Consider the following 72,089-nt stretch of genomic DNA (forward strand, 5'->3'; position numbering starts at 1 on the left):
CCGTGATGGATATCTCAAACAACTAATACACCAAATGAAACAACTAAATCGAAGACTTAGAGTTCAAATCTTGAACCTAAGCCACCGATGACATCAAATGGAATCCTCCCCCTCGATTAGATTGTGTGAATTGAATTTAAATTAAATTGATCTTGACAAAATCTAGAACAAGCAAGTAAAGGTATGCAAATATTTAAAGTAATCACTTTCTCCTCTTCCAACAATTTTGAACAACAATTCATTTTCTTTTCTCATCTAATATCTAAATCTATAAAGCCTAACTTTGCCAAAAAAAAATGTTTTCCAATGAAGCCAATGTTACTACATTCAAATGGTATTCAACAACACACAATAAACACCAATATATACATGTTGAAAACAATCGCAATCCACAAAATAAAGGTTATTAATGAGACCAATAAACACATGATATATCAACTACAAAACAAATACATAAATTATATAAAGAAAAATGTGGTCATACAACTCAATGTTAACCAAAAACTCTGGCAGCATGTATTTTTATATTGTTTCATGACACAATTGAAATATATGACGTAATGCCCACACCCGAAATAAATAAAATCACTAACCAAGAAGCACCAAATATCTGCCCTAGCACATATAGATTTTGAGGCATCTTAATCCCGTTAAGAGCTTGTTGTATGCATCGAAAGCGCTTTTAATCCATCATCAATAGTCTCTCTTCCTTTATAAGGCATTTCCTATAAACACAAATGAAGGTTATTTTAAACATTCAATCAACTCATAGATGCAACGAACTTCTCTAGAACATATTTATAGCTTTGAAGATTTGGAGGCATCTTAGATGCAACGAACTGCCCATAAAGAGCTTGTCGTATGCATCGAAAGCGTTTTTAATCCATCAGACCGGAAGTGAGGTTGTTTGGTCAATAGTCTCTCCTTTACAAGGCATTTCCTGTAAGCACAAATGAAGGTTATTTTAAACATTCAATCAACTCGTCAATTAAAAGTATCAAAAATATCCTATTTTATTCTTTGAACAATTTAAAATATCATTTACTAAGGATAGTTTAGCCATTTGATCCAAATAGTCTACACCAAACAAGCCCTCCTAGTCTTCATGAAAATCTTGACACTTGAGGTACCCTAGTGAGTTTTGGGATCACAAATTAAGTAGTGAACTGTGTACCTTTTATTGACTCGTATAAAGAACAGTTTTGTTAACATTTTATGATTAGAAAAATATACATTTATATGTTTTCCGAAAAGCAAAATGATCTTAATAAATCAAATTATTGAAATTTATACCAAAGGAAGTTAGTTTGGATCAACAAGCATAATAAAACTAGAGTCTAATCATAATAGTTTGGATCAGCAGAAAACAAACTTATAACAAACATGAAAAAACACTTAATAATTTTAATATTGCAATTTTCAAATAAGATGATGATAAAGTACCAGTTTTCAAAATGTTCGATGGACTTCATTTGAAAAAAATGCTTTTGTCATTTTCTCATTTGATGTGATCCAGATGGGATCACACCTTGGAAACTAAACTTAGTCTTACAATATCCATGTGCAGTTTAGTTCTTATTATCATTACTAAGTTAATCGCTGGCATCTGATGTCGTGCCTTTTTTAAAATAGCATGTTAATAGAGAAGGAAGCTCCACAAGCACTCAAAATGTCTCATTCTAAAGTGGAAATCATCTGGAATGTAAACAAATGAAATAAAGCAAAGAAACAATACGTACAACAGGAGTATAAGCTGCGACGTGTAGCAACAATCATCTGCTGCTCATACTGAAAAAAGATAATGTGATATTAGTAATCCAGTTGTCAAATGAAATTTCTTGATAAAAGAGATGTTCAATAGAAGAGAAAACTCGGATGTATATTATCCCTATGATGACTGCATAGATGCAACCGGTGGAACCAAAACACAGGTTGGTGCGCAAATGAATGTCCAGTCTGTTTAAGTAAAACAGACAAGTGAGAAGAAAAGCAATGGAAACCTTGGGTGAAAAGGATTTTCGGAAAATTAATAACAATTATGATATTGCTCAACAAAATACAGTTTAAAAACAGGGGAACTATAATAAAATACTTACCCTAATGCCATTAGGCATAGCAGGCATGTGTCCAACGCCAGTCGCCAGCTACATTATTTGGGAAATAAAACCGACCCTCAAAAACTGGAGAAGCCGGTCTCAAGTGTTGAACTTAAATTCCTGAACAGTCACATTAAACTGGGGGGAGAAAGAAGGCAGGATTAATCAATGGTAAGCAACTGATTCAGATAAAAGGCGAATTTTCGGTCAAATATCTCATATTGATGTGGATCCGGAATGCATTTGAAAGAGAAATGATATGGAGCAGGAAAAATATTAATAAGAAAGTTGACGGGAATGATGTGTCATTTCATGAGTGGATTGAAAATTTAAATAGGAGAGAGATTTTTCGTTCTGGTCAATATTTTACTGATCCCTATCATTTCTCCATTTGAAAATAGAACTTAGGATAATCCCTTATCCCATCAACAACCAAAATAACAAATTATCCTACTTTTTTTCTATAACATTTTAAATATTAAATACAAATGTTATTTTAGTCTTTTAACTCACATAACCCCAAATATTCCACTTTTTCTCCAACAAGGTTTTGAAAATAAGATAGGTTTATTTCAACAAGCTCTTATTTATACACAGATTTAGAAATTTATAGGCTTTTCTTGTATGGATCTGGATCAAGAAACATAAAGTGTTTCCAAATAGTCACTTATGTCTATGGTGGCATACTACTTGTCATTATTAACAATCTACTCTTTATTAATAACAAATACAAGTAATTTAGCATTCCGCACTTTGGCAATAGGGTTCAAGGTTGATTTTTCAGAAAACAATGTACCAGTTGATGAACATGGTGATGAACATGCACACTACAGAAGAAGCTGAGGCACTAGACTGTACAGTTTTCACAGATTAAGATGCGGTTATATTGAACTAGCCCTCACAGATTAAGATGCTGATATAACTTGGGCTTTGTTTGATGAAGGGTTATTTGTATAATAAATCTAAATAACCCCTTATCCCATCATTAATCAGATCGTTCAATTCACCAACCAAAATATTATCCTTACTTTGTTTTTATAACAATTTAAATATTAAATACAAATGATATTTTAATCATTTAACCCGCATAATCCCAAATATTCCACCTTTTCACAAACAAGGTTTAAAAAAACTAATTATTTCATAAACAGAAACTACATCAAACAAGCTTTTAGTCATACACAGATTTAGAAATTTATAGGCAGTTTCTTTTACGGATCCAAATCCAGAAAGATAAAGTGTTTCCAAATAGTCACATATATGTCTATGTTGGAATACTACTTGTCATTATTAACTATCTACTCTTTATTGATAACAAATACATGTAATTTAGTATTCCGCACCTTAACATGAGGGTTCAAGGTTGATTTTTCTGACGACAATGTTCCCGTTGATGAGCTTGGCGATAAACCTGCACCTAGAAAAGAAGCTGAGGCACCACCACCAGATTGAAATGCCGGTGATGTTGAACTAGCAGGATGAGTCACTAGGCTTTTCACAGATGCATCCTCTGCCAGTTCACTAGAGTGAACCTTTTCTAGACTCTTAGATGGTCCATGAGATTTAGGGACATATGCAGTGGCACTTGCAGATAATCCCGCTTTCGCTATCCCATCCTTCTTTTCCATTGGAGATGACAGCAAACCTGTGGGAAGAAAAGGTTTAGTAAAACTGTAACATATCCCAAGGAAATAGCTGAAACATACAGGAATACTAAAGACATAGTGTTTTTTGCGCACCATTTCAGCTTCAAATTAAAAGATGGAGTCAAAGAGAAAACCTAAGTGTATATAAGCTATAAATTCTTGTAAAGTCTAGTACAACAAATAGTTTGAAAAAAAAAGGGAGACTTAGATTTAATCTGTTTAAGAAAATTTCTACAATTATGTGATTCAATATTCATATAGAACTTGAGATACACCAAAGGGCAGTAAGAACAAATTCTCTTCCAATGTTCCTTTTAATCTATATGAATTTCACACAGACTTGGTATAATCACAATGATATGCCTAATTATTTGCTAAGGGTTTCAGCCAAGGAGATCGGAACTTGGAAGAAGAGCAATAAAAGGTATATGAATTTGTATCTGAAAAGCAAAAGCTAATATTTGGAACATCTATTTAGGACTAATGACATTGCAAGCTTATAATACCAAATTCCAACCAGGGAACTGTTATAAGAGAAATATAAGGGTTAGTTTACCTAACCCTTAAATAGTTGTCAATGCCTTTTTAGCCACGTCAGCAAATGGAATAAGCTGTGTAACAGCAGGGAATTATGCACCTTCCTACATGGCATTAGTAGTTACAATAACAACCGTAATATTGAAGGTGATATGACAACAATTAGTTCATGAATCCTTTGAAACATTTAGTTTCCTAACTAAATGATATACTTGCTATGATATATGAAATGACAACAATTAGTAAAATCATAAATGAATAAACAGGAAATTACTGCTGTTTAAATGATCAGTAGTTTTTGTTAGTATTTATTATTGTTATTTTTTTAGTTTTTGGGGGTGGGTAGGCTAGTCATTTTGTTTACCCTAGATATAATATAAAACCTCATTATTGGCAGATTTGAAGTGAGAAAAATCCCTAGAAGTGGTATTTACGATTTGGTTCATTTTGGTTTGTCACTGGCTCACTGCTACTACAGTTGATTGGGCTGATGTTTACCAAGGCACACTTAACACAACTTTCAAACTAAGGTTATACAACTAAATGTAAGTACCATCAATATTGATTATTACCTTTGAAATGTTATAAGTTTCTTATGTACATAACAAAATATATCATATGCAGGAAGTTACAAGTTTCTTCTGATATTTTTGTCACAATACTATGTCTTTCATGTTAAAGAGATTCTAGCAAAAAGAAATAGGAAATTGTAAAGAGTTTCTTATTCTTTCATCGGCTTTTCCTAAAAAGAGCTTAATGGCTAATGCTACAAAGGTTTATTCCTCGGAGGAGGATAACACAGTACTCTCAATCATTATAATCCGTTATATTTGCACAACTTTTTATTTCCAGTTAGCTAAACCTTTCCTACCAAGGATTTCTTTGATGAGAGTATAACAAATCTCCGCATCAATTGCATAATTCAACTCATCAACATGAATACCCTCACTAAATAAAATAAATATTTCTATCTTTGTTCAAATCACTAATCAAAATACTATATTATGTTTTAAAATATTTTTCATTTTATGTTGATATTCTTATTGTCTTTTTATCTTTATAATCTAATTTTTAATAACCTATCTCAAACCAAATTATTTTAAAATAACTAATTTATTGTTCAAATACACCCTAGATAACCAAGGCCTTGGTTTTTCATAACCTACACTAAACAGGGTTACCTATCCAACCTTAACGTGGTTCAGGAATTGATTCCTACTGCTAATTTCGAATTAACTCCCTTCAGCTTGGTCAGATTTGCATCGGTCCAACCCCCCAATCATCGGAGAATCCTACACACTAGTCAAACACCATGCTCAACTTACCAGTGATGACCAACGAAGAAGATTTCTATTTTTGATTGGTTGTGTTTGTTGTTTTTCCCTCATACTATTGTTGTTGTCTTTGTCTTAGTTAGGTTTTTTTGCTATGTTGTGTTTGCGTCATGTAAACGCAATTGTGTTTATAATTAGGGTTAATAGAATGTGAGAAAGAGAGCCTATTTACTTACCTAAGTTTCCATTTTTGCAAGAATTTTGCAAAATAGGAAGATAAGAAAAAATACCAATTCAAGGAAATCAGCCAAGGGGCCATTCATGTAACTCGTACTCGTAAGAATTTGACTCCACGAGAAATTGAAGAAAAAGCTGTTGGCAGCTCTTTCCGTTTCAGGAATAAGCATTTATTGCTTTCACACTCCACTAAAATATTATAGAAAAAACTTTTGGCAGCTCTTTCCATTTCAGGAATAAGTATTTATTGCTTTCACATTGTGGTTGAAGGCCGCTTCAACTCTTTATTCTTACTATTGAAGAAACTTGAAGTTAAATATTTCATAAGTGATTGAAAGGGCTATCTCAGAGGCATAAGGCCAGTACTAAACTGGAAAGGAATTGGTGAATGAAAGCCATGTCCAATCTTTCTTTTTCCTTCTCTCACAAATGGGAAGTCCCTGAAACTGAAAGAACAGTAAGTCACCTGAAAGCAGCTATGTCGTTATTGGTAATTTTTTCCCTTTCTTTAAAGTGCGTAATTTCTAATTTTGCACTTTTTACTTACACTAAAGTCTAAAATACTAACACCATCAACTAAAGTCAAATAGACATTAATGGAACTTTCTTTTGCTATTTAATTGTCACCTATAATTCATGTAATATTTTTTGACTTATTTAAAAAGATCAGCTTTGATCATCCTTTTGTTTTTTAATTTAATTATTTTGACTTACTTTTCATATAACTTTATTGCATTTCAATTTCTTTTATCAAAACAATTATCTAACTAATAATTTTGTTTAACAATAATGAAACGATATTTTGTGATAAAGAAACTCAACAATAACATTGTAAACCAACATAATAAATATTAATAACTATTTAAAACATCAAAATCAAAAAAAGTAATCTATTTTGCATAACATCACTAAATTTAATTGACTTGTAGCTGCACAAGATGTTTCTGTGATGACAGGAATATCAATTGAGAGCACGATTCATCTTAAGATGTTATGCAATATAAATTAACTTTTTGCATAACATCACTAACTGTAAATGACCTATTACCTCACAAAATGTTTCAGTGATTACAAGCATATCAATTGAGAGACATGATTAATCTTAAAATAGAATATAGTGATGTTTCAGTGATGTAAAAATATATTAACTTTCTGGTAATGATATTTTGAAAAGTTGCTAAATATTTATTATGTTGGTTTACAGTAATATTATTATAGTGGATGAGTTTCTTTTATCACAAAATATCATGTCATCATAATTACACAACGGCCGAATTGATTATCTTCATGCATAAGGATATTGAGGATCCTATTTGCTATCCCAATAAACATAGAAATAAAAAAAAACGAAAGATAAATCATGGATCAACTAAACCCTCTCAGGGACTTGCTTATTGTTAAGCAAAATAAATGAGTTAGATTATTGTTTTGGAAAAAATGGAAATTATAAAAATAGATCAAGAAAACTGAAATAAAAAATATGTATATGTTAAGAAAAAGCTGAAAGCTAAGAAAGATGATACAAAAGACTGAAACAAAAGTTTAAAAACTGAAATTAAAAAGATATTATAGATGAACACTATTTTTTTTTTAAAGGTCATGTCACCACCGACTTCGTGGCTTTTAACTGACTGTTAAATTTTAAAAGTGAGTGGAAGAGGTATTTAAGACTTTATTGTAAATATAGAAATCAAAATCATACATTAAACACTTTAAGGAGCAATATGATAATTGAAACCAAATACATGGTAGAAACTATAAATTATCACGTATTATTATAAATAAAAGTTTACTGATTTCAGCCAAAAATTATAGAATCAAAGGGATTATATGAAATAACTGGTAAATCACATAACCCCAAATCAAATTGTCAAAAAAAATTGAAACTAAAATATAATAATATGTTAAGAAAAAACTGAAAGATAAAAAAAAAAGTTTAAAAAAGAGTGGAAAATCAAATGTTTAAAAACTGGAAGTAAAAAATAGGTAAAAAATTTAAAAATATGACATAAATTATATATCATAATTAAATTAGAAAATTAAAAACATAGTCACTCATCTATTATTAGTTCATCAACTAAGATATTAAAATACCCTTAGTTTAATTTATAAAATTTAAATTTAAGATATTTTAATAATTTAACCAAAAAATCAACTTCATTAAACAATATTTTGATTTCATAACCTAATTTTTCTTTTCAAATAACCCCATATCAAACAAGCTCTAGTGCATCCGAATCCAGAAACAAAAGTATATCCAATCTAAATCAAACATATAAAAGAAGGTGGTGATTCGAGCATCTCAAACTAAGAGTGACATAAACTTTGTTATCCAAAGAAGATCATCTTGAACAAAATAATTAAAAAGTTGGAGATTGAAAGTATTAAGAGAGTCAAACTAGTAAGAGGATCATAGTATAAGTTTTGATAGAGAGAACTATACCCTTTCCATGAGACAATTATTATTGTCAAGCACGAGCTCTCTTGCTACTGCAGCCAGGGCACTTGTACTGCTTGATATGCTCTGCTCTAGCTGGAGTAATCTTCACACACTTACCATGAAACCACTTTTCACAGATATCACAACAGATCCAGAATTCATCTGATGCATAGTTCTTCCCACATGCTCCACATAATGTCGCTTCATCCTCATCATCATCATTGTATTCCTCCTCTTCCAGATCATCATCATCTTCAACTTTTGGCTCTAATTTTGGTTCTAATTTTGGCTGTAGCATTCCCTGCACCACAAAAATTACAGCAAAATGAGTTCATCAAGAGAAACAGCACGCTTAAGGCTTGTTTGATATGGGGTTATATGAAAATAATATTGTTTACTTAGACAGTTAGTTATTTAGAACAAAAATACTCTTAAGCAGTTGTTTGGGTATGCAATTTTCTTCATCTAGATTATGATCTGGAAAAATCTACATTTGTTATGATTGAAAACACCATGGGTATTTTGCCATAATCGCCATCATAGTCACTTCTAAAAATTGCCAAAGTAAAAAGGGAATGTGATTTTGTTAGCATTAGATTTTTAAAGTGTGATTGAACTAGATGAAATATTTTAGGTGAAAAATGTATGAAAAAATAGACAATTTGACAAAATTTTGGATCATGGAACAAAAAAAAAAGGGATATGATACAATTTTTCCAAATGATATTTTTTTTGCAGTTAAAAATTAATGATCATTAGTTTGGACATTATCCAGAAAATATAACTCTATCTAATGAAGCCAAAAATAACAGTATGATAAAGATTGTGGCAAAATTAAATTTTCAAATAAGCTAAATATTTGGTATTTTTGGATTTCATCCAAATAAATCACATCGCAAGCCCTTTGACATTTAAAGGAGAGAACAAGCCTAATGAGATATTATAGAAAGGAAATAATCCATGAGGAAAACTTAAATGAGATTCAGAAAAATTGGCTTTACCATTTTGGAGTTTGACATGGAAATGTTGCTATATTTCTCCGTTTGTTGCAGCTTCTTAGATCTACCAGTTACAACTTCATACACAGTAGGGAGATCGTTTATCATATCAAAAAGTCGATTCCTGGAACAAAAAATTCAAAATTTGAAGAAAATATGTGTAAGAATATAGAATTTTGATTGAGTTCTAAAAATACAGTCAATACAAAATCACAAAGCAGACATTTTAAGATCGTATATCTATAAAATCTCTATTCTTTTTTTTATGAAAGAGTCTGTGTATAGATTTATTGCAAAACCTGTTTGGAAACACTTTTTGTTTCTGGATCTGAATCCGAATACATAAAAGAAATGTGTTTGACTAAGTTCTGGTTTCAAACGTGATCTCATGTAGATCGAAATCCACGTGAAATATCTTTTACATAAAAAACAGTGTTTCCAAATTAGGTCTTAAGCACTTTATATGAAACAATGTTTATAAAAGAATACAACCAGGAAGAAATATTTACCTGTCAGATTTTAAGATCATATATCTATAAAATCTCTATTCTTTTTTTTATGAAAGAGTCTGTGTATAGATTTATCGCAAAACCTGTTTGGAAACACTTTTTGTTTCTGGATCTGAATCCGAATACATATTAGAAATGTGTTTGACTAAGTTCTGGTTTCAAACGTGATCTCATGTGGATCGAAATCCACGTGAAATATCTTTTACATAAAAAAAGTGTTTCCAAATTAGGTCTTAAGTACTTTATATTAAACAATGTTTAAAAAAGAATACAACCAGGAAGAAATATTTACCTGTCATATTTTTTAAAACCATATCTGGCGCCAAAATAGAAAGAAACAGCGACCAACCAAGCATCACTGTGCGCAGCAATTTGAGCTATCCAATCATTCACATCCATACCGTCCCTTGGAAAGTTGATACCAAGGGCAGGCTCAGGAAACTCTGGAGGCACTTCTTCTACAGGTAGAGTAACCTCCCATTTCCCATTCGGCAATCCATATAAAGACAAATTCTCACTCGCTGTCAACAACCATATATATATGAGAGTAGACTATATTCAGCATCAAAACAAAGTAAAAATAATAATCTAATGATACCCAAGTAGTACAAGAGCAAGCTTGAGAACTTTTACGATCTCAATTTCCAAATTCCAATCAATTAATGCAAGAAGAGGTATATGAATGTACATTAAGCACATAATCAGGTTTAAATCAACTACTACCAGTGAGCGAACAACTAATTCTGAAAAAATATGGGTTATTTGAAAAAATATGTATCACATTACTTGCTCTTTCAATCATCAAATCACTAAGTTCATCAAGTAAATACTAAAACACCCTTACTTTACTTTATAATACTTAAATTTTGAATACAAAAGGATATTAGTAATTGAACTTCAATAATCCCAAAAAACTCACTTTTTTTATCAAACATTCTTTTTTTCATAACCTAGATTTTTGCCAAGTAACCCCCACATCAAACAATCCCAATAGATTATAAGATTTTAGGTGATATAAATTTCTAAGTACATTTAGATGTACAAATGCGGTGTCAGTCTATGAAATGAATGAAGTGCAAGAGTTTTCAGTTGAGCAACTGAGTGAGAAGAAATGACGAACTAATCTGGAAGGTTGTCCTATGTTGTTGCCATATTCAGAGTAAGAATTGGGGTAAGTTCTATGATCATGATCAATCCGCCTTCAAGAGGATTTTAATTGCTTTCTTAAATAAGTATGTATTTTCGCATTTATAAGCTTTGGACGTGCTTCGAAAGTTAAATGTTTTCCATATAAGGGTTTCGATCATTCCTCTTCTCATTTCAAACAACAAATCGTAAACATACCACTGACAGTTACCGATTTTGTCGTCATGTAATAAATAGAAGAAGAAACCCTTTTTAACACCGAGTATATATATCCAATAGTTTCCATATCCTTCTACATCTGCATCTTATTAAATCTCAGTCACGTTCAAATATTCCATTTTGTTTACTATGCCAGGATTGGAATATTGATACGAGAGGGTTTTGAGGCTAGCGGTTAATTCCGTTATTTAGCCGTTAAGTAAAAACAAAGAATTATGGCGCGAAAGATAGCTAGTGGATTGGTTATTTGAAATTTCTATTCCTCTCACTTCTGGTCTCTAGATAATACTCTCTAGGATTCTATATTCTCATATTCATATCTAAATAGTTCTTAGCTGAACTCAATTATGTTTGATTCATCGTACTCCTCAATTTCTAGATATTAAACCTAAACCTAATTCTAGTTCAATGTTTATCAAATACTTTCTACCAAAGAGAATTGCACTACATGTAAGGTTAGAAAACTTCAAATCCAATCTAAAAAGACATGCAAAACTCAAGAGATCAAAATGCAGTAAGCTAGGTTTTCACTTCCAAATCCAAGAGACGTGTAAACAACTATCAGAAAATAAATAAATAAATCATTCAATTCACAAGTGTAGCCGAAATCGATAAAAGATAACTGAAATCTTAAATCGGTAAGATACTAACCTGGATCGCACAGCTGGTAGAATTCCTGAATATCTGTAGCAACAAAATCAACGATATAAGATCATTTTAGAAAACAAAATCTACGATGAAAGGAAGTAAAGGCGGATCGATAGATTTAGCAAAGAACAAGAGAAATACCTGAGGTTAAGGCTTTGATGATACCGGATCTCCGACCTGTGTAGTCTCGGAAGAGCTGTTCCACCGTTCGAGGATTTGGCTGCGCTGATCGGTCCATTGGGATTGCTTGTGAAAGAAGAGTGATAGAATTCAAGTAGGAAGATATAGCGGATATAGAGAGAGGCGGAGAACTCGCACCTTTGCTGATATGATAGAACCGTTGCTGCTGGTTGATTGTAGAGCAGAGTTCAGATAGAGAGAGAAAGAGAGTGAGGGAGTGAGTTTTAGGACAGGTTTCCTTCTGATGCGGTTGGAGGGAAAACTAAATGGGCTGTAGGGCCCAAAATTATTTGACCTTTTTTCAATAAGGGCAACATCGGAGAAGACCTATTTTGAAAATATAAATACTCTTTTGACTAAATTATTTGAAAATGGTTTAATATAAATTATTAAAATATTCTTTTAATTAAGATAAAATAAAATAAAAATATTTCAATTAATCGATTAATTAAATAATTTGATGATTAAAAATTAAATTGATAGTAGTGTGATATAATTCTTTTTTGAAACAAATGAAAGTCAAGAAAACACAAATTTAGATGTATTTATTAGGTTTTATTTTAAAACTAACAAGTTTCAGAGATTAAATTGATATACAACTCAGAGTAATTAAGTTGGACTAAATAAATTAATGAAGCCTCTTAAACTCAATCAACCTGTACTAAAAATTCCGAGCTCTTAAACTCAATCAACCTGTATTAAAAATTCCAAGCTAATTTAAAAAAAAAAATTAAATCTATATAAAGGCTCCTTGTACGGAATTTAAAATAAATAAATGATTTATAAATAAATATCTTTTGGAGTCCAAATTAATTAATTTCTGAATATTTTTAAATAAAATTAAATTAGTTAAAATAACTAACGTAATTGGCAAAGGTTGAATAAAATATATATTATTTTTTGTGTTTTTATAGGAAATTGACCTAAATAAATAAATAAAACATATTTCCGGGTCGAGAACCGCGGCATTGGAGCTGACAGTTTCCAACCGGACCAACGGAGGACATGCCGGGTTAACCCAGCGAGCTATGCGCGAGTCGACCCGAGCTCGAATGAGTCCACCTAAATGAAAAAAAGGGAGGGAGTCATGTGGTTGCATGCATGCATGTGATCCTCTTAATTAACCTCCAAACATTTTAAATAGAACTAAAATAGTTAAAATAAATAAGCCAAATTGGCTAAGATTAAATAAAATAAATATTAATATTGTGTTTTTCAGAAAAAATGTTCAGAAAAAGAAAGAAATAAAGAAAATATATTCTCGGGTCAACGGAAACCGCATGGTGATCGGCACCGGACAAGAGCTTACATTTGCCGATGGACCAACGGAGGGCAAGCAAAGGTCAGGTTGGGTTAACCCATCGAGCTATGTGCGAGTGAACTCGGGCTCGACCGAGTCAACCTAAATGCAAAAAGGGTGGAGTCACTTGGTTGCATGCATGCAAAAAGAGAATGTCAGTTTTATTTATAGAGTTGGAAGGTGGTGTCAAATTTATTTATAAAATTGTAAAATTTTATTTATGTATATAAACTTGACAAAATATGTCAAAATTATTTGACATAACGGAATGCCTCAAACGACATTAAATTTTTATCTACATGGATATTTATTTTATATATATTTTTTAACCTATTTTTTTAGTTTTCAAACAGACATTCTCTTTCTATTTAATATATAAACGATCTAACCCACCATCATCTTCATTCCCTCTTTCACTCGCAGGCGGCCCACCATCATCTTCATCCCCTCTCTTTCACTAGCAGATATCGTCACAACCAATTCAATCACATTCAAGAACTTAACAAACGAATCTCAATCTCCAGAGAATGTCGCAGACTGTTTTACTATTCCTTTTTTAACTTGATCATTCATAGACTTTGATATTGTTATCAGGCCTGATAATATAGGCTTGTTTCGTGATCTGATCATCGGATGAATCAGTTCGATCAAATAATATAATATTCGTAATAAATCTCGTTTATCTACGATTGAACTCTGTGATTGAGGATCTAATTAAATGAATTCCAAAACCCTAGCTGAAGCATTTTGGAACTAATTTTTCTTTTACGAAGAACAATCAAACACAATGACAAACATGTGACATATCACATTTAACTTATCAACTCCAACTTTGATTATAATCAAAGCTAGAATCTAAATAACCGTTTCTTGAATATCAGTTTCATTTTTCAAAATTCTAACCATCAAAGGTAATATATCAGCGAAATCGAAAATTTTAGGCAAGTTATTCAATGAAATCTAGAATTTCTAGTCTCGATGTTTCGCATTGAATATATAACATATTGCGTTGACATTAATTAAGAAGAACATAGAGTGAAATTCAGAGAGAGACGAAGTGGGTCTGAGAAATTGTACATGGATCGGTGAAGGAGGAGAAAGAAGGGTTTTATTTATTTATTTATTAAATGGAAAAAAAAGTCTTTTTAAATGGAAAAAATAAGTTAAAACAAAATATAAAATAAATATCCACGTGGATAAAAACTTAACTTTGTTGAAGGCATTTCGTTATATTAAATAATTTTGACACATTTTGACAAGTTTGTATACATAAATAGAATTTTACAACTTTGTAAATAAATTTGACATCTCCTTCCAACTTTATAAATAAAATTGACATTCTTCCCATTTCTTCTCCGATCACAACTTTCTTCAACTCATTTTTCATCAACCTAGCCTTCACCCAACAACTTACTCAAAACCAAAAATCGTTTAGGTCATCCTCATTCACTTGGTCACACCAAATGTTAATGCTACCAATTTGAGACAATGAGTTATCAAAATGACCACAAGGTCAACTACAACATGTTCAAACAAAAACTCGATTATTCATCTAGATGAGCCTAAAAACATGATAGAAACTCAAAATAGGTCATCGACAAGAACCAAAAACTACAGAGGCTTACAACGAAGATTGATGGAGTTGTGGTGCACCATGAAATGCATATAAGCTATCGAAATGTTCACAACATAATGAGAAACAATTTGGTACCTAGCTCGAACCATAACTCATCATTTGTGCAATAAGAGAGTCCTTAGAAAAACGATATAAGTCATAGGAACAAACTAGAGATAACATGAACTTTCAATGAAAAGAAGTCCAACTACATTGCTCCATTTTGTCCCTATGACCTACCAAATTGAAGGTCTGGGAGTCAGCTTCAATATTGTACCAATCTCGAACCAGCATGCACCCTACACCGATTATGAACCAGCCCGTAAGCTACCTATGTCGGTCTTTGACTAGTGAAGCTTCCACCAAAGATTGATGGAGCTAGGTTGCACCTCAAGGGACAAGCCACCTATCAAGGTTGATGACTTGAAGATCAACTACATGATGGTACTAGCCTTAGTCTAGAACTCTCCTCGTGTCAACCAATAGACATCTCTCAAGCCGGCTATCACAAGCAAACTTGCTCGAGCTTTAATAGGGAATAATTTGTGCTACGGTGCACCAATTAGAGTGAATGAATTACCAAAATAAAACTTCGGAAGAGACCTTTTTAATTCTCCCAAAATATATTTTTAGGAATCAATCAATCAATAATTGTTAATAATATTGTTCTGTGAGCCATCAATCAATCTGTAACTATTGATTAGTTATTTTCTGAGCGTTTGATACATAGTTTAATAGGTGGATTTTGTGTTTGGATTTTGGCCGAGAACGTCGATTGAAGATTTACCGTCGTGCTTGAGCTCCGGCTCAAAGACGAGGGTCCTAACATAGAATTATAACTCTCCTAATTAGTTAGAATTTGTTAACAAATAATTCCTCAATTCAATCGGCTTATGGAAATTCTCAAAACAAAATATTGATCAATTACATTAAATGTTTTGATTAGGTGATAGCTTATCTATTTGATTCTAATTTTATAATTGTTGGATACCTAATCAACCTAGGTACATATAATGAATGTGTAGAATTTTCCATATGGATTAGAAATCGATATGCTTCATTCTCTAATCGTTCTTTATGCTTCATTCTATAATCGTTCTTTATGGTTGATCGTTCTTGGACGTCACTAACACATTAATTGGCGTTAAGTTTTTATGTGATCTTTAATCCAAGTCATATGTCATTCGTGAATAATTCATACTTCACATAACCAAGAGGAATGTATTAGTGTCATAAGTTATAATTGGAGATCAGCTTTCTCGAGAATTTCTAATCACACTATCGCATCTACAATGTATTGAGTTATTTGTTTAGGCTCCCAACTATGTTATAAAAAGTTCAGAAGAGGAGAAGTCCAAAAGCTCAAAAGTCTAGAGGCCAAAGAGTCCTTTTGTGTTAAATAGGGGCATAGTTGTCTTATTGGAAAAGACTCTTGAACTGTACTCGTTCTGCTATAAAAGCTAGAGAAAATGACATTATCAAATCACATCTCAAAGTCATCTATTATACACTTGTAGAGAGATAGTGAGATCTCTTCTTTCTTCAGTTTTATATCTTCATTTATTTCGTGTTTAAAATTTGATTATAATGAAGCTTCTTTTGGACAAAAAGTCTTGTGGTTTTATTCCTTGATTTAAGAAGGTTTTACATGTTAAATTTTTTGTGTTCTTGTTTTATTTAAAATTCTTTTATGTTTGTTGTTTATCGATCTTAAAGATCCAATCAAGTGAGAATAGTTTATTATCACAGGGGTGATTCTTCATCATTATTCCCATCATAATGGTATCACAGTTTGGTTTTAAGCGTTTTTATTTTGATTGGTTTATGGAGATTAACACAAACAAAATAATTTTGTTCAATGATTCAAACTATCATATTTGGAAGGATAAAATGAAAGATCTTCTATTCATGAAGTCTTTGCATTTACCTATTTTTGGTAATGAGAAATTCACCTCCAAATCTGATGAGGAATAAGTTTTTGAGCATTAACAGGTATGTGATTTCATTTGTCAATTTGTTGAATAAAATGTTTATAACCACATACAGCATGAGACAAATGCATCTTCTTTGTGGAGTAAGTTTGAGAATTTGTATGCTTCAAAGACAAGAAGTAACAAATTATTTTTGCTCCAAAAGATTATTCATTTGAGATATAGTGATAGTGCTTCTATGGCTGATCATTTGAATGAGTTTTAGGGTGTTCTTGATTAGTTGTCAAATATGGGAATAAACTTCGAAGATGATGTTCATGAGCTTTGGTTATTGACTATTTTGCCTGATTCATGGGAGAATTTTAAAGTTTCTCTTTGTAACTCTGTTTATAATGGTACAATATCATTGAAGATGACCAAAAGGGTGTCTTAAATAAATAGTTAAGATGAAAATCTCAAGGTTCATCATCACAGTCAAATATGTTTATTGCTGAAAACCAGGGAGGACATGATAGTAGATGTGAGAAAGATAAGTTGAGACATAAGAGTCAAAACAAATCTCAGTCAAAATACAAAATGTTACCATTGTGGTAAAAGTGGACACATGAAAAATAATTGTTACAAGCTCATAAATGAAGCGAACAGATCTAAGAAAAAGAAAGATGATTGTGAAGATCGTGTGTTAGCAACTACCTATGATCTCTTCACTATTCACGACGTGAATACAATTAACCTTGTATGCGATGAGTCAACTTGAGTGTTTGACACAGGAGCTGTCATACATGTTACGCCAAAGATATATTACTTTAAATCTTATACTTCTGGTAATTTTGGAGTATCCAATATGGGTAATAATGACGTAAGTAATGTTATTAGTATTGGCAATGTTTGCCTAGAATCTAGCAATGGGTTGAAGTTGCTGCTTAAAGATGTTCGACATGCTCCAGACATTAGGTTGAATTCGATTTCAACTGGAAAGCTTGATGATGATGGTTTCTTAAACTCTTTTGGTTCTGGAAATGGAAACTTTCGAAAGGTAACATCATTGTAGCTTGAATGGATAAGTTTTCAATTTTATATTTAATGCAATTTTTGATAAATAAAGATAATGTGAATGTTGTACGAAGTAAAGAAGTTTTCAAGTTATGACATCGGAGACTTGGTCATATTAGTGAAAAGGGGTTGTGTGTACTGGTTAAAAAATGATATTTCGAGTTTGAGTGAGATAGATTTGGATAATTGTTCTCATTGTCTTATGAGAAAGCAAACTTGAGTATCGTTAGAGCATAATCCTCCTTAAAGAATGTATTTTGATTAGGACGTGACGATAATCATAATTGAATTGAATATGTTTATTTCTCTTTATTCTCTCCATTAATAATTTGAGTAATAATATAGAGCATGAATTTTGCATCAATGAATGGTGTCGAGAATAATGTGACAACATTTGATATAACTTAAAATCTAAAGAGAATTTTTTATTTTTGAAGTTCAATCACATGTTGACACATTATTTTCGACATCATCCATGACACCAAATTCATGCTTTCTATCATTACTCTAATAATTTATCTATCTTCTCTTCATTAACAATTTTTCTCTCTTTACCTATTAATTTGTAAATAGCTCAAATGTGATTTGAAGCTCCAACTTAGGTCACTAAATGGGGTCGAACTATCAAAATGTTACTCAATTGAGGTTTTTTCCAAAAATGAAAAAACATGTGTTATCTTATTTTAACGTATGATTTTTTTTAATTAATTTTTTACGTTTTTAAATGAAATGATATTTAAAAACGTATTTTTTAAAATTGAATATTGTTTTCGAGATTAGCGCATTCTAATTTGTTAAGGTCGGTTTTGGTGATTACAAAAATGTGTAATCTAAAAAAAAGGCTTGAGAAATTTTGAATAGAAGTAATTTTATATTTATTTTTTAATAATTTCATAACGACATAACATTGTGTATTGTCTACCAATTTAGACATATTTATATTTTAAATTGTATATGATTTGAATTTTAAAATGTGTAATTTGGGAAAATATATTAAAAATTGAAAAAAAATTAATATTTTATTTGTATAAATGTAATCAATTAATTAAGAAAAAAACTATTAATTATGTTAAAATAAAAAGACATGTACAATTGAGTTATTTATAAATATATATTTATACATTTTTGTTAGCTAATTTATTTATTTATTAATATAAAATTTAGAGTAATAGCGAGAATGAATAAATCAAATAACAAAAATATATAAATATATTTTTTTAAATATATATTATATTTTGAAAGTAATAACCAGAAGAATTAATAAATAAAATAATAATATATATATTTATTATAAATAAAAAATAATATGTTATTGAAAAAATTGTAAAAGAAGTCAATGACAAATGTTAAAAAAAAATGTTTGATTTATTATGTTTTAGTTAATTATATTAGTATTAAATTATATTATTTTTACTATTTTGTTTCTAGTTTGTGATAGATACAAGTTTGAAATGTAATGGGTTTAATATGAAAACTCATGTAAAACTAATATTAATAATAAAAAAGGACAATTTGATATTATATTATGTTTGTTTGATTTTGTTTAATGTTTAAATATACAGTTTTGAATAAAATTTGAATATATATGTTTTTTAGTAGGTATATTTCATTCCTACTCTCTAATTGAATTGTACAATTTGGTAGTGCTAGTAGGAATTCCTCTTCTCTGGTCGAGACCTGAAACCCTCTATCCTCTTACTTCGTTATCGAACTCAATTACAATTTATTGACATAATATAATAATTAATTAGTAAATATTTTTAATCACTATTTATTTTAATTTGAATAATTTTTATTATAAAAAATAATTTATAAATGGGAGAAAATAAATTATTAAGCACAATAGAAAATAAAGTATTAAAAAATTATATATTTTTTTCACTTTATATATATATATATATATATATATATATATATATATATATATATTAAATTAAATTTAAAAAAATGCATATATTCTTTTAAAATTATATATATATATATAAATAACAAACTTAATATATATATATATATAATAATAATTTTATATATATATTAAAATAATCTTTTTTAATAAAGTATTAAAGAAAGAGAATTAATTTTTTTTATATAATAATAAAAAATTAAAGAAAGAGAAATAATAAAATACTTTTATGAATATGAAGAGATAGAAAGAAAGAATGTACTGACTATTCACTTTTATTAAATGAAATAGTGTCTTATTAGAAATACTTTATAATAATAAAAAAGTAATAATAACTAAAATATATTAAGATATAAAATAAAAACAAATATTTATCTCAATATTATGTCTTTAGTCTTCTTATAATTACAAATGTGTGATGTTTTGAGTTATATTTGGATAACAAGATAAAATCTTCAAATTTATATATTTCTAATAAATAATAAAGTATTAAAAAATTATATATTTTTTTACTTTATATATATATTAAATTAAATTTAAAAAATGCATATATTCTTTTAAAATTGTATATATATAAATAACAAACTTAATATATATATATATAATAATAATTATATATAGATATTAAAATAATTTTTTTTAATAAAGTATTAAAGAAAGAGAATTAATTTTTTTTATATAATAATAAAAAATTAAAGAAAGATAAATAATAAAATACTTTTATGAATATGAAGAGATAGAAAGAAAGAATGGACTGACTATTCACTTTTATCAAATGAAATAGTGTCTTATTAGAAATACTTTATAATAATAAAAAAAATAATAATAACTAAAATATATTAAGATATAAAATAAAAACAAATATTTATCTCAATGTTATGTCTTTAGTCTTTTTATAATTACAAATGTGTGATGTTTTGAGTTATATTTGGATAATAAGATAAAATCTTTAAATTTATATATTTCTAATAAAAAATAAAGTATTAAAAAATTATATATTTTTTTCAGTTTATATATATATATATATATATTAAAAAAAATTTAAAAATGCATATATTCTTTTAAAATTATATATATATATATAAATAACAAACTTAATATATATATATATATAATAATAATTATATATATATATATATTAAAATAAATTTTTTTAATAAAGTATTAAAGAAAGTGAATTAATTTTTTTTATATAATAATAAAAAATTAAAGAAAGAGAAATAATAAAATACTTTTATGAATATGAAGAGATAGAAAGAAAGAATGTACTTACTATTCACTTTTATTAAATGAAATAGTGTCTTATTAGAAATACTTTATAATAATAAAAAAGTAATAATAACTAAAATATATTAAGATATAAAATAAAAACAAATATTTATCTCAATATTATGTCTTTAGTCTTTTTATAATTACAAATGTGTGATGTTTTGACTTTTTAAAAAATCTTCAAATTTACCTAAAATCATTGCAATATACGAGTACAATGTATTTTTCCCCACTGAAAAAGTAAGTGTGTTTTAAAAGAAATAATTCAAGAAAAAACTAAAATTGATTTAATATTACGCTTTAATTTTAAAAGGAACATGCTAACCTAAAAATAAACTCAGGTCACAAGAAAAATGGAAACAAAATATGATTGGATATGTTCTACATCTTCCATCATCAAGGTTAGTTAAATACCGACAAACCCCAAAATTTTTGGTTCAGACTAAGTTCAAATATTTTGGATCCAAACCTAGATTAGCAATTCAAATGTTACTACAATACATTAACAAAACCTGTAAACACATAATATATATCTACTACAAAACAAATACCTAAATTATATAATGAATAATGTGATCATACAACTCAATGTTAACCAAAAACTCAGCACCCATTTTTTAATTTGTTTCATGAGACAATTGAAATATATGAAAGTTCCCAAATAACATCAACCTAAAAAAAGCACACCAAAAAAAACACTAACCAAGAAGGCAACAAGTTCAATAGAGAGTAAACACATCAGTAAACACGTCAGCATCCCGTTACAAATAAAGAAAATCTCGAGTATTAAATGAAATTATCCTCCAGATGTAACGAATATTGGCCCTAGCACATATATATAGCTTTGAAGATTCAGGGGCCTTGAAAGCTTTTATTCCATCAGACTGGAAGTGATGCCATTTGGTCAATAGTCTCTTCCTTTATAAGGCATTTCCTGTAATAAACACAAATGTGGGTTATTTTAAACATAGATCAACTCATCAATTAAAAATATCAAAATACCCTTTTACATACATTCTTTAAACATTTAAAAATATCCATTATTAAGCATATTTTCATTTGACCCAAATAATTCATATCAAACAAGCCCTAAAGATCTATTGATGAATTGACAAGGATCTAGGTCTATTTTTGGTTTTTGCTTTAGAGAGAACTACTTTTGAATTCTTACCTTGAAGATTACACCCTATTTCACAAATTAAGTAGTGATCATATCTTATGAACCCTATTTCACAAATTAAGTAGTGATCATATCTTATGAACCGGGAGAATCTACATTTATATGTTTACCAAAATACAAAATGATCTAGAAAATCATTTGGATTATCATCCAAAATATAATTTTCATGCCAAAGGAAGCCAAAAATCACACAATAATTCAGATCATCCTCTAAAAAGTATTATGTATTATAAAATCAAGTAAAAAGATAAAACTAAGATCCTATCATAATGTAAAAAGTAATTTGGATCATGATACATAAAACAAACTTATCCCAAACGAAAAAAAAATCATTTTCAAATTTAGTTTTGGCAATTTTCTAATGAGATTGTGACAAAATACCAGTTTCAAAACATGCTAAATGGACTTCATTTGGAAACACAGTTCTTGTCATTTTAAAGTCCTAATTGGTCAAGAAAGTGTTTCCAGATGGGCCAATGATTCAGAAATTCATTTTCTTGCCCGGATATGAATCCAGAAACAAAAGTGTTTCCAGTTCCAAATAGGTCCATTATTTATATCCATGAGCAGTTTAGTTCTTATATCTCTTTACTAAGTTAATCAATGGCTTCTATTGCCATTTTGGAGAGGGCAACTCATTGGTATATCAGAGCAGTGCGACAGAATCAACAAGGGGCTCAATCAGCATGAGAAGAGCATGTTAAGAGAGGGCAAACTCTCAAGCACTCAAAATGCCTAATTTTCTAATGTGTAAATCATTAGAAGAAAAGAAACTAAATAAAGCAAAGTTGCAAATACGTACAGGAGTATAAGCTGCTGGCATGTATACAAATGGCCGTGGACCAACAACCATCTGCTGCCCATACTGCAAAAAGATAATGTGATATTAGGAATGGAAGTTTCACAATTAAAGTGATGGTCAATAGCAGAGAAAATTAGGATGTATACTTGGGGCCCACTTGGGTGATAATATCCCTGTGGTGACTGCATAGGTGCAACCGGCGGATTAAAAACCACAGGTTGGTGCGCAAATGAATGTCCAATCTGTTTAAATAAAACTCATAAGTGAGCAGAAGCAAAGGAAACCTTGGGTGAAAATGATTTTAGGATAATTACTAACAATTCTGATAATGGATATAAGAAAATAATATGTTGGGTCAACAAGATACAGCATAAAAACTGGGGAGCTATAATAAAATACTTACTCCAATGCCAACCGGCATAGCAGGCATGTGCCCAACACCAGCTACATTATTTGGGAAATAAAACGGACCCTCAGGCACAGGAGAAGCCGGTCTTATGGGTGCTTGAGAAGGAATGAAGCTCCTCGCATTGGGGTTGAACTTAAATTCCTGATAATAGAGGGAGAACAAATGCAAGATTAGCAACTGATTCAGATAAAAGGCAAATATGGCCTCATCCGGAAGCACGTTTTCGGTCAAATATCTCACAAGGATGTGGATCAAAATCACATTTGAAAATATAACTTAGGCTTTGTTTGATGAAGGGTTATTTGTATATTAAATCTAAATAACCCCTTATCCCATCATTAATCAGATCGTTCAATTCAACAACCAAAATATTAAACTATCCTTACTTTGTTATAACATTTTAAATATAAAATACAAATGATATTTTAGTCATTTAACCCGCATAATCCCAAATAGTCCACTTTTTCAACAAACAAAGTTTTTAAAAAACTAATAATTTCATAAAAAAAAACTACATCAAACATGCGTTTAGTCATACACAGATTTAGAAATTTATAGGTTTTCAAAGTCACATATATGTCTATGTTGGCATACTACTTGTCATCATTAACTATCTACTCTTTATTGATAACAAAGACATGTAATTTAGCATTCCGCACCTTGGCATGAGGGTTCAAGGTTGATTTTTCTGACGACAATGTACCCGTTGATGAGCTTGGCGATAAACCTGCACCTACAGAAGAAGCTGAGGCACCACCACCAGATTGAGGTGCAGGTGATGTTGAACTAGCAGGATGAGTCACTAGGCTTTTCACAGATGCATCCTCTGCCAGTTCACTAGAGTGAGCATTTTCTAGACTCTTAGATGGTCCATGAGATGTAGGGGCATATGCAGTGGCACTTGCAGATAATCCCGCTTTCTCTATCCCGTCCTTCTTTTCCGTTGGAGATGACAGCAAACCTGCGTGAAGAAAAGGTTTAGTAAAAATGTAACATATCCAAGGAAATAGCTGAAACATACAGGAATACTAAAGATAGAGAGTTTTTGTGCACTATTTCAGCTTCAAATGAAAAGATGGAGTCATTGAGATAATCTAGGTGTATTTTAAGCTATAAATTCTTGTAAAGTCCAGTAAAACAATATTTTGAAAAAAAAGGAGACTTATTATTCATCTTTTTAAGAAAATTTCTACATTTATGTGATTCAATAATCATATAGAACTTGAGATACACCAAAGGGAAGTAAAAGACAGGTCCTCTTCCAATGTTCTTTTTAATCTATATGAATTTCATACAGATTTGGTATAATCATAATGACATGCCTAATTATTTACCAAGGGTTTCAGCCATGGAGATCAGAACTTGGAAGAAGAGCAATAGAAGAATATTTGGAACATCTATTTAGGACTAACGACATCTCAATCTTATAATACCAAATCTCAACCAGGGAACATAACTTTTATGCAGTCAAATTATTGAAATAATTTTGACAATTTTCAAGAAATGTGAAAATGTAACTGACATGTCATTCAAACAAAGTGTGGAGAAAATGGGTGTCAGTAGGATCATGATCTTTGTAGGACAATATGTCATGTCTCCAGAAACTACATATCGTATTATTCTTGTTCAGGTAACGTCATTCCTCTGATTATCAGGATAAAATGCAATTTATATGAGTGGTTTTAACATGTTGTAGCATGATTAAAGAATGCACCTCATAGGTATTATTTTGGTTAATCCAAAAGTCCCTGTTCTATTTTCTTTTAATTTCTTGCCAAATTTATTCCCAGTTTTTGGGCCTATGTTTAGTGATTAGATATCTCATTTTGTTTGCCCCTTCCATTAAATTGTTACTTTAACATGTGTGTATACCCTTATTTATATCCCATAAAGGTCAAATGAGTATCCACAAAATACAGGTAAGGTTAGTAGACTCACCCTCCTTTTTGGAAACGTGTCCTTCAATTGGCTGTGTACAAGGGCATAAGATAATTAGATAAACAAGCATGATAGTTACAAAATATAAGAAATCGACAAATGAGCGGTCAAAGCTTCATTTTACCATTGATTTGTTGTCAAAATCTTTAACTTTAGTAATTTCTTCAAGCCGGTCACTTCGCTGATTCTCTCCCGCCCTAATACAAAGACCAAAAATCTATGAAAATGTATGTGCTGACAATAAGCTTTCTTTTTCTGCTATCAGCTACAGAGGAACAATATAAATTAACATAAGAAAAAGAACAAGTCAGTATCAAAAACCTGTTATCATCGTCTGAGGCAGAACACCTTTTGAGGGACTCAAATGACATAGATCCGGTAGGTTCACTTGAACCGAATTGATATGCATCTCTAAAAGAACTTGACGATGGAGTATGTGCTTCTTTCTGTATGATGAAAATAATAGTTAAGGGTGAACATTTAAGATTAGAATAACTTCAGGAGAATTACATCAGAAAGGAAGTATTAGATACTTATATATGAAGCAACTATTGACCAGTTAATAAGAGACATAAATATTCTTTGACATTCCATTTGCAACAGGGTCTATATTTTGGGAACATAAAAACTACTATTAGATACCATTTCAACCAGCAAGCAAGGTAATCTATTATTGTTATTATTTACAATTATCACCTACCCTAATAATATATATCAACATGTATCTGAATCCAACTACTTATTCATGTGGTCTATTATTTGCACACACTTTTGTTCTTCCCAATAATACTTATTTTGCATATGCAAACACATGTGCATAACCTCTAATACCATCACACAGGGAGATGAGCACTAGGACCAAGTATATACCAAGGGGAAAGTAACATTCAAATGCGAAATTCATTCTAAGCAGACAGTATAGGTAATGATTGCCTAAAAATGCCTGCAACAACAACCCAATGAGAAATATTGTCAAGGGAATACCGTAAATGAAGATTGTGATAATATTTTAGCTTCTCCATCATTCTTTGCCCGGGTGAAGTCAAAAGAAGAACTGTTAAAATCTTCCTCCTCTGCATACCCGCTATCATCAACACCTCTGTATACAGACGAGTATCTAGTCTCCTCATCAATTCCAAACTTTTCATAAAGGAATTTTCCTCGCTCCTTTATCATAGAACACATGATGCAAGAAAGGTTAGCAAACACCCATGTATGAGGATGAAGAAAAGGACTTGAGATTACCTCAGCCAGATGTAGATCCTGGGTGTCCTCACCCTCTATTTCTCTTGCTATTCTTGAAGCTTCCCGCTCCAAATCTTTCATCAATGGACCTTTCTCAAGCTTGGTTGTATAAAGGTCCTCATCATAAGTGCTTTTTACCCCAAACAAAGTTTTATTTGCTTCAAATTGATCCCAGCCCCTGAAAAGAGAATCAAACAAGTTAGTCATCAGAAATAGAAGATAAGAAATTGGATAGCTTAGAAAGGACATTTATCATAATTTGTCTATAGTAGTCAACCAAACATTATCACCATCCATATAATTTGAAAAAATTAAGTCTCAAAACACTAATGTACACAGACTTGGTTCCACATACAAGACAATGCCCTAGAATACGGGCTTTGTTGCTTAAAACCTAACCCTTTCTCATCTCACCTTTCTTTGATAATTAGTTTTATTTTATTCTACATCATACATCTCAGATTTCTAAGTTCCCTATAAACTTCAATACCTATCAGTTGCATAAAAGATTGTTAAATATGTCTGACAAAACAGACTAAGGGAAAAGAAATAGGAACAAACAAAATTAAAACTAGGAAAAATGAGGCGTTTTTTAAGTAATCAACATCAGCTACATGGAATTGAAAAGACAAGGGGCAACATAAATCAGTTTTGGACTGAAAAGCAACACTGAAAATTAAATAATTAAATTGCATAGCCAAGAAACAAGCAGCAGCTAAAACTTTAGTGAAATATTCATAGTATAGTTTGATATAGCTCCAAGCTATATTATCCTATATGCTCGCAAGAACTGCCTCTTTTATGGACTAAGAACATGCAAGAAATACTCATTTTCATTTAACAAAGTGCAACTAATAACTTCAATAAGAAAGAAATTTCCATTGTTAAAAGCACTCTAAGGATGAACCATTGATAAAGAAGAGTAATTGCATCATGCTAAGCCCTCAACAAACATAAACTCCTAAGTGTTGTTTGATAAAACTGAAACTTAAGTATTGAAAATAGAATATTAAGAATACAAGTATTGAATAAACTAAATAAATATTATGAAAAAATAACTATAGGTATAGTTTTGTGTATAAATCAATAATTAAGTGTTCAACATTATGTAAGTTGACTCAATTTAAAATTTAGCTCTTATTTTAGTCCTAATTAATGAACTAAGAGGTTTACTAATTCTGTTATCAAACTAGTTTATGAAAAACTAACAAACCTATTCAAATGAAGTGGTACTTCAAGCAATCAAAGTAACCTTAAACATGATGACCCAACTTGTTCCATACTAGGCACATTCTAAGATAAACCAAAGAGGATGTTGTTTACACCAAAAAAAAAACTTTATCAATTCAATGGGCATAACACCTACAAGAAGTTAACTCATTAAATTGCAATTTTCATGAAAATAGAAATAAATAGCTTAATCTCTGATAAATTTCTGATAAGCCTTGTTCACCTCATCATATTCTCCAAGCAGCATGATCCACCAAAAAAAAACATTTCCTAAACACTAAAGAGGTCAAAAGAACATTACAAGCTAGGGAATGAGGCCAAGTTACCAACCTATTCCAAGGAGCATCAAATGTATTTTCCAAATCAACGCAATGTGGAGCATTTTCATCGGGGACCCACCGTTCCAACTCCCTCTCTACTTCAACTTGACGTGATCGTGATATTGACGAATCTATCATGAGGTCATGATGCTTTACTTGTTGAAGATCATCAGTAATACCGTCATTGGTCACAGGCACATCCTGGAACAATCAGAAAAAGCCATTTATTTAGAATGGGTAAAGCAATCATACACATAAATACCAAACAAGCAGTAAACACTAGTTTCAATTCTTAGATTATATACTCCAATCAAGAACTAAGAAATATAATATTAGGAGTCCATCAAATCATATTAGAAAGAAGACTTTGCTTAGTTGTGTTGCGTGAAATTACAAAAATGAAGCATGGAGGAACACCTTTGCAGTGATTTGTACAAGTTCTTTAGCAGAAATTATCAATTGCTTTGAAGGAGCTTTACTAATGGAATCCAGCATTGACTTTATTCCGTGAGGACCAGTTCTTATGGAGCGGGCCATCTTCAAGATAATGCCTGCAAATTATGTGGCAATCATGCAAATGCAACAGTGATTAAAATTTAAGAGGTTAAAAGCCCTATCTTAAGCCAGACTGTTTATCCTTACCAAAGTCTGGTTCAGCATTTGTTGCATGAAATATCCCAGAAAAGATGGAACCATCTTTCACTTGGACTTCCACATTATGTCCAATAAGACATGCTGTTATGAAAAGAAGACGCTCGTGTATAGGACTTTCAGCTCCTGTGCTTCTATTGCCAGCATGTAAATCTGCACTAACTGATTTTAAAAACTGTATGATGAATTAAGAACTCGTTTGATGTGTGATTATTTTGGTTATTTGAAGGTTATGAAATCAAAACCTAGTTTGATGAAAAGTGAGTTTTTTGGGATTATTTGGGTTAAATTGCTAAAATGTCTTTTTGTATTTAAAATTTAAATTTTATAAAAAGTAAAGTAAGGGTATTTTGGTATTATTATTTTTTGGGGGAAAGGGTATTTTGGTATTTAGTGGAAGAATCAAGTGATTTAATGGTTAAAATGATAGATGATGTGATAGATCAAAAAAACTCTAAGAGAAAATCTTGAAATTAACCATTCTTACTTGCATTTGTCGACCTATTAGGATTTGACTTTGGTTTATGCTCCATCCTGTTCCCAGCTTCTCCAACTTTTCGACGACCAAGACCATTAGCAGAAGTTCTAGGTGGAACAACTTGTTGCAGGCTCATTATTACACGCAAAGCAATTCGTCTGCAAACAATGAGTTTGGTTTCAGTTGTTAAGGAGCATTTTTGCTACATTAAGCATATATCATGATGATAAATGAAACAAAGGGCATAACCTCTATAAAACTAAAGCTGCGAGGATATTAAATAATAGAAAGACAAGATATGGGGTTCATAACTTTAGACAACATAACCCTTCCCTACCCACACTAGATGCAAATAAAGGTTTACAGTGAATCGTTACCACAAATGTTTCTATTTTCAATATTATATACACCAATTGGTCTCTCAGACAAGACTTAGCTAAGAATCAGTACTTCAACCACTCAAAAGCCTTTGCAGAGTTAAATGTGGGGTGGGTACACACTTTCAGCTCGTCTATGGGCCATTGCTTCATAAATAATGCATGACCAAACTTACTAAAAGGCATAAATACAAATGTGCATACATGTTTTATGTGAATCACTGTCAATTCTAACTCAGCGTGTAGGCTAATCTTATTGTATTAGAAAGAAATAATCGAAAAAGATTTTGGGGACAAAAATTCCATTGGAGGATTTTCATCTCATTCATAGCTTTACATATTAGTCTTCATTTCCTCATTCCAATAGTTACCATAACCAGTAGTATGTCCTCTTCAGTAGATTCCCCAATATTCTCAGCTTATATATATGCAAGAAAAATCTCTATAATAGGAATTCAAAATTTCATATGTTCCATAAACAGTAAAACTGATTCTACACACCACATTTGAACATTATCAATTTTGTCATACAGTTCAGCATAAGAAACCCATCTAGATAGTTTACTAGAAAGAAAATAGCATGATGATCCACAAACTAAAAATCTCTAAGCAGATGATTACAAACAAAGTTTACTATTAGTCTAATCACACCAGCAGTGAATCAAAACTGTTTCTAGAATAGAGAAATTGATAACTGATACAGTCAAAAACAAAAATTCCCAACCTGATATACAAATTAAGGTAAAATTATCTTATGATGATTACCCAATAAAAAAAAATCGATTTTAACAAGTAACCTAGCGTAAAAATTGATGATCTTCAAACAATTTATACTTTTGAACGATCACTTAAATGCTTCATGTTTCAATTGATGAATAGAACTGCATCAATCGCTTAGTTTAAGTTTCAAGAAGCAAAAACCCTAATCATATATCCAATTGCAGATACATCTACAGAAGCAGTAGATATAGTTTTGCTTACCTGAAAAGAAAAAAGACAAGAGAGAGAAAGAGAGAGGAGAGAGAGCGCACCTGATCTACAAATCTATAAGCTCAAACAGGTAGAGAGGATAATCAGAGACGGAGGATAGTCACCCACAGAAAGAAGCAGAATGAAGAAAACGGAACGAAGACGGAGAAGAGTACGGAAGGAAAGAAGGAGAGGGCAAAATACTATGAAGAGGGGATTCCGCGGGGATGTTTTAACCATGGTTAGGTTTGACTCTGCCCCCTTTTCCAGATGTGCATTTTTCCTAATCTAATTTTTTTATTTTTTTATTTCATTTATTAATTCAAATAATTAATATATTTATTTTATTTTATTTTTATTAAATTATAAAAATATATTAAATTATTTGAAATGAAAAAAAATAATGTTTTGATAAAAGTTAACTATATCCGCAAATTCATAACACCGTGTAACAGGATTAACGTCTATCAATGTCGGAAGGTCAAAGAAGTTGGTGACCTAATTAAGTGGGCACAGAATCCTTTGTAAATGGCGATCGTAACTATAACGTAGCGAATTTCTTTATCGGGGGAAGTTATGATCCGCACGAAAAGCGTAACAATCTATGCAACTCCGTGATTTTCGATCTGAATTGTACCTTTATAGATGTGTTTTTTTTGGTTGACTGGTAGTTGACCGGAATGGTATATGTGTCCTTGTTCCGATTCTATCTCCAACATTAATAAACTAAATTAATTATATTGGACAATATATTTATACTTCTTATTTTATGATAATTTTAAGTTTATATTTTTATAATAATATAAAATTATATAATATTAAAAAATGTGTTTATATATAATTTTACAAAATATAATATTTACATCCATAATTAAGCCCAATCCCATACAAACAAAATGAATTCAATATTATAATCTTCTGAAATTGTGTTTAGATCAATGTTAAACAAAATTACTCGGTTTAAAAAAAATAACCATTTTATATGATAATTTGAATTTAAAGTGATTCTAAAGCGATATTTGTTTGGATAATGAAATAATTCACTTCAAATAAAGCCTTCTGGAAAATTTTATATTGTTAAAGATATTTATGGTCTTATTAAAAAATTAATAAAGCTAAAATTACAAGTTTTCTTTATAAAGACTGTTTTATGAATTATTATTTAAATTGTTTTTAGATATTAGTTTAGATTGAGGATATTGTATTGCTTCATTTTATATAAAGTTACTTTTTAATTATTATCTAAATTATAGTATATTTTTTTATTTGATATATCATGATTTAAATTATTTTATAAATCATTGTAATTGTTTATATACATTATTATATATTTTATCATAATATATGATAATAAATGAATCAAATGATTTTTTTTAAGTTGAAATCTGTATTAAAACATTGTTTTTTATCATAAAATATGATAATGGCTCAATTGGGTTTCTTTTTAAGTTAAAATATCAAATATGCATTACAAAGTTGCGCACAATTATTACTTGTCATAAAAAAAGATTTCTTACTATATAAATAATAATAAAGTTAAACAGAATATGGAAAGAAAAGGAATAACGTATAATTAGATGATATGTATAATATTAATTATAAATAAATATTTTATCTTCGCACCAAAAAATCAACTTCTCTCAATATTCGTTTGTAATTATGCAAATTTAAAAACACTTTTAAAATTTTAATTTCAATTTGGATTTGAACACGGAAATGTTAATATATATAATTTTTAAACTTCATTTGTGTTAAGTATTTGATTTAAATATAAATATAAATTATATTTAATAGTTTAGGACATAACTTTATTATTACAAATGATTTGGAAAAAATTTTGAAAGAGACCAGCGCAATCTAATTGGCTGAAAAATAAAAAAAATAAAAATTATCTTATTTATAAATTTATTAATAATTTTTTAAAAATTTGAACTAAAATAAATCTGAAAAGTGCATGTCAAATTTGACGATGAGACATTATTCCATTAAATTCATGACTTTCAACTTCTTAGTCTCTTTGTTTCTTTTTTTTGGTATTTAGATTAGATTGAATATCCAAATAAAATATATTTTGCTGATGCCAACTAATAACATATTATACTTATTATACTTATATGAGATTGAACATTACGGATTTAACTTCTAGATTTTAAACCAAATGCAACTATAATATATATATATATATATATATATATATATATATTATTGGAAAATATTCAAGATTACAAAATAAAATTTAATAGTAAAAATAAAAGATTAATTGATAAAAAAATATACATTTAAATAAATTCAATCATAGAATAAAAAAACATTATAATTACTAATTAGTATTATATAAAAGATAAAAAAATATAAAAAAAAGTTTAATTTTTGAATTATCCAAAACCAACACAAATTATATTAATGAATAAAATGAGTTGATGTTAAATTAGATAAATTTAATTCAAATTGAGTATCAATTGTATATAATGGATTGGATTTCTCTGTTTGTTTATTTAAAAAAAAAAAATTATGATCATAATCTTAACCATACCAATGATTATGATTTAAAAACAATTTTATACAAACAAAAAAATATATTACTTTTATCAATTAGCCATTTTAAAAGTTTCATTTTTCACTTTGATCAAACAAAATTAAAAAAATTATTTGACTTAAGGAGAATTTGTAACATTATAATTTTTTTGTTAATTTTTTTTTGTTAATTAATTTTCACATAGAAATATTTTATCTATATTAATCACAATATTCATAAAAATACTCAAAATCGCTATTATTTTTCAATTAAACTCGGGTCCTGCCAAATTCTTAAATTTTTTAACTAGATTAATGACTTTAATTGTTATAATTGATTGTTTGGCCATATATTTAAGAGGCTAGTGTTTTCGTTTGATCTTCTTTAATTGACTGTTATAACATTGTAGTAACATATTTAAAAAAAAAAAATCTTTATTGAAAAAAAATATAGGCTAACCCATGAAAGGTTGGCTAATTTGATTTTAAAATCATCACTAAACTTGGAATCAAATATTAATTTAATTTAGAAAACATCATTTTCATTATATTCATAACAAAAACTTGAATTCAAGTAAAACTTAGACAATAAAATTGTACTTAGACAAACTTAGACAAAATATTTGTTTGTAAGAAATTAAAAGAAAGGAGAAGGCCTAATCTCAACCAATCAAATAAGACACTCTTTGTAAACACAAAACTCATAAAAAAAATAACATGCTAATTTAGATAGATTTTAAGAGATCAAATGTCACTAAAATGTTATTATTTAAATAATATTTTAAGCATTTTTCATTAAACTGTGTTTGGTTTGTCGAGCTCCAGAGCTGGAATTGGATTTGGTAGATTTTTTTTAACTTACTTCAAAATTAAATTATTTTATAAAATTTTATTTGGGTGTTGATTTAGATGAAATAATATTCTGTAATATATTTTAATTATGCATATATTAACAAATTTAATGTTCGTTTAACTTAACTCCGTGTATTTTTTAACATACGATTGTGAATAAATTTATCTAAATAAGTCTATGTTCCTTCTTTTTTTCCACCAATAGTTATATGATTTGGTTCATCCTCAACCATCAATTAGACTATAATCTTCTATATTTTATTTATTATTTATTCTCAATAGTCAATTAAATCGTTAATGCACGGGTATATTTTTATTATTATTTATTACTAGTATCTAACACGCACTATCCGTTTTTATAATACATTATATAAATGTGTGTCTTAATTTATAAAGTTATACAAATAATTATCTTAGTCAACATACTTATATTTAAAAAATGGTTTCAACATTATTAATGTACAGTTTTTTTAAAAAAAAAGTGAAACTCTTTTTACTAATTAAAAGAAAATTATAAAAAACATTATAAGTCAATTGTCCAAATTTAATTATTGATTTGCATTTTGTTCCACAAAACTAATATGAAAATGATATTTAAAATTAGTTTATAAAAAATATTCCAAGAGTAATAATAATATATTTTTTTTGATAAATATGTTCAAAATTTTCTTTTATTAACTACCCGACTTGTGTATTATAATAAAACATGTGGTGACTTGTGGTGTGAGAAGTCATTATATATATATATATATATATATATATTATAAAAAACTAATACAAAGTTAAAAATTATATAAATACATTTTCACACATTCAAAATATGAAACATATTAATTGAATTAGTTAGTTAAAGTGTTGTACTTATATTTTTAACTTGTAAGTTTGAATCTATGGAAATAAAGAATCGAAGATCGATGTCGCAAGATCTTCATCGGTCATCATGTAAACCATGTCCAAGCTGCAAAAATAGTAAAGAGTTTGAATGCGTATGGACCATTATATTCAGTCAGTCTTCCTTGACGATAAATAAGTAAACTAACAACTCGAGTCGTTTTACTTTAACTTAAAAAGGTTTGTGGGTTGTGATATAATTTCTAATAATTTATAAAAAATTGTGTTTATATATTACTACTATGTGACAAACTATAGTTGCTGTCTACTTTTAATATAGTGTTTATAGATGACATCATATAATTATGATTTGATTTATTTATTAGTTAATATAAATTATATAAATAAAATAAAATATTATTTATAACTATTTTGAACATTTAATTATACATTAAAAATATACTTAAAAATATAATTTATTATTCACTAACACACAAATTATATATATATAAAAAAATAGTACAAATATTGAGAAAATTATATTTATATATATATATTATAAAAATTAATAAAAAAAAGTATTTATAATTGTCATGTGTTTATCAAATTTTATATTATTTTTAAAATAAAATACTTATATTTATTTAATATATTTATTTTATTTTTTTATGAACGAAAAATTTGAAAAAAGAATTTAGTTGTATAAATCTCTATCTCTCTCCCCTTTGAAGGTAAAACGATTTCAAAACCCTCGCTTGTGCCGATTCTCTCTGTATCTCTCTCCTCTCTCGCCGTTATCTGCTCACCCACTTTCTCACGCTGTACTTAGAACGTATGCTGAGTGCCCACTTCCGTATCCATTCAACTGTTCGAGGGTTTTATAGTTTACTGAGATTGACTTTGTCAGTTTATCTATATTCGAGACTTCTGCTCTTTGTTAATCTTTGATCGAAAATGTCTGCTAGCCCGCGAAACGAAGGGGGAACTCAACTCCTCTCGGTTCGTGTTCGGAAAACTATAAAATCGATTAAAGAAATTGTGGGTAATCACTCGGACGCTGAGATATACAGCGCTCTCAAAGAAGCAAACATGGATCCTAATGAAACTACTCAGAAGTTATTAAACCAGGGTAGGTTCTTAAAGATTCACATTTTGTTTTCTTTCTTTCAAGATTTTACTTCATTTCTTGGAAACGATCATCCGTAGCGATTTTCATACTTTATCATGCGTTTGATTCTTGATATGAGATTTGAGTAAAATGAAAATCACTACTTTCTTGATTCTTGATATGGGTTTTGAGTTAAATGAAAATCAGAACTTTCTTGATTCTTGATATGCATCCAAGCCAGGTTGGTTAACCCTAGTATCGTGGGTTTGCATACTTTCTTGATTATCCCTTAACTTGTAAGCCTAAATCTGGCTTGTGTGTTTTCTTGATGTCATGTTTGATTCTTCTTGTGAAAAGAGATTGATTATCAAAACAGAGTTGTGAGAATGAAATGCAACTGCTACAATTGCAGGTGTACTAACATTTTTCATTCGATTGTTTCCTTCACTTTCAAAGTATCTTTGTAGACAATGATATCAGTTGAAGGCATACTATATCTCAGCATTTTGGTTTGGAGATCATTGTCTATTACAGTTATCCCTCTCATTCATTAATTGTCTTGTTTTGTTTTGTTTTGTTACCTTTGATATCCCCTTCTGTGCATGAGTAATGTTTATATCTCAGCATTTTTGTTTGGGGAACATTGTCCATGACAGTTACTAATGGTTCTTGTTTGTATGATTTCTTGATCTTTTACCATGGGAACTGACTATCTCCAACTTCTTCTCTTAGATCCATTTCATGAGGTGAAAAGGAAAAAAGACAGAAAGAAGGAGGTATGACATTGTTGTATTTTCAGCATCTGTTATAAATCTTGTTACCAGTATACTGTATATGATGAACGTCTTCCATCTTAAACTTTCCAATATTTGGACCAGTAGTTGATACAGGTTAAATGTTTCTGGTAATCTCAGAATACAGGCTTTAAGAACATAGCGGAGCCCAAGAAACAGTTTGACCATGCAGCTCCGGGGGCAAAAGTGAACAAGTATCCTGATCGAAATAATCGAAGAGGAGGCTCCAACAGGGATTCTTCAAACTGTAATCCCACTTGTCATTTTCACTTTTATTTCCTCACTTGAGATTTTTTCATATATGTTGTTTTCGGCATATACTTTCATGTTATGTTGTAGATCAGAGTGGACCATAAATGAATATTTCACTCTGGGCAACTGGAAATACCTTGAAATAAGCGCAATGTCTTTCAATTCTGTTGGTTTTCTGGAACATATAGTAGTGGATATTTTCCTCAACATGAGTATATATGGTCTTGATTTTGCTTTGTTTCGTATAGAATTCATGCTTTGGTTTCAAGTATTATGTTCTTTTTATCTCAAGTATGTCATCGTACAAATGGTAATTACTATTCTCATTTTTTGAGTACTCCTTTATTGGTATTTGCTTCAGAGTTAAATTCCTGATGCTTTGTAAATTTTCTGTTTGTAACAAAATAAAACTATATTGGTATTGGTGTGTGAACTTCACTTAAAAATAACTATATTGCTATGTGCTGCAGATTTCAGGTTGATTGAGATATACTAATATACTATTGATAACAAGACAGATTGTGACACTATTATACTCATGTCATAGCTTCCTCTGTTTATTGATAAATTATTTTCTAGTGGCAGTGGTTAACCGAGAATTTCGTGTGGTGAGAGATAACAGAGCCAATTCAATTCCCAATGGAGAGCCAACTTCACTTCCACCGATTTCAACCAAAGAACATGTCATCTTACCCACTTCTGACAAAAGGTATGTGAAAACTTTCTCTACGCATTTAGTGTTGTTCAACTTCTAGAATTACATGTCAATTTTTATGCATAGTTATCACTGTTTTTCATGGTCTTGTCAGCTCAACAGGGATTTTTGGCAACCAAAAACCATCTGGTGTTGTGCCAACTGTTCCAATAGATGGACAACCTCAGGGAACAACTTCAACTGGAACTGTTGGGAAAGAATTACCAAAGGAAAAGTGGGTCCCTGTGAAGGCGAATGCTTCACATGTGCAAGTGGAGAAGTTAGAAGACTCTAAACAGCGTTCTGCAATGCAAGTGCCAAACCAGTCTGTGGTTGGAATGTATTCCTCTTCTTCAGATCCAGTTCATGTCCCATCACCCGAATCCAGAGCAACTTCTAACGTCGGTGCTATTAAAAGGGAAGTTGGTGTAGTTGGTGTTCGAAGTTTGCCTTTGGAAAAACCTGCCAAGACATCGTCTTCACAGGTCGTTTCCATCTCTATTCCACATGCTCGAAAAGACGTCAAATCTTCCAGAGAATCATCCAAACCTGTTACCGCTGCCCCTAAAATAGAACCATCCAATCGAGCATCTGAAGCTGTCGCACCTGTCAGTTCTATCAACAAGATGGTAACAAATAATCAGTATAATAGCAGACCTCCTCAACAAATTCTGGGTCATCAGAAAGGTATACTAGAGGCATGAATATCTTGTTTTATGAAGGGTTATTTTCAAATCATCAACTAAAATACTAAAAAGCTATTACTTTATATTTTATCGCATTTTATAATATTACTTACAAAGGAAAATTTAGTCATTTAGCCCAAATAACATCAAACGAGCTTGCAATCTCTTGGATAGCCCAAATGTTTGAGAAGTAACCATCATTGCATAAATAGAAGTAACACTTATTGGAAACACAAAGGTTTTCTTTCCTTGAAGGGAAATCTTTGAGGAATGGAATTATTGATATAATTAAATGAAAGAATGTCACTTAGAAGCTTTTGGTGCAGCTTCCCAGACTGGCAAGGAATGGAAGCCTAAATCCAGCATGAAATTGACTACACACGGTCCTGGGGTTATTGGAACGCCAACAAAAGCAGTTCCTGCTGCTACTGATAACTCAAAAGATGCGGAGAAGGAGGATGCAGAGCCATCGCAAGATAAGGATCAGCCATCACGAATCAATGAAAATAATGTAATCATTGCAAAACACATTCGAGTCAATGAAAGTGACCGCTCACAGCTAATATTTGGAAGTTTTGGAAAAGAAACTGATTCTTCCAGAGAGTTCTTATCTGCTTCACATGTTGGAAGTGAAGAAAAAACGATAGTTGACCACTCTCCAAGGTACACTTTTGCTACATTTGCTATATGTATATATGTTGTTTTGCCTTTATTTGGGATATGTGCAGTCTTTTCACAGCAATTTGTTTTCATTGGAAAAGTTTCACAAGCTTAACATGTAAAATCAATACTATGCGTACCTTCATCTGGAGGGGGATCAATGATTCTCAACTTCAACCTTAGCGATTGAACTTAGTGTGGCCCCTTTTTGGTATTCATAATTTTTAAATTTCATTTGACATCCAACCAATATTTAAGCTCAGCTTGTGATCCAAACCAAACTATTTGTCTCTAAAAATTTGGGATCATCATAGTGCCACAGTTTTACTTTCCAAATGGAAATGTAATCTCCCACTTTCCAAATGATTAGTCACCATCCTAATTTGTCTAGTTAAATGGGTCTATTGGAAAACACTTTTGTTTCCAGATCTGGATGGAATGAGAAATCACTAATAAATTAATGATTCTTTGACCAAATTCAGTTTCCAAACATGATCCCATTTGATTCACATCTGGATTGATGGGAATCTGGAAGAAAAAAAGTGTTTTCAAATGAAGCAAGGTGACCAGTTTATTTCCCTTGAGATATATGTGGATTCAGATGAGATCATGTTTGGAAATAGTCATGCACCGTTTCAAAAATTTATTGGCGATTTCTCAGGTGTATTCAGATGTATAAATTAAAGGGTGTTTCCAAATAAGCCTCCATAAATTGAAGGAGTTGATCTTTTGAATGGTGGAGGAAGATATGTTTACTATTTGTCCAAGCATATATATAGCTATTTCATTGGAGTTTTCTAAGATATGTCAACTTAATATGTGTTCAGCTTTTGTTCTTCAATGTCTTAGATGCAAGGTGCGGTTCATAATTAAGTATTTGTTATAAAACAAAGAAATTAATTCTCAAGCTTATTGTGTCTTATGTTGTGAATCATAGATATTTGTTGTAAAAAAAGAAATTAATTCTGCTTATTTTGTCTTATGTTGTGAATCATAGAATATCGTCTCCCCCAGAGCTGCCTTCCAGTGAGGAATCATCTGTTAGCAATCATGTTGACTTACCGCATGAGCCGGCTAAACAATCTGGGCCCATTCCTGAACAGATAGCTGAAAGGAAAGACACTTCAAGTTCCCAAAATTTGAATAATTATGCGGACCCTAGATTATATCAGGACAATAATCAATCATACGCTCCACTAGAGTCACAGAATCAACAATATCCCTCCGAGTTGTCAAGCTTTTCAGTAAGTATGCTTTTCTCTGATTTTATTGCGAACCTTGGTCTTTTCAATTTAGCTTTGTGTAATTGGTCTTTTCAAGTGAAAAAACTTGGAAAGTGAGGATCAAAGTAGAAATGTTAGATATTAAAGATTATAGAACGAAGGAGAACCTTGCCGCTTTAACTTCCATATAATCCTCTAGCATTTGAAACTCACACATGTTGATCTTATCTGTCATTGGAAGCAGGCATATGATCCGCAGACTGGTTACGATATTCCATATTTTAGACCAGCCACGGATGAATCAGTTAGGGGTATGGGTATGTCGTCCTCTCAAGAGGTAACTAACCATTAAAGCTTTGTATTTCTCACAGTTTTGATTTGGTGTTAATAATGTTCAATTTTCTGAAGTATTGATTATTTTTTTGGGTCTCTATAGGCATTGGTTTCTCATTCAGTCAGTCCCATACCTTCAACAACATTATCAATGCTACAACCGCCACAAATGGCACAAATGTACCCACAAGTTCATGTTTCCCATTTCCCTAACCTTATGCCCTACCGTCAATATCTTTCTCCTGTTTACGTTCCACCAATGCCCATGCCTGCTGGATATTCTACTACTCCTACCTTCGCTCATCCAACGAGTGGGAACAGTTACATGATGATGCCCGGAGGCAATTCACATCGATTGGGAATGCAACAGTTTAAACCCGTGCCATCTGGCAGTCCTACGGGCTTTGGTAACTTCACTAACCCGAATGGATATGCTATCAACCCTCCTACGGCTGTGCTGGACGAATCTTCTCGCATGAAGTATAAAGATAGCAACCTCTATGTTCCTAATCAACAGGCATGCACTTTTCTTTTTGTATTTTCAACTATTTCATTCTTTTTGCAAAGTCAATTGTATTACATAAAAAGGGAATTACAAGTCAGCTGAATTCTTAAGGAATAGCATTAACATAGGTAATGAGAAGCCAGCCTAATTAACGAGGAATATCATAAACAATTCGACTCATTTGGAAACACTTTATAGGTCATGAGAAACCTTCAGAAACACTTTTTTTTTTGGTTTAGATGTGGATCTAAATGAAATCACGTTTGGAAACAGAACGTTTACACATTTATTGACAGTTTTTTATATAAATTCATACCCAGAAATTGTTTTAAAATGGGATGACATTCCCTGAAATCCTATTTAGCCTAGTCAAGCTACAAAGTTCATCAACTGACATTATATACAACCTCATGAACTTGTAACTTAGCCAGTCAGAATAGGATTTCAGGGATGTCATTGTTTTTTATATCCTCTTGCAATGTACTTCTTCTACCCCTTTTTACGTAATACAATTCTTCTTTGAAGAAATCAATTATTTCAGAATTATACTCTGAGTCTGCACATGGGTTAAAAATTCCTTCGATTGTGCACAATGACAAAAACATGTAAATCAAAGAAAAAAAACCTTACAACTATACCCCAACTAGTAGATACATTTCCAGTTCTTTTTTTTAATATAATTCTTTCTTAGAAAAATAAATAGATGAAATATTTTTGATGATTGAATTTGGGATTGGTCTATTATGGCAGGGCGAGGCATCGGAAATCTGGATTCAGAATCCGAGAGATCATCCAGGTTTACAAGCTGCATCGTACTATAACATGCAGGGACAGCCAGCAGCACATGGTGGTTATTTGTCATCACATACGGGCCATGGATCGTTCAACCCGGCTGGTGTGACTCAGTCTTCTCACATGCAATTCCCTGGTTTGTATCACCCAGCGGCGCCTCAGCAGGCTGGAATGGCAAATTCTCACCATCTGGGTGCTAATGTTGTTGCTGGTGCAGCTCCTCCTGGAGCTCAGGTGGGTTCTTATCAGCAACAACCACAATTGGGTCATCATCTCAATTGGCCAACCAACTTCTGAAAGATTAAAAAAAACTTATAAACTGAACTTTTGAGGGATTTGAAGAAGCAAAGTCTATAGAAGTTTTTCCCCTTTAACTTTTTAATTCACAAACATGTCATTTTTCTTTTACTAATGCATCCAGATAAGTTTTTTTTCGTCCTTTTCTCACTGCCTATTATTGGTTTTTAAGCTTTCCTGGATCTGTTTTTATACGAAAACCAAATGTGAAATTACTTCAAACAACAGAAGACAACTTCTCTTGGTAAATTTTATCCAATTATGGGCAAAATAGAGTTTCCCTAAGGTTTATCTACCTGTGAATACCCGATTAGGTTGCAGTTACCCAACCCTATTTTCATTTCCCATCTCAAACTAAGTGATGCTTTATTCTGAGGGTGTATGTAAATTTACATATGGTTATCCTTGTTTGTAACTAACTAAATATATTTGAATCATTTAAATTTTAATTTTATAACTAGCATTAACATCTTTTTGTTCAATTCTCATAACATTTTAACTTATGAACTAGGCAACAAACACAATAATAAACTTGTTATTGTATCCAACTGAAAAGGGACAAGAAATGGTGATGGTGGAGAGACTAAGTTGATGAGGAATAATGGTGAATGGTGATGTCTTGTTATTGTATCACATATTTCTAATTAGGTGGGCTGATTTGATGATCTCCATCAACTTTTTCTCCTATGATGTGAGTTGAATGGATATCTATTTGTTTTATCTTTGGGTCCCAAAAAGTAATTAATTGATTCTCTTCATGGATCTTGTCTTTCACTCAAAATGGATCTAACCATACCATGTTTCAAAATTAGTTTGGTATACTTGATTAGAGAGTAATTTTGAAACAAAAGTAATCATTTATTTTTTTCCAAATCTAGCTTAAAGGTGCAATTTTGAATGTGTTGAAAATGAGTGATCTAACTGTCAAATAAACTTAAAAAATTATACATTCATATTTTTAATATAAAATTTTATTCTCATTTTTCATTAAAAATGTAGGTTGAAGTAAAGAGTTACATATAAGATAGTCAAAATTGAGAGTTAACAAAAAGAATTGTGTAAACTCAAGATTTACTTGAAATTGTACAAAATTAATTTAAAAAATGTTAGATATATATTATTATATATATTAATAATTTTAAAAAAATATTTAAATATAAGATTAATAATATAGGTAAATGACACCATTCGATCATAATTTAAAATGATAAGAATTTACTTAAAATTAAATTTCTTAACTTTCTATATGATTGTAAGATTTTATGAATAAACTCAAAATTTTAAGACATTAATTATAATATTAAATAGATAAAATATTATAATTTAGAATGAAATTGTAAATTAATTAAGACTTTTTAAATGTAGTGATCCATGTAGAGTGTGAGGTTTTGGAATGGAGAAAAAAAAAAGTAATCTTCCACGCACGATTTCATTGCCTTTTCTTTTATTTGGATTAAAAAAATCTTAATATAATCTCCCTAAAAACACTATCATCATTAATCATTAACTTAATCTTTCTTTTTTCTATCTTTTTAAATTAAGAGCCTTCGTCTTAATCCTGTTAATTAAATTGTATTGAATAAAAATAAATACTAATTTTTGTATAAAATGATATTAAAGTTCTCAAATTTATAAAAATCTTTTGTCTAAGAGACTAAATGTCTAGAATTTCATTTTCAATAAAATGTACTAAATAAAAGTTTGATCTTACTAACTTCCTGAAATAAAAAAATCATAACTCCTGCACTTACATACGACCATTATAAAATAATCCAACTAGTTAGAAATAAAACACTATAATTTATTTTAAATTGTAAATGATTATCTTGACTAAAGAATTGTCGAGTTTATCTGGGATTCTAACTATCTACTATATAATATTTATGGATAAGGATGACAATTGTCTTGTTTAGGGCGTTTTTTTTCCGATTTGACCAATAGTTGACCGGATATGGGGCGCTGCTGATGCTCTTATGCCTGCGTGCGTTGGGTTATCTGATCTTCTAGCTAGCTAGATATAGGTATTATTATTATTATTAGGTTAATTAAATAGGAAATTAAAGATGATCATCCTAACTAGGGTTTTTCGAGTGGGAGAGTTGTCTTCTTGAGAAGTTAATTTTGTGTCGCCGTTTTTTTAAGTTATCGATGATGCTACGTACCTTGAGAGGAATCGATAAGATGATTAATGAGCAATAACAAATACAAAAATGATAATAAGCTTGATAAATCAAATTTCAATAAAGAAATTAGAAGATGATAAAAAAATCATCTTAAATGAATTAAGTAATTTAATAAATGATTGACGACTAGTTTGATAAACATTTGCTAAATTACTATCAATTTGATCATTAGGATATTTATTTCCAAGAGAGGATATAATTATTTACTTTTGTGATGATTGTTTGATTTTTTTTATTAATAACTCTTATATTAAAATGTTATATAAAGATATACTTATGTATAATAAATGTTATAGTTTGTATCATTGTGATCTCATCATGATTGTTTTGTTTTCATTTTATAAAAAATTAATCTTTTATTAAATAAAAAACAAATAAATACTATGAACACATAAAATATTTTTTTTATTAAATAAAGCAAAAATATTCTAAAATTCTAGACAAATATTTTTTTTTATTAAAATAAAGTTACAAATCATAATTTTAATGAGTCAAACACATTTACATGCAAAATAACATATTATGAACCGTGTTAGCAACCTAGTCACAAATTTTAATAACATATATATTCTTATTAGTTTTTCCTTCTGAAAAAAAATTACATTTAATTTATCTAATATTTAATTTCTGTACACAATTGTCTTATTCTACATTTTCTATTATAACTAGCTTTGTTAGTTATATTTAAGAAAATATTTAATATTTATAATGATGAATACACAATTAAATAGAAGTATATATATATATATATAATATTTATATAAAAAAAGTTAAGTACAAACATCTCAAATGCTAAGTATGGATAGCTTTTGAATTATCATTATCTAAATATAAGTTTTCTAAATATTATATAATAGAATAATTTAACTAATTTTATTTAAGAGACCAAATTTCACACTAAAAATTTCTAAATTAAAAAAAAAAAATTATATCAATAAAAAGTCTTAACTCTATAAATTTTAAAAACAAAAAATATTTTAATCTAACAAAAAATATTTAATTACTTTATCATTATAATAATTTTCTTCATCCACTTAGACCAATCAAAAAAAGAATTTATCAAAATAGTTAAAGTTATTAAATGTCACATATAATTCAATTCTTTTAAAATAATAATTTAAATTAAAGTAAAAGATAATTAGAATGTGGGGTGTTCTAATTTTTCTAATTAAAAAAAAGTATTACTTTATTATTATTATTATTGATGGGATCAATATCCATCTTTATATTATTGTTATCTTAAAGGAAACATATTATTGTTAAAATAATAAAATTCATAATAAGCATTATTAATTAACTTTAAAAAAATATTATTATCTAATTCATTGATGCGCGTGTGAGAAGGATGGATGAAACAATAATATATACCACGTCATCATTGCCAAGCTGGCAGTCTCAGCTAATTTCTTTATTTAAAATTATCATTTATATGTTATTATTTATTTGTCCCAAATTAAGGTTTTTCTACTACATAGGCAATTTTCACTTTCACATTGTTTCCTACTTATTTATTCATTTACAAGATATAATCGTTTTATAAGTTTATTTGCTTACCTCAATTACTTAATTTTAGCAAATATATATAAGTTAATTAAAATTAAATAACTGTTTAATTTACTAAATACAAAAGTATAAATGTTCTTTAAGAGATAAAATATTCATTCAATTCTCCCTCACTCACTCACTTTTTTTAATTCATATTATTTTAACATTTCACACTAGATATATAATTAGTGGTTTGATGGGTGAGATGTTACTATTTAAGTTTATTACAATGTCTTGTATTAGGAGACAAAGATAGATGGTAGTCGATAAAAATATAGATAAAATATGACATTACAAAATAAAAATAAAAAGTCACACCAATGGGAAGGGTCTAACATAGAGATCAAAAGATTAACTTGTTCGATTTTCACTAGCAGCGCTTTGAATGAAATTGGAGTAAGATGGTTTTATGGTGCTAGACTAGTTTTTTTTTTAATTAAAAAAACCATAAAACATAAAAATAAAATAAAAATACAAACACATGTTTTCGAACTTGTACATACTCAAATATTAGAATTAATTTCTAACAGACTCCAATAGTTTTCCGCGACGAATCCATGAACGTCATAATAATAAGCATCAAACAATTATGATCATTAAATATTCGAACTCTTCTAATGCATAAATTGAATTGTTTTTAACAATTTTGGTAAATAAATTAAAAGAAACTAAATCAAATAACATTATCAATCAAACATTAAACATTTTAAAATATAGTTAGGGCTTATCTTTGTAGGGGTTTGGTGGACTAAAGCCACCTCGTATTACAGAACAAATGTGACATTATCTTATAATTTTTTTATTTTTACTTTATATGTTATTTATTTTTATTTTTATTTAAAAAATGACAATTTTATCGTTATTTTTGTAAACATACCCCAATTTTTTTTAAGACCATCTAAATTCGAATTCCTGGATTTGTCGTATGTGATTATATCCATTCAAATAAATTAACTAATAAAATCCAAACTAAATTAAACTATAAAATTGAACCATTTAAGATACGAATTTAGAGTTTATTTTAATAACCGAACTAAAGTAGAGACTAAATTGTTACGAGTTCGATTTTCACCGAAAAAAAAAAAAAGACTCACACAGTGTGTGTGATTATAGTTTTTGTTAATTAAAATAAAGAAATTGTAAATGAAGGCAGGGCACTAATCACCTTTCCCCACACGCGTTGTAATATGTTTAAGTTGTTAATCTCCTTTCTCTGTTATTATAAAAGCTCTCTCTGAAGCGTGGGTTTAAGCTTTCATTACCAAAATCTGACAATGTCTCTCTCTCTCTACCCATCAAAAACCACCATTATCGTCCTTTTAAAGCTCTCCAAACAGTACTTCGCATGACAGTTTCCTTTAATCTCCCCCCCTCCCTTCAAACCCTAATCTCTCAAAAACCAACCATTCTATATAAAAACCTCAATCCATCCATCCATCCATGGATCATAAACAATACAAATCTCTCAAACTCAAAGATAATCGATACCCACAAAACCCCTCCACTTTCTCATCCACATTACTCGACGCCATTTACCGTTCAATTGACGACGATACCCACGGCGCAGGCGCCGGAGAACACACGATGGTTTACAGAGAAACCAAGAAACAGACTTGCTCTGGTTTTGAATACGAAGATGAGGTTATGGCGAAACATCGTCGTTCTCGTCTCATCGAGAAATGGATGGAGAAGAAGAAGGTAACCCAGACTGAGAAAATCGTTATTCGCCGGAGATCTGTGCCGGATTTTGATCGGAATCCATGGGGGTTAACTCATTCAAGCTCTAGCTCTTCCGATTCAAGCTCCGGCGGTGGATTCTCTTCGTCGGAAACAGAGTCGATCTACGGATATCCTCCTCCGACGATGAAGCTAAATCCATTGAGGACGATGCCGGCGACGGCGAGTAAAACTGAGGAATTTCAGAAACAGAGAAAATCAAACAAAACCCATGATAGTAAATCAAAGGCGGTTATGAAGATCTTTAACGATTTAAAAAAGGCGAAGAAACAACCAATCTCTCCCGGAGGTCGTCTGGCAAGTTTTCTTAACTCTCTCTTCACTGCAAATAAATCAAAATCCGACGAGAACACGCCGGCGACGGCGACGGCGACTGAATCAAAATCCGGGCATGCTTCAACTTGTTCATCGGCTTCATCATTCTCTCGATCATGTTTAAGTACAGGATCATCGAAAACAGCTAAGAGATCTGTACGATTCAATGTCGACGATGATTATCAACCTTATTCCCGACAAAAATCCTCGTACAATAACAGCAACAACAACGTAAATATTCCGAAAAACACCATAAAAAATGAAGTCAAGATTCAAATAATGGAAAAGATGTATCATCATCAACATCAATATAATCATAAGATGAGCCATGAAGATGTTGAAATGGGTATTGAAGATCATGAAGAAGAAGATGATGATGATGCTGCAAGCTACGCAAGCTCGGATCTTTTTGAACTTGATAATCTTTCATCAATTGGAAATGGAATCATCGATAGATATTGCAAAGAATTGCCTGTGTATGAAACAACCCATGTTCATACTAATCGAGCCATTGCTAATGGCTTGATTGCTTAATTAATTAATTAGCTGTTGTTTAATTTCATCTTTTAGTTTATAAGTATTGGTGTGGGGGTTTACCTTAACAAGAAATTTAAGTCTTTTGTGTTCTTCTTCTACTAAGTTTTTCTTGTTTTTTTTTTTGTAAATGTATTTAAGGTATGCTAGTCAAATGATCAAAAGAATGTAACCCTAACAAAATTCTATGCTAAATCCAAACTATGTGAACGAATAAATGATAGAATTCGATACAAATCTTAATACTCATTACAGAAATCATCTAACATATCAAAATTCACGGGTTCGATTCTCAATTAAATTGTCTGATACAAATCTTATTACCCATCAATGAATTATCTCATAGTCTTGCTAAAAGAAGGTTTGATATATCAAATGTCACTATTTCTATAATAATTGATGTGAACTAACATTTTTCCCATCCAATGTAATAAATTATATTACAATAGTGTTATCTCAATTTAATTTAATATTTTTGTTATTAATTAAATAGTTAATAAAAAGAGAAAATGGTGAGTAAAGACAGATCTAGGCGATCAAGACAAAGGGTATGGAGTATAAAGCTGGTAAGAATGTGTGTGTGAGAGAGAGAGAGTGTGAAGATGACGAGAGTTAAAAGAGAAGCAAAGGTAGATTCTATATTCTTCATGGAGGGAGGGAGGGAGGGGGTATGCTTTTCTTATAATTCATGAGGGGAGAGACAAAAGTTTCAAGCTTTAATTTGCTTTCTTTTCATGTTCTTGTGGGGTCAAAACATTTCAATATAAATCATTTGGATTTAGGTTAAATTGTGTATAAGTTAGCAAAAATACATATAACTATAATTACATGTTGCAAAAATATTCCTTATAATATAAATAAAAATATAATTAAGTTAAATAAAACAAAATCAAATTTGATCAAAACTAGCTAGCATGTATATACACTCTAAAAAATGTTTCAAAACATAACCCACCAAGGTAGTTCAATGATAAAAATTGACTTAATAACTAAAAGACCACAGATTCGATTCAATCTTAAAACGTTTTGAGTTTAAGTAGAACCATGGTGATTGTGTGTTAATGTCAGTTCTCTAAAAAAAAAATTTAAAATAAAGAAAATGTTTCGAAACATCTTCGAATCTTTCAAAGAAAAGCTAGGTAGGCAACTCGTTTGTCTTGATGTCTTAAAATATTTTTAAAGATCACCAATTTTTATGATCCAAGTACTCCCGAGCTTTCAAAGTTGAAATTTTATTCATTTATTCAAAACAAATTTGTTATATTTATATTCAAATCAAACAAACCATTAGATGCTTGTATAGAAGATTATTATTTAGAAAATAATGTGTTAAAAAAAATTTCAAATAGAATATTTAGCCTTACTCTCTAGGTGAATTTGAGTATACTTTTTGACAAAGAAAATGTTGATAAAATATAAAATAATTTTTTTGGTCAAGTATTTCGTTCATATATTAATTTTGAAACATAATTGAATTAAATATAAATTTAAAACTTATTTACATTTCTTCATCCAAATTCAGATTTAATTTAATTAAAAAGTTATATTACTTATAAAAATTTACTTAATTATGAAAAAAAAGGAGAATTGATGGTCCCCAAAGTAGAGGGAGGAGGATCTCATTAGATCTTTTGTTGGTCAGTTTGTTCCATTCTTTTTGTTTAAATTGGAAGTTAGTAATGATGTTTAAATGTCGTTTCTTTCACACAATTTCAATCTTTTAATTAATTTAAGCATTATAATCTGAAGTAGGGTTTATACCCTTGTTTCAATTAGAGTTTATTTATAAATTTCTTCTTAACTAATTCCCCCTTTTTGGCCTTTTTTGAAAACTAAGACATGATCTTAATGACCCTTATGCAATGACATGATGCATGGTAACATGGTTTTATTATATGTTAGACCCCTTTTGAGCTGTTTATGTTCTTTCTTGAGTCTAATGTTTTTGACCGGTAACTAATTAATTGCAAGACAATAAGTAAGAAATAAACAAGACAATGACTAAGAAAAGGCAAGTTTGTTCTAACCTTTTTTACAAGTATATATATATAGAGTTTGTTTGATTCTATTTGTTCATTTTAAACATTCATTAACTAATTACTATGTCATATTTGAAGCAATAGATTGTTATCACTAACTCTTAGACATGCTTTATAAAGCATGTTATAAATTATGATAATTTAATGAACACATACATTTGTCTATATCGTGTTTGGAAAGATTTGAAGTTGAGTTTGAAAAATAAAATATTGTTAAATGCATGTATGAATATATGAGAGTCCGGTTCCGAAAGTTGGATATATAGATGGGAGGTACAGTTGTACTATGCAACTTTTATTTTTTGATTTATCAAACACGATAGAGATGTTTAATAATTTAATGTTAAATTAACAAAACTAACTTAACTTAGTTGATTAATTAGTTTATCTTGTTTATAAACTTTGTAATTAAAAGTGAAGGGTTAAAAAAATAGATATATAATGAAAGTATATTTTAAAATATTATCTAATCTAAATTAATATTTGAATAAAATATTTACAAAATAAATATATAAATATTTTTCGTTCAAATTCGGATTCAAAGGTGTATTTAGATGTAAGTTACGAGTTTTTTCATTGGGCTTGGTTACAATTTTTTTAATTTACTTAAAATTATTATTTTTTAAATATTTTATTGGAGTATTAATTTAGATGAAATAATATTTTGGAATACATTATACATATGTATATATTAACAAATTTAATAAGATTTGTTCGTAAATTATACTCTAACTTTGACCCGTTCTAGGCGTTTCTAAACCTGCCCCATTAAAATACAGAAATTCATTGTGATGTGAATTGCGAGTTCCGTGAGTGAAAGAAAAAGACGAATCTTAACACTTAAAAGGTAATACTTTGTTTTATTATTTTAGTATATTGATAATTTAATATAGGAGAAAGACTAATAGCTAGCATTTGTTTTAAAAAGTGGATTGGTGAGCTTATTTTAGTATATTAATGTAGGAGAAAGACTAATAGCTAGGATTTGTTTTTAAAAGTAAAGTGGTGATCAGCATACTAGCTTAGGGTTACTATATATATATATATATAAAAAAAAGGTTACTATTTATATTATTATTTGGTGGATTATCAAACTAAAAATGATATTATTCAGTGAATTATCTAATTAAAAATGAAATATAGTCACTGAAAGTACTATATTCGATCGATACGTATAATTTATAACGTTATTATTATGACGTTATCTAAGATTTGTTCTAAAAAACCTGTTAAAACAGTTTGAGAGTTTTTCGCATCTCTTAAAAATGTTCGTGCACATTTATATTTTGATATATGTAGTAGGTAGTCTTTGTTTATCTCCTTATTTATCTTTTATTAATTTTAATTTTTTTAATATAATATTTTGTTTCGTTACATTAAATGTCTCTCATCTTATAATGTTTTATTTTACCATTACAAAAACGAAAAAATAAATGTAAAAAAAGCAAGTTAACTTAGCTATCACACATACATGCTAGCTCTAACTCATTGATTTTTCCTTTCTTTTTTACACTCGAGACTCATCTTTATAAAATATGACCCAAAATGTCAAAAGGAGTGGACTGACTTTAATGGTTTTCTGTTCATACTAGTTCACCTATTTTTATGAGTTTTCCCATTAGTACTTGTTTTTACTTCTTCAAGATGCTATAAAAAAAGTGTATTTTTATTTGCATGCCTTGTTAAAAATGATCATGCACATGTGACATGTGATGCCATTATATATTTATTAAAAAAAAGAAGAAAAAAAAACCTATTTTGACCAATAACTTCTTAGAGATATTATTTTTTTCATTGATGTTTGTTTAATGATTGTGGGTTGTCTTTTTTCCCATGAAAGACATTTTTATTTTGTATTTTCATTGATGAATGAATTTTTTTACTCTTCAATATATGATTGAAATTTATTTTCTTCCAATATTGTTATGGAAATTAAACTTATGATTTTGTGACTATATTTATTTTTCAAAAATCAAAATCAATATATAATATCTGTTATAAAAAGTTAATTAAATATTTTTAAAAATTTATAAAAAAAAAGATTTATAAAAATCAATAATATTTGTTATAAAAAAGTTAATTAAATTTATATTAAATGAAGATTTGTTGATGTTATTGTTGACTATATATATATATATTATATATATATACCAATAGCTAAATTAAATTGCTGAGTATGGGGCACAATTATTAATAAATAAATAAATGTACCTCCATATTATTGTGGTACGACCATCTCTATATATACAACTGATTCTGAGAAATATCTTATCTTAATAATATTTATAATTTATTATGATCAAAATCATTAATATTCATGAGCTGTCAAGTTGAGTACAGCTTGACTTAAGGTTGTTGTTGAGATTCTTTTTAATTGAGTTTTATTCATTTGACTAGTTATAAAATTTTATATTGTTTTTTGTAGTGATAAGATTAACCTAATGAATGAAGATAGAAAACTGAGTTTTTTAATTTTATTTATTTATTTAGGAATCAAGCTACAATAATCTTCACTTTTAAAGTAGAAATCAAACTGTAACTTTTGTTTTTCTATAAATCAGACTCACCCTAGTCTTAAGATTAATTATTTTGAGATTTTATAATTTGGTTACTATATATATATTCAAATCCTATTAGTACAATTATTAGGACACAATATCTCTATATTGAAATCTTTTTAGTACAATTATTAGAACACAATCTCTTTCAATTCTTCCTCAGGAGACAAGAGAATTTTTGCAAGTAACAATTTTAATTAAATATAGAGAGATATAATTTTTTAAATCGACTCTAGGATGATACAATGTATTTGTATAAGGTCAATATCTCATAAGGCTACGCAAACAAAATAATATAAAAATATGTTTTTTTTAATATTTGAACACTTACCCTATAATCACCAAACATAGAAAAAAAAACTAATGAACTAAACCAAATTACGTACGTTAATTAATCTTAACATTAAATTATTATACATCACTATAGGACCCATCGCGGAGGCCTGACCTTTAATGCACGCGAATTAAGGTGAAGCTAACGAGAAAATAGTCAAGTTTGTAGGTCGATTTCACCTAGTATGCATGGATGTATATGAATTGTGAGGAGTCATGTTTGCAATTTTTTTTTATGTATTCTCGGTAGAGGAAAGGGAGAAAATATGAGCAATATTCTAATGATCATGATAAGAAATGGTGTTTTAAAGTAATATTAGTTAATTTTTCCTTCATATTCTCTTTTTCAAAAGATTTTTCAAAAGAAAAAGAATAAGGTAGCATGACATTATAGAGAAGCTTCATCGAGAGAAGAGAGATTGGACCACTAAATCATAACAGTGTGATATGCCAATTAAATTAAGCAAAATATATCTTAAACTATATATTAAGTTAAACCACTTTATTAATTCATTGAGAGTATTTAATTACTATAAAACAAACTTGAACTAATTGAAAAGATTCTTATTTATTTATATTATTAATTATATATTATATGGTCAAAAGTGTCATAGGCTTAATATTGCCTATAGGCTATATATGTTAATGCTATATTCAAAAGGTGAAGGAATTGAGCAATCAAACTTATACTATATTGTATATGAATATTGATAAACCCAACGAATGAGTAGCGAAAGCAAGGCCACGAATCCTACGTGGCCTTGCCAGCTAGGAGAGAGAAAAATAAAGAAAAAAACAAATTTATCCTCTTTCACCCAATAGGGTTTCATATTTCTGTATTTCTTTCTCTCTCTGAAACGCATCATTTATTTCTCTTCTCCGGCTCCGACTGCATTTATTTCTCTTCTCCGGCTCCGACTGCATTTATTTCTCTTCTCCGGCTGCATTTATTTCTTTCTACGGCAGCATTTACTTCTCCATGGTATCCTTTTTAAGGATCTTTATTTTTTTTTGAATAGATCTAGGGTTTAGATTTTATAGATCTAGGGTTTTGATTTTACAGATCTAGGGTTTACATTTTACATAAGTATTTATGGATTTAAACTGTTTGAATTTTCAGGAAACCGAAGCACCGAACTTGAACAACCCAGTAGATGAAGAACTTAACCTGAACAGATCCACCCATGTTGAACCCGAAAGGTACCCTGAACAGATCTAGTGGTTTAGGGACAAGAAAGGGTCCTTCCTTGTCCCGAAATGGTTGGTTTCGGGACAAGAAAGGGTCATTTCTTGTCCCGAAATGGTTGGTTTCGGGACAAGAAAGGGTCCTTCCTTGTCCCGAAATGGTTGGTTTCGGGACAAGAAAGGGTCCTTCCTTGTCCCGAAATGGTTGGTTTCGGGACAAGAAAGGGTCCTTCCTTGTCCCGAAATGGTTGGTTTCGGGACAAGAAAGGGTCCTTTCTTGTCCCGAAATGGTTGGTTTCGGGACAAGAAAGGGTCCTTCCTTGTCCCGAAATGGTTGGTTTCGGGACAAGAAAGGGTCCTTTCTTGTCCCGAAATGGTTGGTTTCGGGACAAGAAAGGGTCCTTCCTTGTCCCGAAATGGTTGGTTTCGGGACAAGAAAGGGTCCTTTCTTGTCCCGAAATGGTCCCGAAACGGTTGGTTTCGGGACCCGGAAGGTGGTTTCGGGACCCGAAAGATGGTTTCGGGACCCAAAATGGTTGGTTTCGGGACCCGAAATGGTTGGTTTCGGGACCCGAAAAGGGTGGTTTCGGGACCCGAAAGGGTTGTTTCGGGACCCGAAAAGGGTGGTTTCGGGACCCGAAATGATTGGTTTATGGACTTTTTTCTTACGGTTTCACTTAATTTTTGCAGTCACATTCCTAGTGTTGGAATGACATTTTCCTCCGAAGAACAACTTCTTGAATTCTACACATCATATGCCCACTTAACGGGATTCGGCATTACCAAATTAGGGAGCAAAAATGTAGGTGGTAAGAGGAAATACTTCAGCGTTGGTTGTGCCAAGAGTTTTCTGAAAGAATCGAAGTCAAAAAACAAGTTTCATCAGCCTAGACCAATAACGAAGACAGATTGTAAAGCAAAGATTAATGTTGTTGTTCGAAATGAAGGGGAATATGTGATAACAAGTATTTTTCTTGAGCACAACCATTCTTTAAGCCCTAAGAGAATACGTCATGTTAGATCCTACAAAGTAATTGACGGAAATGTAAAGAGAAGATTGGATACAAACGATGAAGCTGGAATAACTGTGGCCAAAACATTTCAATCACTTGTAGTTGAAGCTGGAGGGTATGAAAACATGTCTTTCGATGAGAGGACATGTAGAAATTACGTTACAGAAGCACGACGGTTGAGGTTAGGGATTGGGGATGCTGAAGCACTCACTAATTATTTCTTAAGAATGCAAACCAGGAACTCAAACTTCTTCTACCTTATTGATTTGGACGAGGAATCCCGAATTAAAAACGTGTTTTGGGCAGATGGTAGGTGCAGGGCTGCCTTTGAAGATTTTCATGATGTTATCTCTTTCGATACAACCTATTTGACAAATCGCTATGACATGCCTTTCGCTCCGTTTGTTGGTGTTAATCATCATGGTCAATCCATTTTGCTTGGATGTGGATTATTGTCTAGTGAGGATTCAAATTCTTTCACTTGGTTGTTTAGAACTTGGTTGGAATGTATGCATGATAGACCTCCAAATGCCATAATCACAGACCAATGTCGATCCATGGCGATTGCAATTGAGACGGTATTTCCTACAACTCATCATCGATTTTGTTTGTGGCATATAATGAAGAAACTTCCTATAAAACTTGGAAGCCATACTGAATATCATCTAATAAAGAAGAGGCTGAAAAACATAGTATACAATTCCATAAATATTCAACAATGTGAAGAAGATTGGAATAGATTAATTGAAGATTATCAGTTGGAAGATAATGTTTGGTTGAAATCTTTGTATTTGGAAAGATCTAAATGGATACCTGTTTATGTCAAAGGACAATTTTGGGCCGGCATGTCAACATCTCAACGGAGTGAAAGTATGAACGCATTCTTTGATGACTACGTGCAGTCCAAAACATCTCTCAAACAATTCGTCGAGCAATATGATAGGGCTCTGTTGCGAAATATCGAGAGAGAAAAGAAATTGGATTTCAAATCGTTTAATTCTTTGATACCAACTGTAAGTGGATTTGCCTTTGAAAGACAATACCAAACCTTCTACACTCCAGATATATTTAGATTGGTTCAAGAAGAAGTTAGAGGTTTGATGTTGTGCGACATCTCAGTCATTGAAGAGGAAGGGTCAGTTAGTATATTTAGAGTTGAGGAAATCATTCTTGGGGTTAATGGAGAACATGTAAGAGATGTTTCTTACAAAGTACATTACACAGAAAATGATTACAATGTGAAATGTCAATGTCGATTGTTTGAGTTCAGAGGTGTTTTGTGTAGGCATATCATGGCTGTATTGAAAAAAATGAGGGTGAATGAGGTACCAATGCATTATATAATGGACCGGTGGCGTAAAGATATTAAGCGTGGGTATCAAAATATCACCAACATTTATGATTCAGATATGTCTGTTGAAAAAAAAAACGTCACAATAGTCTAACTCGATTGATGCAAGAGGTTCAACAAGTTGGAGTAAAATCTGAAGTCAGCTGTTCTTTTTGGATGAACGGAATAAAAGGCTTGATGGAACAGTTTCTGTCACTTAATCATGGAAGCCATACTGAAGCATCTAAAGACCAAAGCACAGAGGCATTCCATCTCCATCTCCATTTCAATCTCCCGCTACATCCATTTTGATACACTCTCCTAAGAAAGTTAGAAGTCGAGGACGACCACCAACAAAGAGGAAACAATCTTTAATTGAAAAAATTCCCAAGACTTCGAGATCAAAAAAGAAGGGAAATACGGCCACAACATCTATAGTTTTGGATTCAACACAACAACAACAACAATGGAATGATCCACTTTCAACTCAATTATCCTTCACATCACTTTTGTCCTCTCAAGTATATGTCGAAGATCATGCGTGTGGTGATAACATTCAACGAAGATAGTACTTATTTTGATCATGTTATAACTTTGAATATTTCATTTTTATCATTATTGTCCTTTCATTTCTAACGAAGATAGTCCAACCAAGTTAAAGCAAGTTAAAAACCAAGAGAAAACAAGTTAAAAACCTAATTTCGGGTCCCGAAACCACTTATTTCGGGTCCCGAAAACAACCATTTCGGGTCCCGAAAACAACCATTTCGGGTCCCGAAACCACCTTTCTGGTCCCGAAACCAACCATTTCGGGTCCCGAAACCACATTTCGGGTCCCGAAACCAACCATTTCGGGTCCCAAAACCACATTTCGGGTCCCGAAACCACATTTCGGGTCCCGAAACCAACCATTTCGGGTCCCGAAACCACATATTTCGGGTCCCGAAACCACCTTTCTGGTCCCGAAACCAACCATTTCGGGTCCCGAAACCACATTTCGGGTCCCGAAACCAACCATTTCGGGTCCCGAAACCACATTTCGGGTCCCGAAACCACATATTTCGGGTCCCGAAACCACTTATTTTATACTTGGTTTTTAACATACTTTATTTATACTTGGTTTTTAACTTGTTTTAACTTAGTTTATACTTGGTTTTTAACATACTTTATACTTGGTTTTTAACTTGTTTTAACTTAGTTTATACACGATTATAATTGAAGACAAAAAATGTACTAAATTAATTAAGATGATTATAATTACTTGTTATCATACAACTTATATGTTTCAGGACATTTTACTTTTAAAATGTCTACAAACTTCTTTAAGATGTTCGGGATATTTTTGTTTAAGTTTGAACGGATGATCATTGCAGTGTATTTGACTCGCAATGCTTCAAGCATTCCCCTTGCCTGTAGGAAATTATAATTCAGCGGTTATTAAAGATTTGTAAAACAAATGAAATGTAAAAAATATGTAACTTACATTTTCTATGGTTATACCACAATTGAAATTTGTTGAATCGCCCTTGTACCAATGAATATGTCTCATACAGTATAATCCGCAATCGGTTTTATTTGAACTGTCTTGCCAAGGTAATTTCAAAACATTGAACGGGAATTGAGCAATTTTATCCGCGATCCCTTGGTCGATAGTTCGGAAGTAGTCCACAAAGTTCTGTACATGTTTTACCAAAGAAGTTAATAAACACTTTCAAAGAAGTCAATACATTATGTGTAAAAAAGACTTCAACGTTACCAGTTGCCGAGTTGTGACATATTTAGCATCCCATTCAATATCTGGGTCCAGTGGGAGGTTGTCGAGGATTTCAATTGCTTGGTTTTGCATATTGATGACAACCACATAATAGTGATTTTCATATAAAATTGGGAAAAATATCTGCAAGAATATCACCAAGATTCACATATAATCAAAAATCAGATAATATAAAAAAGGACTTACCAGTTTAGCAGTTTTCATGTATTCGGGAGTTAATTCGAAAATTCTCATTTCTTCAACCAATCTTTCAATGAAAAGGTCTTTCATTCTCCAAAAGTCCTGCAAATGAAATCAACATCAGAATAAGAGATAATTGGTTTAAACAACAATGAAAGATATAGAGACTTACAGAAACGACTGTCGAAAAAGCTATTTTCGAGTCGGGAGTTGATTTGCTGTGAAGAGTGATCATGTTTGCCCACGCATCAATTATCCCACTTTCAACATGGCATTCATTTTTCATTGATTGAAATTGCTCTATGTTGATATTGGTAAGCTCGGATACATAGAATACTTCCTTGCTGAAACCAGATAAAGAAGAAAAGAAGTTAAAAATCAAACTTTCGGGTCCCGAAACCACCCTTTTCGGGTCCAGAAACCACTTCGGGTCCCGAAACCACCATTTTCGGGTCCCGAAACACATTATTTGGGGTCCCGAAACCAGATTTTGGGTCCCGAAACCACCATTTTCGGGTCCCGAAACCAACCATTTCGGGTCCCGAAACCACCCATTTCGGGTCCCGAAACCACCTTTCGGGTCCCGAAACCACCCATTTCGGGTCCCGAAACCACCTTTCGGGTCCCGAAACCAACCATTTCGGGTCCCGAAACCACACTTTTGGGTCCCGAAACCACCATTTTCGGGTCCCGAAACCACACTTTCGGGACCATTACTTCAGCCAAACAAACATGATTTAAAAAACTATGAAATATTGACTTACAAGGCATTCGAATCAGCTGCATAAATGAATCCCACAACGACTTCATCTCGGTATTCCATATTGACATAATGATAGAACTCTACATTTCTTTGCTTGTTCTGCTTCATATATTGAGATTGAAGGCTTTTTGGAAGTTCCATCATATGTATGGGATATTTCTTCTGTTTTTTGGAAGCAACCAATTCTTTTCCCGCATGAGTTTGAGGGGCAGGCTCGATGATCTTCGTCGGCTTGTTCTGCGTCATGTATGGAGATTTAAGGCGTGCTGGAATTTTCATATGTCGCACTGGATTTCTCCTTCTTTTTCTTGGAGATCCATCTTTTTCAGGTACTTCATCTTCATCTTCCTCTTCGAGATCACCCACCTGAGTGTGAGCTACCTCAGTTTGAGCCCCCTCACTGTGAGCTACCTCAGTTTGAGCCCCCTCACTGTGAGCACGCTCAGTTTGAGCCCCCTCAGTATGAGCCCCCTCAGTGTGAGCCCCCTCAGTGTGAGCCCCCTCAGTATGAGCCCCCTCAGTGTGAGCGTTTACCCCATCATCCTCTGTGGGTGTTCGATCTTCGAAGTATCTGTGCATGGCATCCCTAAAAGGTTTATTACTATCCATTGCTCTATAAATTACGTGGATGGCGTTGTCATACATTGGCGAGGCATCCCAGCCTGAAGTTAAAGATTCCAGTCTTCTCGTGGCCTTTTCAATAAACAGCGTACATTTAGCAATCCACGCCAAATTCTCTGTAAAAGTCAGTTTATCAACGTCCGGACCTGCCGTGTTAAGAGGTGTTATATGCATAGGTGGTAGGCCTTGATTCGTAGGTGTTGATTGCGTTGGTTCTGACCTCATCCTAGGTGGCCTAGTCCTAGGTGGTGACCTAGTCCTAGGTGGTGACCTATTCCTAGGTTCTGCTGCTGCTGCTGCCGCCGCCGCCTTTGGGGTCTCAGACACCCCCTCATTCATATCCTCCTCATCATCATCCCCCACATCATTATCCTCCTCATCGTTCTCCCTCCACATCCCCGGTAGTGGAATTCGTCCCACAACGCTTCCTTGTCCGAATCCTCCATTTTCTAACTCCGTATCCAGTCTAAACTTCAAAGTCGTGTCATTCCAACATGACAGTATTGGAAATCGACGGTCAGTAACTCCTCCCACTTGTGGGTTGCTCACCCTATACACGTAGCACAACTGAAAACGTACATATGTTAATTAAAACCAATTATTTTTGCAAACAGAGAAATTAATTAACGGATAACTTACAATAAGGAACGTCTGTGGTCCTTGGAAATGTCGTTTTTCATTCTCCTTCACTTTTGCGCATGATTGAACTAATCCTTGAAGTACAAATTTGCACCAATTGAACTTCTTGATTTTTTGAACATCTGAAATAGATTTCAGAATTCTATACCTGCAAGGGGAAAAAATATATTTGAGTCATATTAACATGTCATATAAGTTGTGATGCAAATGAAATAACAAAAATGATAGTACCTTGATAGTTGACCTAGGTGATCACACCAGAGAAAGCAGCTGACAACAAATAATACGAAGTCTATCTTAAAATTGTTGTCAGCAGCTTTGTTCTCAATCATTTTCGTCGGCATAGCAGTCACTAAAGGAGCGCCATTAATAGGGTTACCCCATCGAGTCCTAAATGCCTTCAGCTTGTCATCAGTCTCGTTATTCTGATATTCTACAATGTCCAACTCCCCTCTGGGGAGACCCAATACCATTTCAACATCTTCTTCTTCGATTTTCACTTCCTCGCCATTCTCTAGAGTGAAAGAACATTTATCACAGTCAAACTGCCTCACTAGATAACGGGATATCTCCCCGGGGCATTTTGAAAGTGATAATGAAAGTAGATGGCCAAAGCCTATTGACTTCACAGCCTCCTTTTGATCATTAGACAGAAGTTGGAGAAGATTGAAAAGGCCAAAAGAAGATGTCCTAGTTAAAAAAAGGTTGTGTGGGGCTGCTTTGGGAGCTGCTGCTCTGGGGGATTTCGGAACTAATTTGGGAGCTTTTGGGGATTTGTGAACTGCTTTGGGAGATGCTGCTTCTTGGGCATTCTTTTTACGTTTATTTGCCCTACAAAAACAAAAGATAAACATTTAAAAAACATGAAACAGATAATCTAAGAGAAACAAAGTTAAAGCAAGTTAAAAACCAAGAGAAAACAAGTTAAAAATCTAAATTTCGGGTCCCGAAACCACCCATTTCGGGTCCCGAAACCAGATTTCGGGTCCCGAAACCCCCATTTTCGGGTCCCGAAACCCCCATTTTCGGGTCCCGAAACCAGATTTCGGGTCCCGAAACCACACATTTCGGGTCCCGAAACCACCCATTTCGGGACCCATAACAGCCAAACATTACAAAATACGATTTATGGGTCCCGAAACCACCCATTTCGGGTCCCGAAACCACCCATTTCGGGTCCCGAAACCACACTTTCGGGACCCATAACAGCCAAACATTACAAAATACGATTTATGGGTCCCGAAACCACCCATTTCGGGTCCCGAAACCACCCATTTCGGGTCCCGAAACCACACTTTCGGGACCCATAACAGCCAAACATTACAAAATACGATTTATGGGTCCCGAAACCACCCATTTCGAGTCCCGAAACCACACTTTCGGGACCCATAACAGACAAACATTACAAAATCAGATTTATGGGTCCCGAAACAACCCATTTCGGGTCCCGAAACTAACCATTTCGGGTCCCGAAACCAACCATTTCGGGTCCCGAAACAACACTTTCGGGACTCATAACAGCCACACATATCAAAATTCAATTTTGGGGTCCCGAAACAACACATTTCGGGTCCCGAAACAACACTTTCGGGTCCCGAAACCACACTTTCGGGACCGTTCATTCAAAACACATATCAAAATCAAATTTCTGGACTATGTAATCATACTTTCGGGTCCCCGAAACAACACTTTCGGGACCCATAACAGCCAAACATATAAAAAATCACATAAATCATCACATAGAAGCAAATAAACACAAAATAATCAACCATTTCTATCGTTAAAATCATTAGAATCAGCAGAATCATAAAAATCCATAACCCTAACCCTAAACCCTAACCCTAACCGCAAAAACCTAAACGGTCTTCAAATCATCAAAATGTTTTAGAATTCTAAAGGAGATGTTATTTACCTTGTCCTTGGAGATTTTGGAGTCTTGCTTGGAGATGTACCTGGACCACCAGCCTGAAAAAGAGAAAAGATATTCACGAATGCAGACAGTGAAGTGAACGGAAATACCCGAAGGAAAAGACCTACCATTTTCGATCGAAAGAAATAAGATGAATAAAGTTGAAGAAGTCGGGGATGCCGCCGCCGGAGAGAAAAATCGCCAGAGAAGAGAAAAATCGCCGCCGGAAAGAATAAATGAAAAGAAGAAAGAGAGAGGAAAGAAGAAGGGGAAACTGAAACGTTTTTCTTTTTTTTTTAAATTTTTTTTTTCTCTCTCCTAGCTGGCAAGGCCACGTAGGATTCGTGGCCTTGCTTTCGCTACTCATTCGTTGATATTATCATTTCTCATTGTATATATAGCCTAAAAAACAAATTTATTCAATTGGCCCACATTTTAAAATAGTTTTTATATCTATAATTATGTCTTAGTTTAGATAAGAATGAATTAGTTCTAATTAAGTAATGTTTCAAAAGACATCTCATCTTCATTCATAATTGAATGAAATACTTGATAATTTTTTTTACTTAAACTCATTAAAAAAAATGTTATCAAATTATCTCTGGTCTAATTGAGGAGCAAGAAATTCACTCACTTTTTCAAACTTAGATTTATTGTTTTTTTTACTATTTTCTTTTCGTTCAATATCATCAATTAATATATAGTTTTTTGTGTCGGTTGATTTTATAATCGTTAATGATTCCGCTAAAGTATAAATCAAGGTTTTCATGTCATTCACACACTCTTGAGTTTGCATTCTATAATCATAATTGGGATCCCCTCTTCCATCCTGAGTTCGTAATTGAATGAATGTCGTGCCCTTTCTAAGCCCTTTCAAAGTGACCGGATATACCACTTTTTTACTAATGAGTGATAATATTACCGGGACACCTTGACATCGTTAGACAAATTCATTTTTTTTTGAATTAAAGGAGAACTAGCTTGACAACCTACAGCCATAACCCCGCTTAAACTTAAAGCGCTTCTAGATAGAATCGAACTCGTGACATTTTGGTCTCTTCAGTCGACTCTTACCACTAGGTTACCTTGATGGATTACAAATCCATTTTCTCGGAGAACAAAACGTACATGTCTATCAATGTATCATATTATTACCAACATAATAGATTAACATGCTAGAGAATTTTGTTAAAACAATGTTTCCATAGCCAAAAGAAGTTGCTCCTCATAAACATGCATGCATGGGTCCTCACAAATTCTACAAAATTAAAATAAATACTTAGGTATATCTGTCATTCTTTATTTTCTTTGAATTCATAAAATTTATAATTGTTTGGATGCATGTTCCGGTAGGTGAAGTGGGAAGCTTGTGAGAAATGATGAGATTAGGGGGCCGGGTCGGGTAATATGAGTGTGAGAGCACTCAAATATTAATTAATTAACGGTTGACTAATCCTCCCCTTAACCACACCACTAATCATTACCAAATCTTTTACTATCTATTACACACGAACTAACTAATCATTAATATAGCAAATACATGCATTATATGGTTAATTAAAAGGAATCTACACTAAAAATTAGGTTATATGTATGAATATGCCATTCATTTCCAAGGATTTGTCTAATCATGTCAATTCGATAGACATTGCGTGAATGGTAATAGACTAAAGCAATGCTATGAATAAGGTTGGCATCGGGTCAAATGTCACGATAAGGATAAGGAAATGTTTAATTTGTACGTCGCATGTTTTTTTCAAGGTTTTTGTAGGGATTATGGCTTTTGATGTTTGAGCCTTATTTTGTTTGGTGTGTTGTATTAGGTTTTATTAGATTGTACTATTGTTTGGAAATTACTATTTGAACTCTTAAGTGTTTTTGTCTATTTTTGGTTAATTTTTGCATGATGGATGTGTTTATTGAGCTAACTAATGGGTACACTTGTGTTAAAAAATATGATTTTTTTTATAATAACATGTAATTGATTTTTTTTCCGCTTAAACATGTAAATATATAGATCCTACACTATTTCAAAGAGAGAAAAAGAGGGTTTCAAAGAGGGTTTTTTTTATATCACGACCTCCTAGTGACACCCGATTCTTCTTGTCTGTGAAACATAAGTCATCGGTAAGGCCGAAGATGGTCGGGATAGTAGGAGTCGATATTGTTATATATGTTTTGATCACCTAGGTCACTTAGTAGGTCTGTTTGCTTAGGTCACTTAAGAGGACTCTTCATTGTACTAGATTCATGTATATGTGTCTACCATAAATTAGCAACGGTTGCATTATTTGTTGTTATTGAGTAAAAAATACGAGAATAAAGATCAATAGCAACTTTATTTGGATCCGTCGCTATTGATAAATATTTTATTAATTTTTTTTTTCTCAATGAAAACTAGTAAGAAACAAAGTTACTAACTTTTTATTATATTCTAGTTCCAATTCTCAGAAGTCACATCTAAATTAGCGAGTTAAATGAATATTGTCGCAAATATTTTGCTTGACCTTGTTCAATGATCATAACCCATTTTTATATAGTTATGGGTTATTAGAAGTAATACATTATTGATGATTTGCAATTCTTGTGATGCCACATTTTCATTTAATACCAAGCTTTAATTATTTATGAAAAAAATGTTGATAGACATATTTTTTCGAACATTACATGTAAGAATGTCTATGAATATAGATTTGTAATAATACAAACAATTTATATATACCAGGTATATATATATATTGATTAACTTTGTTCAATTGAAACTCACCAATCATTAATCCACCAAAAAAAACAAAAAAAAAAACAAGATATTAGAATTGTTAATTGGTTGAGTGCAAGCTGTAACCTAATAACTACTCTGTCTGAATTGACTTAAGCTGGGTGCCACCATCCACATATATATGCAAGTCATGAAATTACAAAACAAAAAATATTATTATTATGAGTTGTTGATATCAAGAACTGATTGAAATGAAATGGGATAGAGCATAATTTTGGTGGGCAAAGTCTTGGCTGGGATTGTTACATACCAACCATGCATCTTGCCTAGTATTATTGACCTATTGATGTTAATTAAATATACATTTTAGCCAACCAACATCAAGCTTTTACTCCTATCTCAACTTCTTTTTGTGGCTAGGTTTAATTCATCACAAATTTGGACCACCCCTAAATAAATATTATTAGATTTCATTTCTTATCTTTGGGTCGATCTCTTATAAAATAGTAGAATAAATCAATCTCACTAAGAATGCTTTGATTTAAAATGAAATAATGATCGTAGGTTATCGTGCTATAGCCAAACAGGAGAATAATTTTGAGTCACTAAAAAAAGTTGTTTTCCAAAGTTTAGTAACAAAATGTTTAGATTATAATTTAATTATAGATCTTATTGAAAGAATGAAATTAAGAGTGGAAAGTCATGCGCGCGTGATTTGTTGGATTAGCCATTTTAAAAGATTAGTTGAATGGGTTTAACAAATTAATGAGTCTAACAAATGAACAATAAGGAGAGGATATGAAGTTGTCTTTTCAACCCGAATACACAAAAGGTGTCTACTAAATGAAAATACCTCTTATTCAAAATCTATCATTGGTCAAAATATTGTCATGCAACACACACCGACCGAAGAAAGACATCTTCATTAGTGTTTCAGACCGAGTCCCATAGGTTAAGAGTCCTCACCGGCGTCCAAAATGGACGCATAATAATATTGTCTCGCAATGAACCATTATGAGTTGTTCCTTGTCATTGAGTGAGCTAGGCATCTATATCTTCTACAAAATGATAATTGCACAAAAGGTCACAAACACATCTTTAGATTATTCTTCTCTTACAATTCTTATCTTTCTACCTCACTCTTGACCCATCACATGTGCATGAGTTACTTTATTATTTTAATAAAGGTAAATTTCATCAAAGAAAACAAACAATATAAGGAGAAGAACACTAAGGAAAATACTTGAAACTTTGAAAATCCATTAATAGATTGACTAAGACATAACTCAACTAATTAAGATTATAACACAAATATTTATATATATCTTATTCCACCATGTTGTCTATCCATAAGGGTGCATAATGGGTCATTGAAACTCCAATAATTTAAGTTGAAGAGTTGTCAATCCCTAGCTAGCAACAAGGAGAGCCTCAAAAGATTTGATCAATTTCCATTAACTACTTTGATATTTCTTTTTCTAATTTATTAGCATTGCTTCATTTGCTTCCTCAGGATGAGTTTTACCTTTAAGCTTGTAAATCTAAAGCAAGACATATCACTATGAGTTGTCCAAATCTTGAGCATATGGTTGTCATTCTTTGCTTTTCACCAAAGCCCATATTAATTGTTATTTGTCTTGTAACTTGTGACATATACTAAAAGCATATATTTGGGTTAATATCACTTGCTATAATTATTATTAAATCGCGATCTCGTAAAGATCACAGGTACAAAATAAGTCGTGAAATTAGTTGTCACAAATTCAAGTAATATATCTTGTGAGGGTAAAGTTTCAAAATTCAAATTATCCCCGGGATGAAATCCAAGAAACCCTAAATTGTGAGAACAAGGGGGAACTTGAGAGCTTATTTTATTATTCAAAACCGAATTAAATGAATTTACAATGAGTTGAGGGTCATGTGCAAGATGGATCTCAAAAGTATCAAAATATCCTTCAACTATTTATACATGTTAAAATAGAACCAAATACTATAAACTATATAAAATCAAAACCATATTAGTATAATACTTATTTGAAATATCTTGAAAGGAACAATCTGAATCAAAGTACTAGAAATTGAAGAAAATCCAAAACTTTCATATAAATATCAGAAATCTACCCTTTATTTTGTACACGATAAAGATGAATAAATTCAAAAATATATTGATTTTTCTAACTATATATATATAACAATCTTTATTACTTTTTCGTAATTCTATTAGTTTTGATCAGGTTTGATTCACACGTGATGTTCGTTTATAGTCGAGATCGAGAGGAGTTGTGTTCATTGGATAGAGAGTTTATGTGCAAGAAAGAATAAGTTTGTGACTATCATATTTTCTTTTGATACAACTTGATTTGAAATGAAATCTTGCATTGCACCCAAGTTAGAGTTTGTTTAATCATTAGTGTTTTTCCTTTGAAAGTTTGAAATAAAATACAGTAGAAAATGTTTTGGTTGTTTTTGTAATTGAAAGATCATAAGATATATTATTTATAGTTGGGTTTATAAGCATGTTAGAATTCTTGAATATTCCAATTCAATATCAAATTCATAGTTATATATGCAATGGAAATATATAGTGGCTAATGTGACTATTTTTTTTAAATAACACTTTCTTATCAAAATTTTCCAACTTCCTTTCATTTTCTTAATTTCCATCTCAATATTTTTTTTTTCTTTTACCATAACTTTAAATTTTAAATCCGTCTCTGGTTATGATCGGACTAACACTATGTAGGAAAGTAAATCTAGTTAAGTCGTGTTCCCGCATAAATTAAATGCATTCCACAAAAAAAAGGGGTAGTTTTTCAATTTTCAAACCATGCATGGAAAACTTATGACTTGTTTGATTTGAAGAGTGGTTCTAACATAAATTATATCATAGTCCGACACCGTTAAATTGGAAGTAAAAGTGGATTTCAAACAAGGCCCAATTAGAGGATGATATCTTAGTTGAAAGTGGTCCCAATAGAGACAACTGGGCTTAAAAACTGAACATTATTGGACAGGCCAAGGTTTTGTCATCACTTCACACGTGTATTCTTGGTCCATCATGTCGCGCATGCACACGTGTGGGTGCCTCCACAGTCCACACCATCATCATCATAATCAACTTCATTCATTCATTTCATTAAATCAAAATCAATTTTTAATACTTTCTTACTGTTTACTTTGGACTAAATAGAGGAAAAAATAAACTTCAATGAAAAAGTTAATTAACGGACATTCATAACAATAACAAATAAGAAAGGCTTGTCTTATACCATTTGAACTCTCGAAGAACTCTGAGAGTTCCATTCATAATAATGAAAAATTTCTTTGGTGACACGCAAAATCTTATCATTCGAACAATTTCCCCATACTTAAATGAAAAGTTTTTTGAATTTATTTTATTGGATGACATTTATGATGTTGTATGATTGATTTTTTGGACTTATTTATAGAAATCATTTGTTAAGAGAATTGGTGAAAGACAAACAAATTAAACACATAAAAGAGATTACAACTCATCATCCATTTTCTTATATAAATGAAAGGCAAAACTAATTGATCATATGTTATAGTCATTATTATATATATTAAGAATATTATCACAATTATTATAATGATAATGTCATTACTCATTACCATATTGTTATTATATTCATTTATATATATATAATTAATTAATTAATGTCTATAAAAGAGACATAAGACTCAATGAAATATTTTATCATTTGCTTTTTATTTTTATCATTTGTTCAGTCCAAATACTTATATTATTGTCCAAATAGAGTAAGACCTTCGTCATGATCACTATAGAGATTACAAAAAGAATTACATAAAAAAGAAAGAAGAAATCGAAAAAAAAAAGTAGTGTAAAAATAAATTTTCTATCGCTAATCCAAAACAAGATTTGTGAATGTGAAAAAAGATTTGTAATAACCCATAATATATTTATTGTAAGTAGAGATTTCGCAGGATGAACAAAAAAATATGTGAATTTAAGGATTAAAAAGAGAAAAAGAAGAGAAAAAAAATGGTTACAAAACATTGATACTAACTTAAGTATTATTTATCAAAACTCCTTGTTCTACAAACTGACAAATATTATTTGCTACTTATCTACTGATCTTCTTTACCATTATTAGTTGTATTTGTTTTATCCATCAAATATATTACAATTTTGTTTAAAAAAAATACATGAATCCAAATTATTATTATTTTCATTTTAAGTTTAAAATTATTTCATTAATTCAAAATTTTGCAGAAAGAAGGCAGAAGTTTTGATAAAAGTTGATTGAAAACAGTAAAATAACAATGATTACATTATAATGAGATCAAAATAAGATAAAAAGAGAATGAACCCAGTTTATAAATTTCAAAATCAGGGTATAATTCAATTTCAAAATTTAATCTTTATCTGAATAGAGGATATATATTCAGATCATGGAATGTTATTATAAGTGGGAATCTCTCTTTTATTGTAGCAGAGACTGTGCAGAATGAACATTGAAATGGACTGTCCATATGGCTGCTTTTGTTATAAAAAAATATATATAAAATTTGAGAATCTTTTGATGATCCCTAGAAGATCATTGTCATGTATGAAATTTTTGAGAATTAATTGCAGCTTTTCTTTAATTTCCTCTTGAAAAAGAGATTGATATTGGTTTTCTTCTTCTTTCTTTTCCCACTAGTGGATCCATCTTTTCCCATGTAAACCCTCTTTTTTTTTTTTCCTTTTGGCTTTTGCTAGGAATTTTGGCATAAAAAATAAAGCTTCATATTCTCTCAATTCTCAAGGTAAGATCAGATTAGATCAGTCATTTAGTATGTTGTTTGTTCCAAGAAAATTGTCCATTATAATAAATTTGAAAGAACATAAAAGTAAATCATTATAGGCTCGTGTGTGTTTGATCGTGAGTTTAATCTCGAGTGTTCATTACAATTTCAAAAAAAGAAGATCAAATGGTAGACTTGAATTATGTAATTTGGTTTTTAATATTTCATCTATCATTTATCACCATTCTCAATCAAACGACGATCACAATTTAACTTAAAAGTGTTTTTAAGCAAAAAAAAAAAAAAAATCAAAATTATAATCTATAGTTTCTTAGTCACGGGCTTAGTTGAGAAACTAAGGAGTTATTTAAAAAACTATGAAACGATCATAAAATGGGTTTCATCTTTTTGAATTTTTCAATACAAATCCATTTGAGATATTATTTTTAATTATCTCTATTTTGTTGAAAATGTGAAATAATAATGACTTTTTTTAAAGGCGATTGTGACAAATGCATAGATAGTGACAAGTGATAACTCGTGCCATGACTTTCAGCAGAGCTTTATTTGATTCATAAAATGACACTAAAACAGTATTATGAATTGTTTGTGAAGGCAAGAAAAAGACACCTAGATGTAACTTGCCTCCCACCCATCAATGGTTATTTTCAAATAATTTTGTTTAATTTGAGTTAGTAAAAACTAACTTATTTGAAAATTAAAAGAATGATGGAATGGATATTAACGCTATAAAAATCTAATAATAAAAATATGTAACCTAATAGTGATAGGGAGAACTAATTACTCACGTACTCTTTCGTCGGGTTTGAATCTTCGCACCCGGACCATATAAAATGTAATAAAATAATAAATTGTTTTAAATTAATTTTAAATAATTCAAAAACTAAGAAGTTCAATTAAGTTCCCACCCAACCCACCTATTGATGTCCCTCTATCACACGTTTTATCAAATGTGGACATGACAAAATAAATTTCTTTGTCTTCATCAATTAAAGGGCATAGGAGTGATAAATAAAGGACATTAACTAAGAACCCTATTTTCTATTTGGAAAGCACTTTTTTTAAACAAAAAAATATGAATATTAAGACTCGAATAAATGGTTTTGCGTGTTCTGTCATGTCACTGAGTTTAATAAGTTTTATAAGAATTTGAAGGATGTTAAAATCGGTGCTTTACTTAGAGTAGTTAATAAAGAAGACGAAGTTGTTTGTATTTTCAACTTTTAGCTCGTTCAGGATAAAACCCTACTTCAAAAAAAAAATACAAAAAAAATAAAAGTAGAGTAGCTAGCTTAAGGTGTATGTTATAGTATATGTTTCTATAGGACATGTACAAAAGAGGGATTTTGAGGTACTTTTTTTCTTTTGATTCTTGTGATACTGTTGTATGTCTTAAGTGGGTCTTCTTATCATGTTGGATCAAGAGAAATTACATATATATGCATGATAATATAATTTTGTTACATGGGTACTGTGTTAATGTTTATTTTTGCAATGTCGAAGTTAACTTAGTTTGGATGGTCTCGGTTGTGTAAGGACTATGTAAAGATTACAACCAAATAATGCAATTTATGTAAAGATTACATTTCAAAGATAAACTAAAAAGTAAGAGCAAGGATTAGAACTTACTTTCTTAATCTTAATGTTGATTAATAGCTACCTCCACATGCACCTTTCTTAGATATGTTATATTCAAATCTTCATAAACTTCTTCCATTTTCAATCTATTCTTCATCTCATCTTAACCCTTCTTTTCAAGATGTTCTTATTCGTTTCCTCT

At 30.9% G+C, this 72,089-nt stretch overlaps 4 protein-coding genes across 11 annotated transcripts; 2 read left to right on the forward strand and 2 right to left on the reverse strand.

Moving 5' to 3' along the window:
- Positions 1 to 432: 432 nt before the first annotated feature.
- Positions 433 to 12,152, reverse strand: LOC124910484 (PHD finger protein ALFIN-LIKE 4-like). Of its 5 annotated transcripts, none has more exons than XM_047451128.1 (10): positions 11,892 to 12,152; positions 11,754 to 11,786; positions 10,030 to 10,258; positions 9,232 to 9,352; positions 8,234 to 8,531; positions 3,440 to 3,741; positions 2,097 to 2,234; positions 1,740 to 1,956; positions 893 to 940; positions 433 to 725 (listed from the first exon to the last, which is right to left on the reverse strand). In XM_047451128.1, exons 1-5 carry the CDS (start codon positions 11,986 to 11,988, stop codon positions 8,259 to 8,261), a joined length of 753 nt encoding a protein of 250 aa, XP_047307084.1. In that variant the 5' UTR covers positions 11,989 to 12,152; the 3' UTR covers positions 433 to 725; positions 893 to 940; positions 1,740 to 1,956; positions 2,097 to 2,234; positions 3,440 to 3,741; positions 8,234 to 8,258. The 5 variants fall into 5 exon arrangements, with proteins under 5 accessions (XP_047307084.1, XP_047307083.1, XP_047307085.1 ...); XM_047451127.1 differs by adding an exon at positions 4,299 to 4,383 and having other exon boundaries at positions 433 to 940; XM_047451129.1 differs by lacking the exon at positions 893 to 940.
- Positions 12,153 to 21,531: 9,379 nt separating this feature from the next.
- On the reverse strand, positions 21,532 to 30,820 carry LOC124945493 (polyadenylate-binding protein-interacting protein 3-like). 2 transcript variants are annotated; one of them, XM_047485937.1, is made up of 15 exons: positions 30,663 to 30,820; positions 29,264 to 29,412; positions 28,768 to 28,929; positions 28,543 to 28,676; positions 28,136 to 28,326; positions 26,576 to 26,753; positions 26,315 to 26,497; positions 25,652 to 25,776; positions 25,455 to 25,527; positions 25,331 to 25,361; positions 24,052 to 24,353; positions 23,387 to 23,533; positions 23,130 to 23,225; positions 22,984 to 23,046; positions 21,532 to 21,935 (listed from the first exon to the last, which is right to left on the reverse strand). In XM_047485937.1, exons 2-15 carry the CDS (start codon positions 29,388 to 29,390, stop codon positions 21,906 to 21,908), a joined length of 1,842 nt encoding a protein of 613 aa, XP_047341893.1. In that variant the 5' UTR covers positions 29,391 to 29,412; positions 30,663 to 30,820; the 3' UTR covers positions 21,532 to 21,905. The 2 variants fall into 2 exon arrangements, with proteins under 2 accessions (XP_047341893.1, XP_047341892.1); XM_047485936.1 differs by having other exon boundaries at positions 28,768 to 28,938.
- Positions 30,821 to 35,530: 4,710 nt separating this feature from the next.
- Positions 35,531 to 42,291, forward strand: LOC124944651. Of its 3 annotated transcripts, none has more exons than XM_047484960.1 (10): positions 35,531 to 35,926; positions 36,638 to 36,681; positions 36,820 to 36,946; positions 37,531 to 37,660; positions 37,761 to 38,332; positions 38,658 to 38,994; positions 39,989 to 40,235; positions 40,456 to 40,551; positions 40,651 to 41,064; positions 41,803 to 42,291. In XM_047484960.1, exons 1-10 carry the CDS (start codon positions 35,752 to 35,754, stop codon positions 42,139 to 42,141), a joined length of 2,481 nt encoding a protein of 826 aa, XP_047340916.1. In that variant the 5' UTR covers positions 35,531 to 35,751; the 3' UTR covers positions 42,142 to 42,291. The 3 variants fall into 3 exon arrangements, with proteins under 3 accessions (XP_047340916.1, XP_047340917.1, XP_047340918.1); XM_047484961.1 differs by having other exon boundaries at positions 40,459 to 40,551; XM_047484962.1 differs by having other exon boundaries at positions 37,537 to 37,660.
- Positions 42,292 to 47,119: 4,828 nt separating this feature from the next.
- Positions 47,120 to 48,577, forward strand: LOC124946000 (protein BIG GRAIN 1-like B). Its single transcript, XM_047486548.1, has one exon. The coding sequence runs from the start codon at positions 47,310 to 47,312 to the stop codon at positions 48,453 to 48,455; it is 1,146 nt and encodes a 381-aa protein (XP_047342504.1). The 5' UTR covers positions 47,120 to 47,309; the 3' UTR covers positions 48,456 to 48,577.
- Positions 48,578 to 72,089: the final 23,512 nt, after the last annotated feature.

The sequence above is a fragment of the Impatiens glandulifera genome, chromosome 7, assembly GCF_907164915.1.
Source record: "Impatiens glandulifera chromosome 7, dImpGla2.1, whole genome shotgun sequence".
NCBI classification, from domain to species: domain Eukaryota; kingdom Viridiplantae; phylum Streptophyta; class Magnoliopsida; order Ericales; family Balsaminaceae; genus Impatiens; species Impatiens glandulifera.

What these genes read in the sequence shown, in the direction of transcription:
- LOC124910484 (XM_047451129.1), bottom strand. Translation starts at nt 11,988, where the DNA reads ATGGACCGATCAGCGCAGCCAAATCCTCGAACGGTGGAACAGCTCTTC. An exon ending in CATCAAAGCCTTAACCTCAG is followed by an intron (nt 11,787 to 11,891) that starts GTATTTCTCTTG and finishes TTGTTGCTACAG; the next exon opens with ATATTCAGGAATTCTACCAG. An exon ending in GGTTTTAAAAAATATGACAG is followed by an intron (nt 9,353 to 10,029) that starts GTAAATATTTCT and finishes TTTTTGTTCCAG; the next exon opens with GAATCGACTTTTTGATATGA.
- LOC124944651 (XM_047484960.1), top strand. Translation starts at nt 35,752, where the DNA reads ATGTCTGCTAGCCCGCGAAACGAAGGGGGAACTCAACTCCTCTCGGTT. An exon ending in AAAAAGACAGAAAGAAGGAG is followed by an intron (nt 36,682 to 36,819) that starts GTATGACATTGT and finishes TGGTAATCTCAG; the next exon opens with AATACAGGCTTTAAGAACAT. An exon ending in AATTCTGGGTCATCAGAAAG is followed by an intron (nt 38,333 to 38,657) that starts GTATACTAGAGG and finishes CTTTTGGTGCAG; the next exon opens with CTTCCCAGACTGGCAAGGAA.
- LOC124946000 (XM_047486548.1), top strand. Translation starts at nt 47,310, where the DNA reads ATGGATCATAAACAATACAAATCTCTCAAACTCAAAGATAATCGATAC.
- LOC124945493 (XM_047485936.1), bottom strand. Translation starts at nt 29,390, where the DNA reads ATGAGCCTGCAACAAGTTGTTCCACCTAGAACTTCTGCTAATGGTCTT. An exon ending in TTTGATGCTCCTTGGAATAG is followed by an intron (nt 26,754 to 28,135) that starts GTTGGTAACTTG and finishes TTCTCTTTTCAG; the next exon opens with GGGCTGGGATCAATTTGAAG. An exon ending in GCCTCAGACGATGATAACAG is followed by an intron (nt 25,528 to 25,651) that starts GTTTTTGATACT and finishes TCTTTGTATTAG; the next exon opens with GGCGGGAGAGAATCAGCGAA.